General features: G+C 40.2%; 4 protein-coding genes across 7 annotated transcripts; 1 reads left to right on the plus strand and 3 right to left on the minus strand.

The window, feature by feature from the left end:
• Positions 1 to 17,700: 17,700 nt before the first annotated feature.
• On the plus strand, positions 17,701 to 22,908 carry LOC141643733 (uncharacterized). 4 transcript variants are annotated; one of them, XM_074453022.1, is made up of 12 exons: positions 17,701 to 17,873; positions 18,230 to 18,503; positions 19,255 to 19,324; positions 19,767 to 19,847; positions 19,967 to 20,083; positions 20,362 to 20,832; positions 21,031 to 21,422; positions 21,530 to 21,629; positions 21,735 to 21,794; positions 21,892 to 21,978; positions 22,152 to 22,280; positions 22,392 to 22,908. In XM_074453022.1, the coding sequence occupies exons 2-12, from the start codon at positions 18,427 to 18,429 to the stop codon at positions 22,692 to 22,694; spliced, it is 1,887 nt and encodes a 628-aa protein (XP_074309123.1). In that variant the 5' UTR covers positions 17,701 to 17,873; positions 18,230 to 18,426; the 3' UTR covers positions 22,695 to 22,908. The 4 variants fall into 4 exon arrangements, with proteins under 4 accessions (XP_074309123.1, XP_074309122.1, XP_074309124.1 ...); XM_074453021.1 differs by lacking the exon at positions 17,701 to 17,873 and having other exon boundaries at positions 18,158 to 18,503; XM_074453023.1 differs by lacking the exons at positions 17,701 to 17,873; positions 18,230 to 18,503 and adding an exon at positions 18,822 to 18,959.
• Positions 22,909 to 24,381: 1,473 nt separating this feature from the next.
• On the minus strand, positions 24,382 to 28,780 carry LOC141643735 (putative aquaporin NIP5-1). Its single transcript, XM_074453025.1, has 4 exons — positions 28,012 to 28,780; positions 25,091 to 25,510; positions 24,914 to 24,975; positions 24,382 to 24,810 (listed from the first exon to the last, which is right to left on the minus strand). Exons 1-4 carry the CDS (start codon positions 28,264 to 28,266, stop codon positions 24,615 to 24,617), a joined length of 933 nt encoding a protein of 310 aa, XP_074309126.1. The 5' UTR covers positions 28,267 to 28,780; the 3' UTR covers positions 24,382 to 24,614.
• A 27,139-nt stretch (positions 28,781 to 55,919) lies between these two features.
• LOC141641779 (uncharacterized) lies at positions 55,920 to 56,420 on the minus strand. The gene has a single exon (XM_074450428.1). The coding sequence runs from the start codon at positions 56,418 to 56,420 to the stop codon at positions 55,920 to 55,922; it is 501 nt and encodes a 166-aa protein (XP_074306529.1).
• A 6,196-nt stretch (positions 56,421 to 62,616) lies between these two features.
• On the minus strand, positions 62,617 to 66,786 carry LOC141643736 (uncharacterized). Its single transcript, XM_074453026.1, has 6 exons — positions 66,397 to 66,786; positions 64,780 to 65,027; positions 64,214 to 64,402; positions 63,998 to 64,088; positions 63,582 to 63,855; positions 62,617 to 63,142 (listed from the first exon to the last, which is right to left on the minus strand). The coding sequence occupies exons 1-6, from the start codon at positions 66,645 to 66,647 to the stop codon at positions 62,828 to 62,830; spliced, it is 1,368 nt and encodes a 455-aa protein (XP_074309127.1). The 5' UTR covers positions 66,648 to 66,786; the 3' UTR covers positions 62,617 to 62,827.
• Between the last annotated feature and the right edge of the window lie 2,381 nt (positions 66,787 to 69,167).

Consider the following 69,167-nt stretch of genomic DNA (forward strand, 5'->3'; position numbering starts at 1 on the left):
AACTAAAAATTTCGAAATTTTCAAACGTCAGCGGAGGGGGCCGCCCCTGCTAGCCCCCCTCGCTCCACCACTGACTAACAACCACGACAAATAATCTCCTCCCTTTCCGCCCCTGCTAGCCCCCCTCGCTCCACCACTGACTAACAACCACGACAAATAATCTCCTCCCTTTCCTTGTCTTTGTGCTAAAATGTTGCTAAGTATCTGATGATATTCATATAAAATATTTTTAAAATATATTCATATAAAATATTTTTAAAATATATTTATTTATTAATAAATAATTCTATGTGACTGATCTGGTGATATCGAATTCGATAATCCATATTATTTTTTTTTTAGGGAAAAGAACAATTCATTAATAGAACGTCATATGACACTTACAAAGAATAATTATAATCGAAAATAAATCTAATGGAAACCAAAGAAAAATAATTTTCTTATAAACTAGGGATCTCAAAACAGCATCTGACAATTCGGCTCGTCCTATTATCGCTATCTTCATGTAGCTTTTGAGGGGATCATTCGTTTGATTGATGAGATAAAATTTACCTCTGACTGGTTTTAAAGATCGTTGACAAATTACTTTTACCCTTTGAAAGAACACGATGCAAACCATCAACGAACTACTCTTAACTATATTACTGATGAAACTAACCCCACGAATAAATGGAAAAACCCCGAAATAAGGGACGGAAAAACAATTCTTACCAAAAGGGAGACTTTTATTGAATAGAAGATAGATATGCTCATATGCATACTATTGATTGAAATTTGAAACAGTTTTGGGGCTTACCATCGATCAATTGATAATCGATGGGAGCCCCTGTATATAATATGATGGAGGCTAGGGTTTTTTTAGAGAGAGTTTTTTTGAGAGAGAGGAAGTTTAAATTTTATGAGTAATTTATAATCCATATTATTAGATAAGTATTTTTATAAAACTATAAATTGCGAAATGATGGAGCCCCTCGTATTCTTTTCAACTTCTCCGGTTCTCCATCAACATTTATTTTACCCATTTTCTTAACATTATTTATGAAGGAACAATAAGTATTTTTATAAGAAGAAGGTAAAGCTTATGACGGATACCGTTTCCTCTCACAAAATGCTCATTAAGAGGTGAATGAGAAGCACATGGGGTGCCCACCTTATCCCCTCTCCCTTTTTGTGAGAGGTCACAAGTTTGTGACGGGATTAGCCCGTCACAAGCAAGACTAGCTGTACATAGTTTACACGGATGAGAGCTACGTCCCAATAGTGACATGGTCTTCATAATAAAGGACTAACATGAAAACCAATGTACAAAAATGACAACCCAAAGAACGAGTTAACTACTCGTAGAATAAAAAGCTTCTTTCTTTAGTCTTTAACCCAATGCATGCATGACGACAAGAAGAGAGAAGCCTCACGAATACAAACAATAATATTACCTTTAAATTTTCACACATTCTATACTACTATCATGTTTAAAAAAGTGGAAATAAAACAAATAGTTTAATCCAAAGGATTCTAAGACAAACGTAACTATCCTTATAACTCAAGGACAATTTGGGTATCTCCTTTTTTATTATCCTTCTCAATCAAAGGCAAAAAAAGAAAGAAATTTCATAATTAGACAAATAAAACCCCACAAAATTAAAGTATCCCATGTCCTTTACTTATAACCATAACTAGTCCCTCTTCTTTCAGCCCTTTTGAGGTGTGTTTTTCATCAAGAGTAGTCATTTTTCATCATTTTTATTTTTGCTTTATTTTCTCCAAATTAATTATAGATTATCTCAGCAATGTTAAATCTTCTTCAAAGTTTGTTTTCTTACACGATGTAACGTAAACTTTATAGAAATTAAGTGTGTCTTGTGGTTTTTTGTTTATTTTGGATGGACTCGCTTGTATATATTGCTCCCATATTTTGTAGGACAATCGCTTTAAAATTTTTACAAATGATATGCGATATTGAGAGTTATGACTTATGAGGTGTGTCGGGAAAACCTATTTAGTAGCAAAGGAACCTACTTAATAGTAGATGACAATATTCGGCAATTCGCTGTCCCAAATTTTAAAAAATAATTAAGATTATCGATTTTTGTTATCTAAAATTCTTAAACAAGAACCTTAACATAACATAAGTATAAAAAAATATGAGAAAAATCCGTTACACCAAATTTTTACTTTTAGGTTTCCTCCCCGGTGTGTGGATATAGTACAATATAATGATAGTTAAGGTTACAATAAGTAAAGGATCATGGAGCTCCATACTTCTACATGACTACATCTCAGTAAGAGGATTATACATCTGATGTATTACCTCCAATTCTATAGTTTTTGAGCATTATAATAAAGTTTTTGAGTTTTGTTTTAAAGTTTCTGAGTTTCACTATGAAGTTTCTGAGTTTATTCACTTAAATATTAAGTTCTAAAAAATTACAATAAAACTAAAAAACATTACATATAAGTTTAGTTAAATTTGAGTTTTGACGGAAAAAATATTAAAATGTAACTTATAAACTTTATTATGCTAAAAAAAAATACACATATGCTCAAAAACAAATAAAGTTTAAGGTAATAAGATGATGTTGATTGGTTACATAGCATGACTCTTTTGTAAAAATCTATAATCTCTTGTACTTTGATATCCTTTTTATTAATACACACTTACATTTTACCAAAAAAAAAAAAAGTTTAAGGTAATAAGCTAAAAAAAAATACATATATGCTCAAAAAACAAAAAAAGTTAGAGGTAGTACATCCGATGTATGTTCTTTTTTCTCGACTACATCTATACATGGCTAGCTAGTGTACGTACTTATTGATTATTGAACATCTACTTCCTCCTTTCTATCCGGTCAATTATTTAAGTTTATATTTACATGCTTTAAATACGCGAAAGTGGTGATTAAAAAAATACGTGAAAGTGGTGATTAGCCCCCATAAATATAGAGTAGGTCTTCTGAGAGACGGTCTCTTAATAAGCTTTATTGAGAGATCATTGTACAATTTTAAGAAAAAGTGGTACTAAAGGTAATAAAATAGGTACAAATCATGATTAATGATAAAATGGGTACATTTATTATGTAAATAGGTACGAAATTACTATGTCACGATCAATAATAAAAGGGGTACGAAATACAAATAAAAGGGTACGAAAAATTGGTCTCTCAATAACTTAGTGAGAGACCGTCTCTCCCAAGTTTTAGTGATAAATATAAGAGAATACATGCTTTAAATCCGCTATCTACTAAAAGAATAGGTGATCTCTATCATTTTCCCGCCAAAAAGCATATTCTCAAAAAAGAAACCTAATGATAATTATTATGTTCATTCACTAAATAAAGAAACTAACAATTAAAATTTAATTCATCTATTATATTTTCATTAAAATTAATCTTTTCATCAAATTATATTATTTTCACTAAACTCTAAACTATAATATTTTAATTAAAATAAAATAAAATTGATATAAAACTATAAATTGTTAAATCTTTTATTGATCCTATTATTAGATGACGAGTTAACCCATATTCTGTATAAAACCAAAACCAGAAATCGTTGTTATTACTACTTTCGTGACTAAAAAAAAAAGAATTAAAAAAAATATAATTTGAAACTCATTAACTTTATGCTATAAAAATATTTACGTTAAAATATATTTCAACTAGTTACTCAATTCTCTTAACTAATTTCCAGTTCTAACTTTTATTTATCAAAGCAAAATACAATGGTGAGAAATCTAAACAATTATAAGGTACCAATATTATATAATTAATTTTATAAAAATATTGATGGGGCATATTCTGCACCCGCTGACCAGTCAACACATTGAGCAAGGTCAAAGATATCCACAGCAAGTCAACGGCTTAGACAGCCTAACCGACGAGGCCTATCGGCCTGTCAGATGGATCCCGGCCGGGGCAACCAGCCAGCCGGGGCACACATCCGCGAACTCATATCCAAGACCCCTCGGCGGTGAGTCAACAGGGCCCGCCGGCCTGCCATAGGTCTCTCGGCCGAGGGGTAGATCAGTCTTTCCACCTGCTAGCCACTTGGCCACTACGTGACAAAAGGTGAAAGTCTATAAATACTCCTCAACTATCATTGAGGAAAGGATCCACAATTTAACCTAAGAATCACTATTCATCTGGTAATATCTTCCTTATCTCTCTACAATACGTACTTTGCCAAGTAACAACCACTTACCTCTCTAAGTTACTGACTTGAGCGTCGGAGTGAGTTCGCTCGGCCCAAAGCCGAGCCCTCAGTTTGTTCATCGTTTCAGGGAACCGCAAGGAGGATTCAACTAAAGACGTCATTCTACAAGCACGGGTGGTAACATATAACTGCTCTGGAATTACACCCGGAACAATTGGCGCCGTCTGTGGGGAAAGATACTAGAAGCTAATCCAATTCATTCTCAAACAAAAAAAAAAAAAACAAAAAAAAAACCCACCCAAAAAGCTAAGAAGATGTCAAAACAACAAGAGGTATTCGTAACTGACGAAACCGAGTTCTGCCAAGATGATACCATCCACAACTCTGGAGTTGCGCAGCCCTCCACCGGCCGGGTAATTCAGCCGGAGTACGGGATGCCAATAATACAGATACGCCGCGCATCGCCAACCAGGTCACCATCATGGGACATGTGGTTGATGTAGCGAAACTGAAGCTACTCCTGGACCTCATTAGTAGTACGTCGGCTCACACTGTCACACCGACAAGAGCGGCGGTACCCGTCCGAGAGACCGGGGCCCTTAACGTGACTCCAAGAGACTTGAATGGAGCACCGGAAGAAGCTGGCCCGTCAAGACGCCGGAGGAGCCCAGCGTGCCAGTGGTAGACCTAAGCTCCTCCCGCACCCGCGGGAGGACAGCGTCGCCGCGGCACCGACGAGGCCTACCTCAGAGGAGTGAAAGAAGTCCGACTCGTCAGAGTCGGAGAAGAAGCCCGACTTACCATAGTCGGAGGAGAAGCCCCACCCAGTACGAGGAGAGGGGCCGGACTAGGAATGCGAGGAGCCGATCGCCGCGTGTCATTCGACACGTGGTCAGACAGCCCCTCAGTGCCTATGTCCTTGACACCGCCGTGCCAACCAAACTAAAATTGCCGGCGTTCACTTACAAAGGGGATAGCGACCCCACCGACCATGCCGAGGCCTTTGAGTCGTACATGTCGGTGTGGGAACAACCCGATGAAGTCTGGTGCCGAGTCTTCCCAACGACCTTGCATGGGATGGCTCAGAGTTGGTACAAAGGGCTGCCCGACGGCTCGATATCTTTGTTACGCCGACCTAAGGGACGCCTTCCTAGCCCAGTACTCTTGCAATAAGAGGAAGGCCGTGGAGACGTCGGACCTCCTAACTATTAGGCAGGAGGGGGGCGAGTCTCTACGAAGCTATGTGAAGAGGTTCGATGCCAAGGTTCAGCAAATTCGAGAGATTAATCCCGAGTGGCACCTTCGCGACGATGAAAGGCCTCCCAAGGGGAGACTTAAAAACGAGCTCATCAAGTCCGGAGGCACGGGCTTAGACGCCGCCGGGAAGATGGCCGATCAAGCCATTAAGGTAGAGGACTATCACAAGACTGGGTCGGCCACAGCGAGGCTAGGCACTCCAGAGAAGAAGAGCCACCGGGAGGACAACCCGGATGAAAGACGCCGTGACAATAATAGGTCACGGTCTCGATAACCGCCGAAAGCGAGCTCGGCGGGCGCCGGGGAGTTCGGGAACATACCACCAAAGGCGGTACCGTGATCACACCCCCCGGTTGTATCCGCCGCCGAGGTCTTCGCCCGAGCAAGGGCGAGGGCCGAGAAATGGGAAAGGCCTCCCAAGCCGAAGGGAGACGGTGACACGAGCCAAGATCGTGAGTACCACGGCCACACCGGTCACCTTATCGACAACTCGCCGCATCGAAGAATGCCGTTGAAGAGCTAATCCGGAAGGGGAGCCTCGGCAAGTATGTTGCCAAAGGCCAAAAGAGGCGAGGCCGGCGGTTCAAATAAGAAATCCGTCTTTGAACGGATAGGAGTGATCCATGTTGTCATCGGGGCAACGAGAACGTGGGGTCCGCTCATGGGCACAAACGGCACCGAACGAGCCGTATCGGGCCATCAACTTTGTGCCCAAAACAGCGGTCCCCGCTTCCAACATCCCCATATGACTATTGGGAAGAAGGACTACGAGGGAGTCATCGCTCCTCACAGCGACCCACTCATAGTCCACTTGGACATCTCCAACCACCTGGTCAAGAGGTGCCTGATTGACACGGGCGCCTACACGAACATCATGTTCAGGGAATGCTTCCTCAACCTCGGCCTGAAAGTCAAGGACCTAAGCCCTTGCACCAGTCCACTGTACAGCTTCTCCGGGGCCGGACTAGTACCCCTGGGGTCAATCAGACTGCCGGTGATGTTCGGCGAAGGGATTGCGGCTAAGAATGTCCTAGCTGAGTTCGTGGTCATTGACGGCTCGTCCGCCTACAACGTTCTTATCGGCCGAGTCACTCTGAGCGAGGCCGACGTAGTGATGTCCATACGGGCCCTGACACTGATGTATGTCTCGGACCGGGGGGAAGCGCATAAGCTCGTCTCCAAGGACGAGAAGGACGAGGTGGTCAACGTCCAGATATCCGCCAGAGGATGCAACTTGCAATCCCTCAAAGCGGCAAAGAAGTCAGAGAGGGGGAAAAGCCCATCCTTACAACAGGAGGGCGACCTCATGGATGCAACTGACGGCTAACTAGGAAGGTGTGCCTTTAATAAGCCGTTAGAACACTGACGATCTCAGAGAGTACCTTGTAAAGTGCCGGAGGTGCCCAAGACAACTGTGGGTACCCCGACACATGTTTATATCTAATGAGGAATCGTCCAAGTTCTCCATCAAAGTGTTCATTTCCCAAATAGTCACTATCAGAAACTGGTAACGGCTCACACTGTCATACCGACAAGAGCGGCAGTCATCATCAAGAAGCAGGCGCCGTCGCAGTCACCCCAAGTAGTAGACGCTACGACAGTCACCCCAAGAGGTAGACGCCGCAGATCACTCCAAGTGGTAGACGCGGCAGATCATCATCAAGAAGCAAGCGCCGTCGCAGTCACCCCAAGTAGTAGACGCTACGGCAGTCACCCCAAGAGGTAGACGCCGCAGCAGTCACTCCAAGTGGTAGACGCCACGGCAGTCATCATCAAGAAGCAAGCGCCGTCGCAGTCACCTCAAGTAGTAGACGCTACGGCAGTCACCCCAAGAGGTAGACGCCGCAGCAGTCACTCCAAGTGGTAGACGCCACGACAGTCATCATCAAGAAGCAGGCGCCGTCGCAGTCACCCCAAGTAGTAGACGCTACGGCAGTCACCCCAAGAGGTAGACGCCGCAGCAGTCACTCCAAGTGGTAGACGCTACGGCAGCCATCGTCAAGAAGCAAGCGCCGTCGCAGTCACCCCAAGAAGTAGACGCTACGGCAGTCACCCCAAGAGGTAGACGCCGCAGCAGTCACTCCAAGTGGTAGACGCCACGGCAGCCATCGTCAAGAAGCAAGCGCCACGGCAGTCACCCCAAGAGGTGGACGCCACGACAGTCACTACCAGCACGGCTGATACTCGCAAAAGCGATCAGCATTCCTTAGGAACGTTAAACGGTTGAGATACGCACTCTAGACTGCCTAGGCCAGGCCGAGGCGAAAACAAAAGAGGCGCTCAATTAATAACGTAAGAAGACAACCCAGACGAAGACGAGAAAAGACCTCGGCCAAGCCAGAGGCAAAGTGAAAACGTTTACAGTTAAGACGCTCAACTACTAGCGCAAGAAGACAACTCAGAAAAATGGGGTAAAGACCTCGGCCAAGCCAGAGGCAAAAGAAGCGAACTCTTATTAAAAAAATGTTCAACAGATTACAAGAAATGCAGACGACGGCCGTCCCCATGAGGATAAGCCAAAAGACAACCTACCAAAGCTGTACAAAATACAAGGAAAAGAAAGGCAAAAGGTTACAGATATCATTTAAGCGCCAAAAGATGGCAGGGAGGAAAGACTTAATAATTGGCCCCGAACGCCTAAAGCTATCCGAGGCGCCGGGAGAGCCGGTGACAACCGCCCGTCTCCCTATGCTCTTTGCTCGCCGTCGGCCAGCGTTAGCAACATCGTCTTTAATAGGCGACCGAAGTCTGTCTCGGCAGATCTCGGCTTTTCTCAAGCGGCCGCAGCCTCGGCGACCTCACCGCCTTCATCCTCTCGGCTTCCTCTTTGGTCGCCCTAGCCTCCTCAAAGAAGGGCCGCCTTCTCCGCGGCCGCCTCCGCCTCCCTCTTCACCCTTGCCTCCTCCTTGGCCTTTTCCTTCGCCTCTTCCTCCTTAGCTTCGAGCTTGTCATCAAACGGCTCGTCACAACTGGTCCCACGGAAAGGAGCCATCGAGAGGGAAAAGCTCCTCAATCACTTCCCTGGCGGCTCCTTCGGCCGGGTCCCGATATGGGCGCACATGTTAGGGAGAAGAACGGTTTGGAGTTTCTCAATGTCCTCCTCCCTTTGGGCAATGATAGCATCCTTGTCCCGGACCACCTTCCCCTGGGTCTGGAACAGGTCCCTAAATTCGTTCCTCTATGTAAGGTAAAGTTCGGCGCGCTTCTGAACAAGGTCACGCATCTCCCGCAGCTTGGCAGCTTCAGCCGTCGCAGTCTCAGCCTTGGCTCTCTCAAAGAAGGACTTCCTTTTCAGCGTCCTCCCTAAGTTTTCTCTCAAAGACGGACGCCTCTCTTGACCTCCGCCTTGGCCCTCTTAGCCTCCTTGTTCGCCGCGTCAAGTTCCAGCCTTAACCGCTCGAGCTGTGGGGCGGCCTCAGCCATGGTCTTCTCTTGCTCCACAATGTGGGAGCCGGCTAGCCGAGTCCACTTCGCCAGCCTCTTGGATATTTTTGCACCCTCTGCCACAAGCTCGGCGGGGGAAATCTTCTGAGGTAGGGGAGCGACGGTGACATTTCTATCACCCGCCTTCTCAGGCTGCTTCTCCAATTGCCGCACGGTGAGAACGGCGACTGCCGACGGTTGATCTACAAAAAGTCAATTAAAACATCCGTGTCAGTATACATGGACATATCGGAAAGCCACTCATCAGGAACGCCCAATGAGCCGGCTGAGTTTGAGCCATAGGATAAATCGGTACCAGGTTTGGACTTCTTTGTCGGAGGGCCCATTTCCTTGCCGCCCTCGGTAGCAGCAGCGGCATCAGCAGCAGCAGCGGGGGTGGACCTTTTCCTCTTAAGGACGAGGGGAGATCCCTCCGCATCAGAGTCCTCCCCGTTGGTGATGTCAACGATCTCCACCGTCTCCTTCTGGACTGAAGGGATGGAAGGTGGAACGGATATCGACGCCGTCGCCGCCGAAAGCTTTGTTTTTCGCGTTCGACGCGGCATGTTACTGGCAACCCTCGCCTGGGCCGCCTCCACATTCAGGCCTTTAAGCTGCTGATCCATCAGGTCATTCGGCGACGTCCCCGCGATCACGAGCGAGCCTTAGGGTGCAAATCAAGAACGGTCTTGTCCTTGTGCGGCCCCTTCCTCTTAAGAATATCCTCGGACAGTCCGCGCCAAAATGATCTCGCAAAAGAAGCAAAGCAAGAGTTAAGCAAGGAATGAACCAAAATTCAAAACAGAGACGAAACATTGAGAGAGCATCATGGGCCTCACACCGACCCCACTCACCCTGCGCCGGGCCGGTATGAGGCCGACATGGCAGAGCGGCTCATCCCGAAGGATGATCTCGCGTCGGGGGATCCATCTTTTCGACACCCCGCTCTTGTCCGTCTCAAAGAGCCTCATCGCCAGCCTCTCATCCTCATTAAGAGGGACCTTGTCGGCGTCCATCTTAAGTTTTTTTCGGGTAACCCATCTGTCATGCTCCGCCTTAGTCTCGCACCGCAAATTAACTTGGTGCTGGAAGGACCGGGGGAGCGGATAGTCATCCGGCACCTCAATATACACCCACCGATCTTTCCAGTCTTTACAAGAAGACAACTTATCAACGGAGACGTAACCCGGCTCCATTTGCACGCCTGTTATACCCGACGCGACCGGAAAATGACGGCCGAAGGTGGTGAAGCCGACGTAATAAATTAACCGTTGGGACCTCCCCCTTAAAGAGACAGAGCCAGACAAAGCCGACTATGGTCCTAACAGCCAACGGGTGAAGCTGGGCCGCAGCGACGTTCATGGCCCTAATGATGGCCATAACGTAATCATTCAGCGGAAACCGGAGCCCGTACTCTGTGTGCGCATATATACGCGGTGCAACCCGGTGGAGGGCAAAGATGGCTCGACCCCTCTCGGGGATAACAATTTTGTATCCCCTGCCAAAGTAGAAATGGCCCTCGAAAAATGTCTCGCCGGAACAACGGGCGAACTTATGGGTCCAAGTACGGTCAGGGCCGACCTTACAAGGTTCGCCGTGATCCATGACGTATTGCCTCCCCTCATTAGGATGAGCCCTTTCGGCATCATCACCGAAATCGTCTCCGTCGTCATCAACATCATCATCATCCTCCCATTCCTCCAAAATTTGAGGATCAACTTCAGGAGAAGGAGACCTCGGACCCCCGGACCTTAGTGGGACGGCGGCCAGTGCCTCCCCTTCATCCGACGCGACAGGAACCCCCGGCGCAGGTTACTAGGTCCGGCCTCAGTAGAAGACATGGTAGCAACAGTTATTCAACAAAATAAGAGATCGAGAAAAGTTTGTTTGTTTACCTTGAAGAAAAACACTAGCCAAAGTTATGACACTGAAGATTAGAAAAGAGAAAAACCCTTGGAAATTTGGAGGAAAGAAAATTTTAAGAGAGCGAAATTGGTGCCCAATTTCAAAGACTAACTGCCCTATTTATAGGAAAAAGCCCATGAAGAAGGACCAATCAGGGCACAGCCCATGAAACGTCAGCCAATCAGCAATCAGACACGTGTCAGACATGCAGCCACGGAATGTCAATCGTTGCAACAGTTGAATGTCAATCAATACAACAGTGACCAAGCGTCTTCAACACGCCCCTTCATGTCTCTCTGCCTGTTCATCTTCCTCAACAAATTCCTAAGTATCCGTTTCTCCGCCGGCCACATGATCAACCAAGCCAGAAAGCACCGGCCAGGAGGCAATCAGAAACAACCGGCACTCTCAACCCTGGTCTCAGCCAGCGTCATTGCCTTTTCCACATCGGATGTCCATTGCACAACCATGTGGAGGGGGGATATGGTACGGCCTAAGCAGAGCCACGCCGAGGTAGAAGAAGCCGGGGCAGAAAATTTTGAATTACGCAGAATATATGCTCAACGTACATCGGAGCCCATACCACGGCATAGACTACGCTGGGGGCAAATTGATGGGGCATATTCTGCACCCGCTGACCAGTCAACACATTGAGCAAGGTCAAAGATATCCACAGCAAGTCAACGGCTTAGACAGCCTAACCGACGAGGCCTGTCGGCCTGTCAGATGGATCCCGGCCGGGGCAACCAGCCAGCCGGGGCACACATCCGCGAACTCATATCCAAGACCCCTCGGCGGTGAGCCAACAGGGCCCGCCGGCCTGCCATAGGTCCCTCGGCCGAGGGGTAGATCAGTCTTTCCACCTGCTAGCCACTTGGCCACTTGGCCACTACGTGACAAAAGGTGAAAGTCTATAAATACTCCTCAACTATCATTGAGGAAAGGATCCACAATTTAACCTAAGAATCACTATTCATCTGGTAATATCTTCCTTATCTCTCTACAATACGTACTTTGCCATGTAACAACCACTTACCTCTCTAAGTTACTGACTTGAGCGTCGGAGTGAGTTCGCTCGGCCCAAAGCCGAGCCCTCAGTTTGTTCATCGTTTCAGGGGACCGCAAGGAGGATTCAACTAAAGACGTCATTCTACAAGCACGGGTGGTAACATATAACTGCTCTGGAATTACACCCGGAACAAATATTATTCCCTCTGTCTCGGTCATTTGTTGTCATTTTCCATATTGGGGTGTCTGAGTCATTTGTTGTCCTTTCTATTTTAAGAATGAACCTGATGATCAATTTGATCATTTCTACTCAATTTGTTCCACTTGTCATTTAGTAATTGGTTCATTCCTCTTTTATTGGTCTTTGTGCTAAAACCAAGGGCCAACAATTGACCGGGACGGAGGGAGTATTAGATTTTAAATATTATGCATATAATGCACGGAGTCCAAACTAGTAAAAGTAAGAAACACTAAAAAGTGAAAAAGCAACTTGCACGTAGCATGATGAGAAAGATTATCACCAACTTACACGCAAAATGTTAAACGTAAAGAAATGACTTATGAGATACTCAAATACAAAAACGTAAATAATTAACTGAATAATTGAAACCTGGAGACTATAAATTAACCCGATCTTAATAAATATTATTTCATTTTAGGGGTAATAATTAAAAATATGGGCCAGACACGACAAGCACGACAGTTTTAAGGGTAAATAATTAAAACTATCCAAATCACAATGACCCGGCACGACACAACACATTGACCAAGACAAGAACGGGCCATTGTGGGGAGGTGGGAGAAGCGGGCCCGGACCGGCATGGCCTGAAAGCATGATTGACCGTCCCTTTGGATAGGGCCAAAACTGCGGCTGGGAACGATGGGTCGAAACCTGAACCGGCACGGCACGGCCTATTGCCAATTCTACGGGTGATAGGACACAAAACTAGGACCGAGTATCTCAAATCGAGTCTTTTTAAGTTATGGAAGGATTTGACCCTTAATAATTTTCAGTTAGTGGAAAACATCTGTGTTATATTATGAGCTTGTGATCACTTTAGCCACGTGAATTGACCGACATGAAAATTCCTCAAATGTCAAAGTGAACTGTAAATCACTAGTAGGAGATGTATGAATATGAATATTATCAAGTCATTAGATCATTAGATGGAGTAAGTTGAGCGACAAAATCTACTATACTTTGCACTTGTTGAGTGAATAGACTCTATTTGACAATTTAGGCCACAAAAGACTAAACTCAAGTCAACGACAAAGGTGGTATCCTAACTTCAACTACCTCCATACTTGCTTGCTTTTGCACTATCCAAATGTTGAAAAATTTGAGCATACCACTTTGGACTCTCCTCCATCTCTTCACCATTGGAATAATTTCTAGCATGTGCATCTCTAAAGGAAAGTTTCTATCTTTACCCAATCATACAATTACCCATTCTTCCCCTCATATGTTGGCTAGTTAACTAGGTTAATTGATTTTACTCATAGAGGTGATAATCGGGTAAGTCAACTAGGTTTGGATTGGGTTAGGCCGGAATTGGGTCATACCAGGTCAATGTACCCTTTTAACTAGGTCAAGTCAGGTTTGGGTGGTCATTATCGGGTCAGGATATTTCGGGTTAATTGATTTAGCTGGTCGAGCGATCGGGTTTGGGTCAGGTCATTCTCGGGTCTAGTTACTTTATTATTGTGGATCATAATTATGCTTCATTATTGTCGGGTCATCAATCTTATTGGTTAATATCGGGACGAGTTCATAACGGGTCGGGTCGGATTCGGTCGTGTCACTGATCATCGAGTTGTATCGGGTGTCGGGTCAATGAGTTAAGTCGAGCCAGTTTCGAGTTCTATTGGGTTGGGTTTCAGGCGGGTCGGGTCAACTTTGTCAACTTTACCCATTAATGATGCTTACAACATGGGTTGGAACTTGGAATATGTCAGTTCGGTGATTGTTTTGATTTATTTTGTATGTTTTCAGTTGAAAAAAAATTATGTAATTCAATAAATTTAATCTTTTTCCATCATCTTACAAGGTAATAAAAGTGACTTTATCTGAAATGGATTAGTAAGAAGTAAGAACCCAAATGTTTAAGATACAAATACCAACTATTATGGTATAGTTAATGGTAAAATATTTACCTTCTCAATATACATGATTTTAAGGTATTAATGTAATGGTATCCTAAATAATGATTTGTGTTTCATCTTAGATAGTTGGATGTGGCCAAAAACATCTCCACATTTCCTGCTTACGCTAATACGTAATTGGATACAAGTGTACACGTAATATTGACAAAAACTCCGCACCTAAAAAATTAAACTAACAATAATATTGACAAAAATACAAGCTTAACCAATCAGAAACTCTAAAAAATTAGAAGCCTTCATTTGTTAAAAATTCTTATTATATGATCACTCTATCACGTATGAGTGTCACATTGATATAATTACTTCCTCTGTCCCGGTCATTTGTTGTTCTTTTTCATTTTGGGGGTGTCTCACTCAATTGTTGTCCTTTCTATTTTAAGAATGAACTTGATATTATTCTTAATTTATAAGACAAAATATAGTCATGTGAGATCTTGTTTGATTTATCGTCATGAATGCTATAAGAATATAAATTTTTTATTATTTTTAATAATGTATAACTAAATATATTCACGTTTCAAAACGTGTTTCGACAAGTGTGAAAAAGTCAATATTACCATTGTTGTGGACCTGTGGTATAGAGGGAGTATTGGGTTAGAACTTAGAACTACCAACATAATCTTTATCTCCATAACCAAAACGAGTCTCAAGCTTTGATATTTTCTTTCTAAAATGCAATTCAGACTATTATATTTTCTTACTTTATTTTTAACTTTTAAAAGATCTTTTAATAACATTTATAATGTACTTCTCTATTCATAATTCACTACTTATGAAGTTATGAGTCTTAAGTTGAAATTTAAATTTGAAAGACTCAACATAAAGAATCAAGTATGAGTGCACGTTAAATGATTTTGGAGGTGATGGAATTTTGGATTTTAGGATTCTGGAATTGTGTGCAGGGGATCCTAGCTAATAGAAAATGGTAGCATTCGCTATCCCAAACTTCCGAAAAATAATTAAGATTATCGATTTTTGCCATCCGAAAATTCTTAAAGACGTGACCTTAACAAAAGTATAAAACAATATAAAGAAAATTCGCTACCCAAAATTTTATTTCTAAGTTTGCCCATGATTATGTGCAAAAGGGAGCAAAGGGGAAACGCCGGCGAGGTGGGGTTTTTTATGGGAAATGAATCAATAGTTATATAAATTAGGGAGTGACGATGTCTCATATTTGTCATACGGAATAACATAATATCTCGGTCGATTTTACGTCTTGAGTAATGGTATTTTGTCTCTTTTTTGTTCTATAGTGATTCTCTTAGATAATGAAATGGAAATGCATATCTCAGGCAAAATCACTCTTTTGAAGATCGGAGACAAATTTTTCCAATTTATTGTGTGGACCCTTTGAAGGATGAAGACAATACAATTCGGTTCCGTATTCAACAAGATTCAGTTATATTTCTCCCCTCCTCGCTCTATGAGCACAAAAGTGGATGGTCCGATGGTCTCATAGTTGAATCAATTTTAGGATATTCGCCAAACATTTTATTTAGTTTAACTCGTGTGTATCTTGTGTGGTTTTGAAAATGCCAAATGTATTACTCCTTTCTAATCGATCATTTTCCCCCCCTTTTTTTTTCATGGTAGTCAGATTTTCTTCATTCTTTCCTTTTTTGGAAAGGTTTGTGTGATTCAAATTCATTTGCATGTGGGGTAGAGTGTTTTGTGTGATCCAAAATCATTTCCTTATTTCTTGTGCAAAATAGTAGGGAGGAAGAAATGAGCGACTAGGAAGGAGTATATCGTAAAATTAGAAAAACAACGGGATGCACCGTACAAAAGCCCTTTTCATTATGAGAAATTCTTATTCCAGACTGCTAATTTTTTCTGAAACAAATAAGATGAGGTTTTGTGACAATTTTATGGTCAAATGTATTCACATTGCTTCAACTAGTGTTACCGTTTATGATAACTTGTTTTTCAAAAGTGGTCACATTTTGTTGTAAAATGGTATCAAAATTCCGTCTTATCATTGTTTCAGACAAATGTGGTTCGTGGAAATCAACAATTTCATTATTTACTTGGGGACCCATATTGTAGTAGTAATTTCTAAGAGTAGAAACTAGCTATGTTCCAAAATGAATAAGTCACCCACATCACTTAATTACAAACTCTAATGATAATTCACCATAAATAGAATAGTAGTAATACACAATACTTCGTAGTAGAATAATGAGGTGGAATGGAAGTACCATAAAGGTATAGGCGTAGGTGACAGAGGTTTAGAGACCAAACATAAATCTGCTGTGAGCTTCTGAGTATAGGGTACTTAAATGAGAAGTATCTAAACAAATCCAATACAAATGCAAGAAACCATGCTGAGAACTAAGGACAAAGAGGTGCGGGACGGTGACCAACTCCCACTTGCTTCCCAACAAGGGATTACAATCTCGCAATTTTTTGAGCACAAATTCTCATTTGTGATATCCGTCACAACCTTGTGACGGGTCAAATAAAACCCACATGGAAAGATAAAGACAAGCCTTTTGCGATTACCTAGACACTCTTACTTTTGTTTTATCTACCCATGTGGGTGATATTTGACCTGTGACAAGCTTGTGACGGATATACCCGTCACAAGGAAGACTTATTGTTTTTTGAAATGTTATCCCATTTCTCCCCCTCCCGGTTAGATAGTGCATCTAGACCTGCTAAATGGGTTAATTAAGTCAGGTTCGGATCGTGGCAAATTGAGTTCAGGTTGTTCGGGTACATAATAATTCAGCCGACGCGAGTCAGATCATTTTGGGGTTGGGTAATTTTTGAATGAATTGATTTCATATTATTTGGGGATAACATTTAGTTTCCGATAATAAACATTCAGGTCGGCTTGAATAAGTGCCAGTCAATTCGGGTTTTGAGTCAGATACGAGTCCTCAATTTGGGTGCGAGTTGAGTAAACTTTGTCAGGTCTACGTGCATCCGTTCGTCCCGATCATTTATTATTTTATTTTCAATATAATAATTAAGAAAAATATGAGAAAATTATTTGTGATTATTGTTATTGAATGAGAAAGGATCGATTACGCAAATAAATAATCAAATTATCCATAAAAATCTTCTTAATATAGAAAAGTAAATAAATAAATTAGATACCTAAAGATAAAATAGGTTAACATATGAGCAGGGTGGAGCCGTGGAGGGAGCAATGGAGCATTAGTTGTTGAGGTTTGAGAGGTGGGTAAAATACACCTCAGAACATTATATAAACACAAAATCTCATTGAAGACGGCGATATCCGTCACAAGCTTGTGACGGATACCGTTTCCTCTCACAAAATACCCATTGAGAGGTGAGTCAGAAGCACATGGGGTGACACACCTTGTCCCCTCTCCCTTTTTGTGAGAGGTCTTCAGCTTGTGTTCAGCTTGTGACGGGATTAGCCCGTCACAAGCAAATCCCGTCACAAGCAAGACGCTTTGTTATATAAATTCTCAAAATAGCGGACGTACTTAGTAGTATATACTTACAATTTACATATAGGATAATGTGGTTTTAAGATCACACAACTTTTTGAGTGACCCAACCTATGCTCTCAATCCGATCCGATTTAAGAATTTTGTAACAAGGAATTGCGAACTTAAGATAAACCCAACCATCTTGATCCGACACATAACTGGCCCGAGTGACCAGATTACCAACTACTAGGTATAATATTGGTTCTCTTAGCCTCCTATGCTAAATATGAACATAGCGCACATGCCAAGTGCTTTATCTCCCGTCTCATTTGTCCTTTTCTTTTTCCAATCTTCTTTACAACTTACAAAACTCAACCCTTTTGGATTGTTTCACATTCTAGGATTCTGAGTTTTTAACTTTTTACAAAGGGTCACATACATGTTATATTATGTATTTGACTTATGTTGTGTGTAATATTTGCAACACAGTCTAGAATTTTTATAGATCCATCTTTTTATGCAAAAAAAGTCCCTCCATTTTCCATAAAGCTTCAAGATTTGGTAACCTTTCTTCTCACATTAGAAGAAAAGAATCTCTATATTAGTCACATTGGTCAAAAAGGATAATCTTTCTTACTATATAAATGTACCTTATAATATAAGCTACTCAGTCGCTTCTCTTAAAATGGTCTTATCTATCTTAAATTAAAAACGAGTCAAATACACAAAAAAGTCATTAAATTATTTGACCTGTTTTAATATTATTAAAGACGGATATGTCCGTAATGCACAACTAATGCTACAGTATTTATTTATAGCTGTATTTATGGGGTTTGGTTTTGTTTGACAGTCACCATTATTATTACCTCTGCGCCTACAGTAAGACTGTCTTTATTTACCCTCCATATTCTCTGCAGATTTTCCTTCTTATAATGGAGTTGTGCTACTAAAAATGTAAAAAGAAGACAAATTTGTCAGCTTTTTTACCAATCTGAAATATAGAAGTTGATTTCACACTTGGGTATTGCCAAAGTTTCAATCTTGCACAATTTTTTGGCTGTTTTGAGCACAAAATAGTCCAATTTATTGTCATTGTGATCCTGGGTTTCTGAAGATGGTGGGTTTAGATTACATTCAAGATTGCAAAGTACATAATATCAGTACTTTACCTAGACATAAAAGATCAAAGAGGTATGCTATTCTTCATTTTTAATTATTTGGTTTGCATTAATTATTGTGTAAGACCGTCTTACAGTCACCGAAGGAATCGTCTTACACTGTGAAACCGTCCTAGTGGTGTTGGTGTGAGTGTGTGCATCAATTGAGTTATTGTGTTGAAATTGATGTAGGGAATTAAAGGGACAACATGTTAAGGAAGCACATTAAATTCTTCTTCTTGCAGTGTCATCCACATTTACTGATCACATTAATTACTTGAATTTGGTAGCCTTCATAAATTACTTGATTGGTATAAATTAATTGCTTCTGCAGAAAGGATATAGGTCGCCCAAATAGGCAAAAATATGGGATTCTGTTCTGAAATAGTTTAATCTTTTGTTTTTACTCAAAATCTCATTTAAAACCGTCAAGACGGTCTCTTTTCATGCTCTGTGGTTCATTTAATGATATAGTTATGATGACTAAGTTGTAAGTTTAAGACCGTCTTAAGAAAGACTAACTCGTGTTCTTAAATGTGAATCAAAGTTAGGATAATGGAACTTAGGAAGCTATAAAAGAGCATTGTAAAGTAATGTGAGATTGATGTCTTTTCTCTTTGTTATAAAAAGAATTTAACAAAGTTAAAGTAGAATATCTTGTATATTGTGTTTATGCACGAGGAAAGTTTGTTGATAGTAGGAAAAAATGCTTCTGGAATCAAATTCAACTAGTTTACTTTGCTAAAATCTCTCTAATTTTGTGTTTTTCTCCTTTTTTTGGTCAGCTTTCCGGATAAAAGACGAGTCGAAAGTGGCTTAGATGATTCTCTTGTAGAGTCTCCTCGCTTAAAATTGGTAAAGCTATGCTTGCTTTTCTTTAATTACTCTTCTTTTTATTATAGTTTTGTGATTATTTCCACATTTCCTTAAAGCTTAATTTATGTTGGGTTATGATTGTTTTACTGTTGTTTGACTAATATGATTAACTTTCATGAATATGCATGGAATCCTTTTTTTCATAGATTATGATGATGTGCACTTTTTTGTTTTCTCTTTGCTTGTGCTTTTCTTTCCTCTTTACAAAATGCCAGCTTTTCCTTTTCATGTCACTTGTTAACAATTTTATGGGTTTTGAGTGGTCTTATGTTAATGGTCTTATGTTAAGACGGTCTTAAGCAAGACAAAGGAGATTTCGGGATTGATGGTAGTGTTACATACAGTATATTTTGGGCTTTGTTATATCATTTGGTTAGTGTAATGCTCTTTGTTCTGAAACTTCCCTTGGTTATGTTACCAGGACATGGGAAAACTGAAAGGCTTAAAAACTAACAAGCAGCAATCGCCAAGGCTGGAAACGCAAAATTCTCTGAAACAAGAGGTATGTTATAATGTTTCTGCAGTTTCATAAACATATTTTGTGAGAGTCCTTTCTTCGTCCTGGTTTCTGTTTTTCTCAGGCTGTAAACTTCTGATTTTCAATTTTTCTATTGCTTGTAGATTATACTGCTCGAGAAAAGGTTGCAAAATCAATTTGCTGTCCGCCGCACTTTAGAAAATGCATTGGGTTCAAGCTCATTGCCTTATGAGACGACTGAACCTTCCGCGGTCCCTAAGGTAGGAGCTCTGCTGTCATGACTGGCCTGAGAAAGTTTTCTTCAACTTTAGTCAAATTTGCACTTGTGATTTCTTGTTGGTTATTGATTGTTGAAACATGAATGCTTATTGATCTATTGGTTTCGGATGTTACTGGTTTATGTTACCATCTAGGCTCCCGTAACCCCGCCTTAGGCTAGTGCTGTTTAGGCACTGGGGTAATGTGTAATTGATTTGAGCTGAATTTGCTGCTCTTAACTGAACTGAAAGATCAAACTAATAATGTTAATTGGTTTCAGTCGGCATCAGAATTGATCAAGGATATTGCAGTGCTAGAAGTTGAAGTTGGGAATTTAGAGCGGTACCTTCTGTCATTGTATAGAAAAGCATTTGATCAGCAGATTTCCTCAGTGTCACCAGCAGCTAAGGATCAGCATATATCCTCTATATCTCCAGCTGCAAAACTTGAGAGGATATCATCTATAACTTCCAAGAATAAAAAACCTCCTTTAATAACGCCAAGGCGATTGTTTTTGGACGAAGATGCAGCGGATACTGCGACAATGGTTAAAACTTCGGTGCCTCATGAGGCTCCTAAGAGACTTTCTGACACAAAGAAAGAACCTATCGAAGACAAGAGCCTTGACTCTAGTGTCCTTCGTTGTCACTCTACTTTGTCACATCGTACTACACTTACAACAAGGCCTTCTCCAGACTCTGTCGCTAAAGCTTTGCGTGCATGCCATTCCCAACCGCTGTGCATGTCTGAGGTACCTTATAATTCCTGCTTCCTTTTCAGTTTGTATAGGGGCAGAAAAAAGTTGGTTGTACCTTAGAAAAAAATAATTTGATCTACGGTTCAACCAATTGAAAAACATTCACCAGCGGCGTTTTTTAGACAAATGACATTCATAATGCATCTATGCAACTGAATATGCATAACGAAAGAAACCTTTTTCTCTCTGCAGTATGCAGCTTCAAATGTTATAAGCCTTGCCGAGCATCTTGGTACACGTATTTCAGACCATATTCCAGAGACAGCTAACAGGATTTCAGAAGATATGGTGAAGTGTATGGCTGCCATATTTTACAAACTGGGAGAGCCACCATCCGTAAATGGCCTCTCGTCACCCAACTCGTCTTCATCCTCTATTGGTGCATTTTCTCCGCATTATCAATGTGATGCATGGAGTCCTGGGTTTGGCAAAGATTCATCTTTTGATACACGGTTAGATAACCCTTTCAATGTGGAAGGACTCAAGGAATTTAGTGGCCCGTACAGTACTATGGTCGAAGTCTCATGTATTTATAGAGAGAGTCAGAAATTGGGTGACGTGGAATTTATGTTGCAGAATTTTAGGTGAGACTCTGATCTTACTTAGACTTGCATCAGAAAATTTGCATGAAAAGACTGAACTTTACATGGGAATTTCAGATTACTAACGGTATTACCATTTTCTGTTGAAGGTCACTCATATCTCGATTGCAAGAAGTAGATCCCACGAAAATGAAACACGAAGAGAAGCTCGCCTTTTGGATTAATGTTCATAACGCTTTGGTGATGCATGTAATGGTCTAATTTATCAATAATGGAAATCTTGCTTTGTATTATGTTTAAATTTGTCTTATGATTTTTTGACCAAATGTTCACCGGCTCTATGATTCTTGATAGGCATTTCTAGCTTATGGCATCCCACAGAACAATGTGAAGAGAGTCTTCTTACTCTTGAAGGTACCAGTCTGTGAATAACTGAATATATATCTTCCTTTGAAAAAGCTGTAATATTGTAATCTTAATTAGTTGGTGTATGGTGTATGTATATTTGCAGGCTGCGTATAATGTTGGGGGTCATACTATAAGTGCAGATACAATTCAGAGCTCTATATTGGGATGCAGAATGTCTCGTCCCGGGAAGGTTAGTTTTTTTACTGGTTATGATTGTTACATGACTTATCGGATGATATGAGGATGCTTTTGAGCTTTTGTTCCGAATGAATAGTACAGAATATGTGACACCAGTTTGAACTATGGTTTAGAAAGCCATTACTTCATAAGTGACTATTCATGACACTTGTTTTGTGATTTCAGTGGCTAAGGATGTTATTTACCCCAAGGACAAAATTTAAAACAGGAGATCATCGTCAGGCTTATGCAATCGATCATCCGGAGCCTCTTCTGCATTTTGCCCTTTGTTCAGGAAGCCACTCTGATCCGGCGGTATGTCCACTTCAAAGCTATTCTTCATGTTATACGCTGAAGTGTTTGTAAATATAGATGCATATTGGCATTAATGTTCACTTCCCTGAAGATTTGCATTTGCTGTACCAGATTCGCGTATATACTCCAAAAAGGGTGTTGTTAGATCTAGAAGGTGCAAAGGAAGAGTACATACGCGCCACATTTGGGGTGCGTAAGGACCAGAAAATAGTCTTGCCAAAGCTGGTGGAAGCATATGCCAAGGATTCTAGTTTATCCAGTCCTGCTATCCTTGAAATTATACAACAATCTTTGCCTGATTCATTGAAAAAGAGTCTCAAGAAATGTCAGGTCGGAAAATCACGCAAGAGCATCGAATGGATGCCTCACAATTTCGCCTTCCGTTATCTGATCTCAAAAGAGCTGGTAAAATAATTATTATGTGACGCAGTTTGATTAGTTTATACTCGATTTATTTGTTCTTTGGCGGTGTTATTTGAGTAACAGTAATGTTAATGTACAAATTATTTAGTAGGGAGTAGCTGTAGGAAGTACAGAACAGATGGTGGCTGGTCGCCGCCACTTTTGTAAATGCAGCATATTATTATCGGTTATGGAGGAATGCAAGTATGGGTGATTTGTTTGATGATTCGAAGTTTTGAACTCGACTCAACTACAAATGTCTAGCATCACACCGTGTGGCATTGAGTCAAATATGTTTTCACTTGCATATATAGGACAAACCTTTTGTTAGTCCCTAGGCATCCTCATTTTGTCTCATCTACAATCAACAACATCAGAGCCTTGATCCCAAAATAATTTGGGGTCGGCTGACATGAATCATCCTTTAGAACTGTTTATTGGTGAACGCACACCTCAAAATGTGAAAATATAGAAAAGGAAAAGATTTGAAATGACTAATTATTTGGGGATTTTTTAGTTTAATAAGGATATTGCCGTCTTAAACCAGAATTTGTGTAAAATAAGAATAAACATGTTCTTTCTCTAATGACATTGATTAGTGAAAGTACTAATCAAACAGACAAAGATTTGAGATGACTAATTATTCCAGATAATCTATGATCATGTGATTTTGGTACTCACCACAAACAAGCTAGTTTTGGTAAAAGAATATTGGGACTTTATAGCACAACCATAGGTTGCTAAAACATATAGTCATACTAGACTGGTGGTGCTTAGTTAGTTGATCACTATGTCTTGATGTTGATTCATTCACTTTAGCACACCTCCCTTTTTCAACATAAACGTAAGCAATTAGTGCCCTGTTATTTGAGGAAGGATTAGTGTTAGTGAATGGAGATGTCAATGTGATTTTAATTCGACCGTAACCTAATTTCAACACGATATTTGAAATTACATTATTAGGTGCGTGAGGACGATTGTAGGTGTCAGATGTTTTTGAAGATATAGATCAACATGTTATATGATCGGATCTAAACTGAAATTAAATACAATGTTTCAAAAGTTTATAAGTATAGATAGATAGGACATCAATAATAAAATTATGAAATTATTAAATAGCACAGAACTAAACGCTAATTCTCATACTTCATTAGTTTTACGATAGAATCTCTGATCCTTAAACTATTAAGTAAACTCATGAGGCACACTTGCTTCATATGCTAGAAAAGAACATGGGTTAGGTTGGTAACCTTTTGAGTAATCGTCAGACATAGGCAATATACGATTAAGGCAATCATCTAAAAAAGAGTTGCCTAGCTTTGCAATTTGCAAGCTTTTCAACGTCCAAATCCCAATAATACAATATTAGCCGACCACATTTTTTGGTGTTTGTCCTAGAGATTCAAATAAGCCAACTTCCTTGACATCTATTGATTTACGTCAATCATATACAAATAATTGAACATTAGCCATCAACACCTACTCAGTTGTGATATCATTCATAACGCCACTCGACAATTATAATTGTGTCACTCAAAATGACTCCAGTATTATGCGAGTCGCATTATACGTAGTAAAGATGTCTTAGCATGGTGGTTGAGATACAAGCATACCGCTATTTTTTTTTTTTTTTTGGTTTAAGCTCAATGAGCTCGCTTATAGTACACTATTGATACCGAAAGTAAGTGCAGGCCTCAAATACATATAACAGTTCAATCATTATAGACATAACAAACACACATACACACAGTCTTTAGCTTACAAGCACATACAGAGTTTCATCAGTAAAACAGGAAAAACAGGAAAAGCACACATTTTGTTTTTACAAGTTCAATAGTATTCAGGTTCAGGCACCGCCATAAGCAATGCTTTATTTATTGTTTTTTTTTAAACAAACATGATACACACACAAGTGAAGGGGTTGAGGTTGGGCTAACGACGGAAACTCCTGGTTGGGCGAGGCGCCTCGACCTCATGCTCCTGCAGCTGAACCAACTTGTAAATGGCTGCTCCTCCCAGAGCCCCAAGGGTGGGTGCAACCAGGTATATCCACATCGCCTTGTAGTTTCCTGCTGCAACTGCTGGCCCTAGTGTCCTCACTGGGTTCATTGATCCGCCACTTGATGGTCTGCAGCGCAAATTTAATTATTTACTCAGATATAACTTAGCAAGCCAAAAGTTTGGTTCACTAATTCTATACGAGAAACTCAAGGAAATGGCGTAAGACTCACCCTGCAACAAGGATGTTCAGCATAACTGTGGCTCCTACTGCAATACCTGCTAATTCTCCGACCTGTGATAAAACACGCGATAACTCATCATAAGTACTTTACAGTATATAAACCACATAAAGCTTAGTATGTCAATCTTCATTATTTCAGTATATATTTGATCAAATATATACTCACAGCTCGGGTATCAGTGGCAACGGCAGTGACAACGAACATAAGGTTGAAAGTGATGAGGAACTCCAGGGCGAATGCTTGTCCAGTACTTACAGAAGGGACAGTGACCCCACCAGACATGAAAGGGTGGAAGACACCCTTTAGAGTCAGAGAAGCCAGGATAGAAGCTGCAATCTGCGCTGCAATATAAGCGGGGACTTGGACCCACGGGAAGTGGCGGAGAGCTGCAAAGGCGATAGTCAGAGACGGGTTCAAGTGGGCGCCAGATATGTGTCCTGTGGACAGGATTATGATCATCACAGCTAGTCCAGCACAGGCAGCATTTCCGATCAATGATTCTGCTCCGTTATACTTCTGGTTCACTATAGGACCCGCTGTTGCAGCGAAGATCAGGATGAATGTCCCCACAAATTCCGCAACTAGCTGTGCTTATATACATTACAGAATTCTTAGTAAATTCTAATTTCAGAGACTAATAATGTAATTGTATAACAAATAAGACCCTGTCTAATTAGAGATTCAATGAAAGTACATGTAGGTAGACCTGTACTTGGGCCGGGCTGGCCAGGGAGCGGGCCGAGCTCTCCTGATCAAACCCGGGCCAGGGCAAGGGGAGGGGCGGGCTTGGTCGGGTCTGGGCCAGGCCAAGGGGTGCCCGGGCCCGGGCCAGGGCTGGGATATTCTTGACCCAAGACGGGCCAGTGGCGGGCTGGGCTGGCAGGCCTTGCCATTTATTTTTTTTATTTTTTATTTTTGCTAAAATGGTGGGTTGGGCTGGAATTTCAGGGTCCGGGCCAGGCCAGGGTTAACGCCGGGTCAGGCCAAGTTGCATAAAATAACGGGTCAAGGCGGGGCGGGCCGGTCAGCCCGTGCTGATGGCCAGCTCTACATGTAGGCGATGTTTGGTTCGACCTCAGCCATCCGCTTAAACCGCTTATATTACTATTATTAGCGACAACTAGCTTTTAGTTATCAAAAATTCTAAGTCGGAATTATAAAGCCAATAAAACCGCTAATCTTGCACGCTTATTATGCTGCAACATTTCAAGCATATAATGCCGGCGGAATAATCAGTTGCACGAAATAATTGTGAATGTTACGTTAGCTTAATCATCTCCAGATTTTTAATTAATGTGTTCATTCAATACGCATGTGACCCCAATTGTTGGCCCCTCCAATTGTCCATATGATGGACTACTGTGCATGTTGTTGCAAATTATTGCTTCTTCACGCCTCCTTCGTCAACTCTTAATAAGTTAATTCAGGATATTTATATTTTATTAAATATAACTACTAAATTAATAAAAATCTTAAATAGTTATCATTGAGGATATTTCTAGTTTAATTAAATACTACTATTCTAACTTGCTTTAAAAAAACTATGGAGTACTGACTTTGTCTGTGATAAATGATGCAATAATTAAAATTAAGTCCGCCTAAAGTATATACTCCATATTTGTCGACTATTAACTACTCTTAAGTTGGTATAAAGAAAAGACGATTCTAAACGAGAATTTTGTTATTTTCTATGAAATACGGAGTTCATTTTTTTTTTTTTTTTGAATTATTGGTTGGTGTTTCTACTAGAAAATGATAGAGCAAAGTCTTCCAAAAAAAGAGACGCCTCTCCCTACGAAGCTAAGCAAGTTAAAATGTCATGTGTCAAATGTCAAACTTAACACTAACTTTTTAGTAGTTCATCACTCTTTTGTGGACTTATCAACAACGACAATAAAGCAATCAACAATGAGAAGACGCCTTTTCTAATATTTTTATTGGAAATTTATTTTTCTCTTTAATTTACCCTTTTTAAGCTTTAAGCTCTTCCTATGTGCAACACTAACCAATACTTTATGTATACATTTGAACTTTATTGGAAACTTTATTCATGTTTAATAACATTTCAAATATTAGCAAAATTCTCTTAAAACCGTCTTAAATGTTAAAACAGAACTAAAAATATATTTCTAGCTAATTACTAACCAGATATGTAAATTGCTTTAAATCTAAAATTCATTTCACGCTTACAATCCTCTTAAATTACGAATTTGTATTCACAATTACAAATGACCCTCAAGTGAAATATGGAGTAGTTCTAATTTGTATTCACGAATTAATCACAACCACATGATTTAATAAATAAATAACCAAAGTTTATGTAAGAAATTCAACTCTTGCGTCGGTACTAAAATAAAAGAGTGACGATTATTACTTGCTGATTTAATCGTTCGTTAGGTGTCGAAAACTAAACGGTTCAATTTCAACGTTTAATATATTACATCTCATTGTCCTTATCATAACCAATAATTAATCATGCAAATAGAACAAAAAACGATTACGAGTACAAACTAAGTCCAAATGTATCTACATTATTTCTAATACTATATTGTTCCTTTAATTTCATTAAAAATTATCTTAATCATAAATCGTCATGAAAAGTGACGTTAGTTATTTAATTAACAATAATGCCGAGTAATTGAGTACGGTAAATAACAAAATAAAGCCGTCTCACGACTGGTCGACTGATTGCGTAATATTGAGTTTCTATATCACTTTATTACACACATTTCTACGAGCCAGGATTCTCTCCATTACTTGCTAACGGACAAGATTATGTCTCGAAACAAAACAAAAGATTCGAATTTGACACTTAAATTTTCACCTTAATTCTAATTTCTACACCTCCTTTATACACTTCTCATTCTCTCTTCATCATTTATGTCCTCCATTATGCATGGCATCAAAACGACTAAATACTACAGGTGACGTCCTATCATTATCCTTTCTAAAATCGTCTCGATCAGGCTAACAAAACTACCTAATCAATAATCATCATAATTGGAGGGAAAGTAGTACAAATACTAAAATTAACGGAAAAAACAGTGGGCCCAAATATGATCACAAAATAACATGGGAGTTAGTACCTTTCGGGTGAGAGTGACATCAGGAGCTTTTAAGTCGGAAAAGCAAGACTGAAGTGGGCCAGCTCCCATACTCAACGGCCCAACTGAGAAACACTGACAACGTGGCATTGACGATCTCTCGTATGACAATGAGTCAACTCTCCTGCTCGAGAACAACGGTAACGGTGTTCCCTCTGGCGTTACGGGCATCGACACAGTTACCTCCCCGTTATTTCCCCCTCCTACTACTCCTCCGTTTTCCACCACCGCTGCCATTTTTTCAATACTTTTAAAAATAAAAATACTAAAACAATAAATATTTTTTTTTTGTTTTTTTTTTTTTTTAGTGAAAAGGGGTAATTAGTAGCTTAGATTTACATAATTGGTAGGTTTTTATAAAGTTGGATTTACGGTTTTATAAAAATGTTGGCCACCTTAAAAAACAGTAAAAAAAGATAAAAACTAGATGAACATAATCATAAGGGTAGGGTAAAAAATGAAAATATTTTTTTTGGTTTTTTTTTTTTGGTGCAAGAGAAAAGTAAGTTAATTAAATTTACATAATTTTAAGGTTTTTAATAAGGTGTAATTAAGGGGTGATAATAGTGATTATAGTAGCCACGATCAAAATAAAGGAAGAAGGATTAAATTAGAGAAATTGTTGAGAAAAAGGGTTGAAGGATCATGAAGTAAAGGAAGAGTAAAAATGGTGGGAAAAAAATGAGAGAAAGTGAAGGAGGAGGTTGTGGAGTTTGATTAAGAGAGTGAAATGATTATGTGAGGTGAGGAGAGGAGGAGAGGGGTGTGTAATGTGTTTATATGGGTGTGAAAGGGGGATGAAATTATAACGTACGATCTGGAAAGTCAAATGCATTGCATACTTCTCCCACCTTTTCTTTTTTTAATATTTAATATAAGTTCTCCATGCTAGCTCTCTCATTGGCAATTTGGCATTAGCAAATGAGTCATTTGAATCGGGTTACTTCCGGTTGGACTATTTTCGTGTTAACTACTATTATCAGGTCATTTTTAGGTCCAGCTACTTCGGATTGGTTTATTCTGTTACAGGTTATTTGGGTCGTTTTGAATTATTTCGGGTTAGGATTTTGCTTTAAATAAATTCAGTTCAGCTTCATTAGTTCAGCTATTCTCTTCACAAATTAACTTTTACTTCAGTTCAGTTCAACTCTATTAAGTTCAATTCAGCTCTAATAATTTTAGTTCAGTTCAGTTCAAACAGTTTTGGTCCAAAAGAACAGAACCATGGCCTTAAGAGTCGAGTCAATTACAATATGTAATACGGATTACTATGTCCTTGCAGCTTCGTGCGGATATGATATTCAAAGGGGAAGGGAATCAACAGTTGGGAAACTATGAGCAAGTTGGTTGGTGATCATGGATCAGAGGAAATGGCTACGAGCTACCCTTAAACTATTTTTATGGTCGCATTAATATTTCCGACATTTTAGGAGTCTCACCCTCATTTTGCAAAGATCTTTGAGATAATAAGCACATGACACACTATCAAATTATTGAGTCGTACCTTAAATAGTGATGTCAATGAACAAGTAACGAAATGTACGTATATTGAGGTTATATTATGTTTTTTTTTTAGATTTCGAGCATATCATCTTGTAAAAGGGTGGTTGATTTGATATACGCGGTTTGCAAACTGCAATAATATATATTTGGGGTTTATCCAGTGCATATTAAAGAGTTTTTTCGTCATAAAAAAAAGATATTGAACTGCATGCATAACATGCATTAACCGAAATGTGCACAAATAATAGCGTTTTCATAATTGATTGGCCGTGTTTAAATATTAAGTCCGGTCATGGGTGGTGTTATCCCTTCACAAAGCAGGCCTACCGGGCCATCATCTATCAATATTAACTTGATTAATATCATTATAATCAGTTAGTCTTGTTGAAGACGGGTCGAAGCAAGTGACGGGTAATGTTACTCACAAAACGGATAGGGGGGACAAGGTGAGGGCACCCCCATGTGCTTCCCTCTCTCCTCTATTTGGGTCATTTGTGAGAGGAAATGGTATCCGTCACTCCAAAGTGACGGATACGTGCCGTCTTCAATGAGATTTTGTGCATTATAATTGACCTATATTGGGTAGTAAAGTGTTTTAATGGAACACAAAAATATTGAAGCAAGATTTAAACAATTTTAAGTTTGAGGTGATTAATTTTAATTTTTTACTAGGAAATTAGAGTGAACAATCATCTACGTGTTAGCAAGCATACCAAACATTCCAGACATTGAGAATTTAATTTTATGATCATTGGATATTTGGATGAGTTTTATTTTTTTGTAATTTTACAACTTATACCCCGTATGAAACTTTACACAGTATCTGAGACTCATAAATGTAACCTGGGTATCATGAATTCAAATAATCATATCCGCGTTCGCAATATTGTCTCATACCGGGGTTATTAGTTGATACGGAGTACTACAGAGTATTACTTTTAAAAATGTCGAGTACATCCTTAGTCTAATTTTCTAAATATATGAGTTACAATTTAAAATATTTTGGACAATTTATGTTTTTTTTTTTTGGGGCAACTGGTAAAACAAATTCCTAAGCCATTATCATGGCCCGCCGTGCAAGTCGGTGAGCCGCTCCATTACGTTCCCTACAAACATAACTGATGGGGCATATTCTGCACCGCTGACCAAGTCAACACATTGAGCAAGGTCAAAGATATCCACAGCAAGTCAACGACTTAGACAGATTAGCCGATGCATCCCATCGGCTGTCACACTGGTCTCGGCATGATGACCTGCCAAGGGACACATACCCGCGTACTCATATCCAAGACCCCTCGGCGGCGAGTCAATACGGCCCGACGGCCTGCCATAGGTATCTCGGCCGAGGGGTAGACCAGTCTTTCCACCTGCTAGCCACTTGGCCACTTGGCCACTACGTGACAAAAGGTGAAAGCCTATAAATACTCCTCAACCTTCATTAAGGAAAAGATCCCACAACTAAAACCTAAATACGCTATTCATCTGGTAATATCTCCCTTATCTCTCTACAATACGTATCTAGCCAAGTAACACAGCTTAATCCTTTAAGTTTACTGACTTGAGCGTCGGAGTGAGTACGCTTGGCACACGGCCAAGCCCTCGCCGTTCACATTGCGGGAGAGGCCGAGAGAGACGATAGGAGCAAGAAGGATTCAACTCAAGACATTATTCTACAAGCCACGGGTGGTAACTAATAATCGCTCGGGAAATTACACCCGGAACAATTGGCGCCGTCTCGTGGGGAAAGACACTAGAAGTCGGTCACATTCATTCCCAAACAAAAAACAACAAATCAACAAAAACCCACCCAAAAAGCTAAGAAAATGTCGAAACAACAAGAGGTATTCGTGACGGACGAAACCGAATTTTACCACGATGATGTCGTCCACAAATCTGGAGTCGAGCAACCCTCCACCGGCGGAGTAATTCAACCAGAATTCGGGATGCCAATAATGCCCGACACACCGGTGCCGACCAACCAGGTCACCATCATGGGGGGGTGGTTGACGTAGCAAAGTCAAGATACTCCTGGACCTAATCGCAATACGCCCGCTCACACCGTCACGCCGACAAGAGCGGCGAAATCGTCCAGGAGGCTAGGGCCCAAAATGTGACTCCGAAAAATTTGAACGGGGCACTAGGAGAAGCCGCCCCAGCCAAGACGCCGGGGGAGCCCAAAGTGGGCGCGGTAGACCTAAGTCCTTCCCACACTCGTGGGAGGGCCGCGTCCCCGCCACACGAACGAGGCTCACCCCGAAGGAGCCAGAGGAGTCCGACTCAGCAGAGTTGGAGAAGAAGTCCAAGTCGAAGAAGGAGCCCCTCCCGCTACGAGGGGAGAAGCCAGGTTAGGGATGCGAGGAGCCGGTCGCCGCGTATCGTTCGACACGTGTTTAGGCAGCCCCTCAACGCCTACGTCCTAGAAGTCCCGGTGCCGCATAAGCTCAAGTTGCCACCTCTGTCATACAAGGGAGATAGTGATCGGCCGACCACGCCGAGGCTTTCGAGTCTTACATGTCGGTATGGGAGCGGCCCGATGAGGTGCAGTGCCGAATTTTCCCAACAACTTTGCATGGGATGGCTCGGAGCCGGTACAAAGGGCTTCCCGACGGCTCGGTGTACTATTACGCCGATCTAAAGGATGCCTTCCTAGCCCAATACTCTTGTAACAAGAGAAGAGCCGTAGAGACATCTGACCTCCTGACTATCAGACAGGAGGGAGGCGAGTCTCTCCGGAGCTATGTGAAGAGGTTTGATGGAAAGGTCCAGCAGATTCGAGAAATTAATCCCGAGTTGGCGGCCTTCGCGGCGATGAAAGGCCTCCCAAGGGGAGCCTTAAAAACGAGCTCATCAAGAGCGGGGCCCGGGCTTGAACGCCGCCGGGAAGTTGGCCGACCAAGCCATCAAGGTAGAAGACTATCACAAGACCACGGGTAGATCCCGGTGAAGCCGAACACTCGAAAAAGAAGAGTCACAGGCGGGACAATCGGGACGAAGGACGCCGCGACGACAACGGTTCGCGGTCCGATGGAAGACGCCGTGAGAATAATAGATCACGGTCGGACAGTCCGACCGGGAAACAGATTTCGGCGGGCGCCGGATGGAACTCGAGGAACGTACCATCGAGGCGGTATAGTGTGAAGACCCCTCTCGTCGTATCCCGCCGAGGTCTTCGCCCGAGCAAAACGAGGGCCGAAGTGGGAGAGACCCCCAAGCCAAAAAGTGACGGTGACACGAGCCAATCGTGAGTACCACGGCCACACCGGCCATTTAACCAACGACCGCCGCCATCCGAAGAATGCCATAGAGGAACCGATCCGAAAGGGAAGCCTCGGCAAGTACGTTGCAAAAGGTCAAAAGACTAACGCCATAGTTCAGACAAGAAGTCCGTCTTCGAGCGGATAGGAGTGATTCACGTTATCATCGGTGGCAACGAGAACGGAGGGTCCACTCATGGGCACAAACGACACCTAAACGAGCTATACCAGGCCATCAACTTTGTGCCCAACTCGGGGATCCCCCGCAAACATCCCCGACATGACTATCGGAAGAAAGGACTACGAAGGGGTCATCGCCCCTCACAACGACCCGCTTGTAGTCAATTTGGACATATCCAACCACCTGGTCAAGAGGTGCCTGATTGACACGGGCGCATACACGAACATCATGTTTAGAGAATGCTTTCTCGGCCTCGGCTTGAAGATCAAGGACTTGAGCCCCGCACCAACCCCCGTACAGCTTCTCCGGAGCCGGCCCGGTGCCGCCGGGATCAATCGACTCCGGTGAAGTTCGGCGAAAAGAACGCGGCTAAAAACGTCCTAGCTGAGTTCGTGGTCATTGACGGCTCGTCCGCCTACAACGTTCTCATAGGCCGAGTCACCCTGAGCGAGGCCGACGCGGTGATGTCCATCCGGGCCCTAACACCGCGTACGTCTCGGACCGGGGAAGCGCAGAAGCTCATCTCCAAAGACGAGAAGGACGAGGTGATCAACATCCAGATAGCTGCCCGAGGATGCAACATGCAATCCCTCAAAGAGGCAAGGAAGTCCGAAAAAGGAAAAAGCCCGTCCTTACAGCAGGAAGGCGACCTCATGGATGCAACTAGTGGCTGACTGGGGAGGGGTACCTGTGATGAGCCATTAGGACATTGACAATCTCGTAGGAATTTATGTAGCTGCGGAGGTGCCCAAAATAGCTGTGGACACCCCAACGCATGTTTTTACCTAATAAAAAAACCAGCCAAGCCTTCCATCAAAGCAAAGTTTTCACATCAGTTATCTATCAAGATACCGACGCCGGCTCACACTGTCATACCGACAAGAGCGGCAGTCGTGGCGAAGACATTAGCGCCGTCGCAGTCACCCCAAGTAGTAGACGCCACGGCAGTCACCCCAAGAGGTAGACTCCGTCGCAGTCACTCCAAGTGGTAGACGCCACGTAACACGCTATCAAGATACCGACGCCGGCTCACACTGTCATACCGACAAGAGCGGCAGTCTCCATCAAGACATTAGCGCCGTCGCAGTCACCCCAAGTAGTAGACGCCACAGCGCAATCACCCCAAGAGGTAGACTCCGTCGCAGATCACTCCAAGTGGTAGACGCCACGTAACACGCTATCAAGATACCGACGCCGGCTCACACTGTCATACCGACAAGAGCGGCAGTATCCATCAAGACATTAGCGCCGTCGCAGTCACCCCAAGTAGTAGACGCCACGGCAGTCACCCCAAGAGGTAGACGCCGTCGCAGTCACCCCAAGTAGTAGACGCCACGGCAGTCACCCCAAGAGGTAGACTCCGTCGCAGTCACTCCAAGTGGTAGACGCCACGTAACACGCTATCAAGATACCGACGCCGGCTCACACTGTCATACCGACAAGAGCGGCAGTATCCATCAAGACATTAGCGCCGTCGCAGTCACCCCAAGTAGTAGACGCCACGGCAGTCACCCCAAGAGGTAGACTCCGTCGCAGTCACTCCAAGTGGTAGACGCCACGTAACACGCTATCAAGATACCGACGCCGGCTCATACTGTCACACCGACAAGAGCGGCAGTCGTTGCGAAGAAATAGAGCGCCGTCGCAGTCACCCCAAGTAGTAGACGCCACGGCAGTCACCCCTAGAGGTAGACTCCGTCGCAGTCACTCCCACGGTCATTCCGACAAAAGCGGCAATCTCCCTCGTAAGGCGGATACCGCGACAGTAACGGCCATCGCACACTACACTCGCAAAAACAAGCAAAGTGTCTTGGAAGCGTTGAAACACAGTTGAGATACGCACTCTAAAACAGCCCCGGCTAAGTCGAGGCGGAAACAAAAGGGGCGCTCAATTGGGAATACAGGAAGACAACTCTGACAAAGATGAGATAAAGACCTCGGCCTGGCCGAAGGCGAAAGAAATGAATTATTATTAGAAGATGTCACAAGGTTACAAGTAAAAAGAATACAGACGACGGCCGTCCCCACATGGATAAGCCGAAACGTAGCCTACAAAAGTTGTACAAAAAAAAAAAGAAGAGATAGCGGGGAGGAAGGGCTGAGTAATTGGCTCCCAAACAGCTGAAGCAGATCTGCTGTAAACTTGTTCTCATCAGCAAAGACATGGCGGTATGCGAGGAGTCTGAAACAGATCTTGCTGTAGGCTTGCTCTCCTAAGCATCACGCCCGCCATCGATTCGTGAGCCGCATCTTCTTCAAAGAGCAACCCAAAGAAATGCTTTAGCGACCTCCGCCTTTGCCTCGGCATCTTCAGCTGCCCTCATCCTTGCGGCTTCTTCCTTAGCCACCCTAGCCCTCTCAGCCAGAGCTGCTTTCTCCGCGGCCGCCTCCCTCTCCATCTTCGCCTTCACCGCCTCCTTGGCCTTCTCCACCGCGGCATTCTCTTTAGCCTCGAGCTTGTCATCAAGCAGTGCTTCGAACCTGCCCCACGGGAAGGAACCATCCAGAGGGAAGAGCTCCCCGATAACTTCCCTAGCAGCATCTTCGGCCAAATCCCGGAACTGGGCGCACAGTTTGGGGAGCATGACGGTTTGGAGCATATTGATGTCCACCTCCTTTTGCTTGATGATGGCCTCTTTGCCCCGAATCACCTCCGCCTGGGCCTTAAACAGACCCCTGTATTCATCCCTCTGCTGGAGACAGAGGTCAGCACGCCTCTGAGCAAGGCTACTTTTCTCCAGCAGCTTCGCAGCCTCGGCCGCCGCAGACTCTGCCTTAGCCCTCTCAGCAAGGACCTTCTTTTCGGCGTCCTCTCCTAAGTTTTCTCTCGGCCGGGAGCGCCTTCTCGGCTTCTCCCTAAGCCTCGCTCATTGAGGAGCTCAAGCTTCGCCGACGCAGCCACCACCGCTTAGTGGCGTTACGCTCATGAACAGCCCGAGCCACGGCCTTCTCTTGCTCCCTGAGACGAGCACCGGTAGCCACGTTCCACCTCGCCGGCCTCCCTAATCGCCTTCGTGCCCTCCTCTATAAGCTCGGAGACGGAAGCCTTCGGGATGAAGGGACGGTGGTCACAATTTGACCACTAACCCGCGGCTGGGAGACGAAAGCCTTCTGGGATAGAGGGTTGACGGCGGCGCCTTGGTCACCAACCTGCGCAGAGGACCCCACCGCCAGCTGCCCGACGTGAGCAAACCCGATCGCGGCCGGGTGCAGTAAATTCAATTAAAACATCGTGTCAACATTGACTTACCAAAAACACCTAATGGCACGGCTAAATTTAAGCCACAAGCTAGATAGGTACCGTGTTTGGCCTTCTTGGCCGGAGGAGGCACTTCCTTGCCAGCGGTAGAAACTGTCCCTCTCCTCTTACGGATAAGGGGAGATCCTCCGCGTCGAATCCCCCTCATCGGGAATGTCAACAATCTCCACCTTCTTGGGGGAGGGGATGGGAGCGGAACCATTGTCGACGCCGTTTTCCGCGTCCGACGCACTACGCCGCTAACAACCCTTGCTGCGCGCCTCCTCCTTGCTCAAGGCCTTCACCGCTGTTCCATAAGGTCATTCGGCGACGTCCCGCGATCATGGGCTAGAGCCTTGGGATGCAAGTTAGCAACGGTTTTATCTTTGTGCAGCCCCATTCTCCGAAGAAGGTCCTCAGGTAGGTCCGGTCCAAAGTGGTCTGCAAAAGAAACGAAGCAAGAGTCAAGTAGAGGAAACAAATCGAGGTCCGAGAAAACAGGAACATTGAGAGCGGTGATGGGCCTCACACCGACCCCACTCACCCCCGCGCCAGGCCGGTATGAGGCCAACATAGCAAAGCGGCTCATCCCGAAGAATGATCTCGTCGGCTTGGGGGATCCATCTTTTCGACATCCCACTCTTGTCCACCTCGAAGAGCCTCATCGCCTTGACCTCTCGTCCTCCTTCGGATGGACCCCGCCGGCATCCATTTTCGATGTTTCCGGGTGACCCATCCGTCATGCTCCGCCCTAGTCTCACACCGCAAATTAACCCGGCATCGGAAGGAGCAGGCGGCGGATAGTCGTCCGGCACCTTAACGTACACCCACCGACCCCCGCCAATCCTTGCAAGAAGAGAGTTTGTCGACAGAGACATAGCCCTGCTCCGTTTGCACACTATACCATCCGACGCGCCGAGAGATCGATGGTTTAAGATGATGAAGTCGGCGGAATAAATTCACCGTCGGAGCCTCTCCCTTAAAGAGACAAAGCCAGACGAAACCGATTATGGTTCTCATGGCCAACGGGTGCAGTTGGGCAACGGCAACGTTCATAGCCTTAATTATGGCCATAACATACTCGTTCAACGGAAACCGGAGCCCGTACTCCAAATGCCGCATGTACACGCCGGTGTGGCCCGGTGGAGGGCAACAGACGGACTGACCCTCCCCAGGGACAACAATTTCATATCCCCTACCAAAGAAAAAATGGCCCTCGAAAAGTTTCTCGCCGGAACAACTGGCAAACTTATGGGACCAAACACGGTCAAGACCGATCTTACAGACATAGCCGTGATCCATGACGTACTGTCTCCCCTCACTAGGACGAGATATTTCCTCCTCCTCACCGAAATCATCACCAAAATCACCACAAGAATCTTCATCCTCCCATTCCTCCAGAATTTGAGGATCAACTTGAGAGAAGGAGACCTATGACCCTCCGACACGGGCGTAGAGAAGACATGTTCACAAAGAAATTACTAGCAAGATAAAAGAAAAATTCGTTTGTTTACCTTAAAAGGAAAAAGTGCCCGCCGGATCAAAAACTCTGAAGATTGGAAGAAAAGGAAGCCCTTGAAAGTTTAAGAAAGATGAAGATTTTAGGAAAATTTGAGAAAATAAAATTAGTGACCAAAATCACGGAAAACCGCCCTATTTATAGGAAAAAAGCCCATAAAGAAGGACCAATCGAGCACGGACCCATGGAGCGACGACAATCAATCGGCGAGCGAGACACGTGTCGAGCATGCAACCACGGAGTGTCAATCGTCGCAACAGTTAAACGTCAATCAATGCAACAGTGACCAAGCGTCTTCAAACACGCCCATTCACATCTCTTCGACTATTCATCTCCCTCAACAAATTCCTAGGTATCGGTCGCCGCCGCCACCCGATCAACCAAGCCAGAAGCAGGCCGGGGCAATCAAAATCAACCTAAGACTCTCAAGATTGGTCTCGGCCACCTCATGTTCTTTTCCACACCGGATGCCCTTTACGCATCCATGTGGAGGGGGGATATGGTATACGGTACGGCCTAACAAGAGCCAAGCCGATGCAGAAGAAGAAGCCGATACAGAAAAAATTTTCGGAAAATACTTGTGCAGAATATATGCTCAACGTACATCGGAGCCCATACCACGGCATAGACTACGCTGGGGGCAAATTGATGGGGCATATTTCGCACCGCCGACCAAGTCAACACATTGAGCAAGGTCAAAGATATCCACAAAGAAGTCAACGACTTAGAGATTAGCCGATGCATCCCATCTACTGTCACTGGTCTCGGCATGATGACACCTGCCAAAGGGACACATACCCGCGTACTCATATCCAAGACCCCTCGGCGGCGAGTCAATACGGCCCGACGGCCTGCCATAGGTATCTCGGCCGAGGGGTAGACCAGTCTTTCCACCTGCTAGCCACTTGGCCACTTGGCCACTACGTGACAAAAGGTGAAAGCCTATAAATACTCCTCAACCTTCATTAAGGAAAAGATCCCACAACTAAAACCTAAATACGCTATTCATCTGGTAATATCTCCCTTATCTCTCTACAATACGTATCTAGCCAAGTAACACAGCTTAATCCTTTAAGTTTTCGACTTGAGCGTCGGAGTGAGTACGCTGGCACACGCCCAAGCCCTCGTTCGTTCATCATTTGCGGGGAGAGGCCGAGAGAGACGATAGGAGCAAGAAGGATTCAACTCAAGACATTATTCTACAAGCCACGGGTGGTAACTAATAACTGCTCTGGAAATTACACCCGGAACAATAACTAAAACATAAACAGTGAAAGTTAGTCGACAAGAGAGCAATATCATCGAGGATGCCTGCAATTAGGTAACGTCTTATATATGCATGAATGTGAGAGTGGATGGATAGGGTATTTATACATCATAGACTTATATCACCAACGTCCAACACATCAATTGAAAAAAGCCAACAAGTATAACCCCATAAGATAACTTCCCTTAATACAAACTACGGAGTATATTGTTTAACAAGTCTCCCTTGTGACGGATTAAGTATTACTCACATAGGTAGACAAGGTAGTTAAGACAAAAATAGAGTGTTTATCTACCCATGTGTGTTTTAGTTGACTCATCATAAACTTATAACGGATATTATTACCTGTCACATATCAGAATTAGCACTATAATTATACAACTGATCGACGTTGTTGAGACCTCACTAACAAAAGCGTCCCTGCCCAAAAAAACATCAATACAAAGTTTGACAATAAGTGGAAGAGACAATTCGAAAGTTGCCATTTCGGTACTTTTTTTTTTTTCTTTTCATCTATTAAAGTTCTAATGTGGGGTACAAGAAGCTCTTAACCATCCTTTAACTTGGGATGCACATAATGATATTGGACATATGTATCACGGTCCATTTCTTTAAGTAGAGATGTTATGCCAATGTTTGCTTTTTCGTGCGTGTTGAAAAGTTTAAATTGTGGTTAAAACGCTTGACTGACAATCCATAGGGACCAGGTGGGTCGGACATCTTCTGGTCCGAATTACTCCGTAGTAGTAAAGCATAAGTAAAAGGGTAGATTAATATTTTCAATATTACGTGGTATTGGATAAGTAAGATAACATACATGTTACAGTATTTTCGTTGTCTAAATCATTGTTAGAAGGAAAATGGTATTTATAATGTACTCCCTCCTATCCACCCTTTTTTTCCCCTTTGTAGTGGGCACGGAGATTAAGGGTGGGGAGTATAATATTGATAAATATATGAGTGGGGTTTGATAATTGGAGAGAGGTATGAATAATTATGATTAAATATTAATAAAGGAGATGGGTGGGGTTTGGTTATTGGAGAGAGGTAGGAATAATTAGAATTAAATATTAATAAAGTATATAGTGGGGTTTGATGAGTGGAAAGAGGTAAGAGTATAATATTAATAAAAACTTTCTCAAAAAGGAAAGGGGAAGAAAACCTGAATAATCCGTTTTAGGAAATAGGGAAGAAAAGAGTGGATAGGAGGGAGTAGAATTGTAAGTTTGAAATCCCATAGCCTCATACTCTCATAGACCCGACTTAAGATTTAAAATCTTTCTTATACACCTGACATCTCTTATATAAGATCGACTAATGGCAGATTAGAGGCTAGCAAAAAGTTCCTTTCTACTAGACACGAAATTTTTGAAATTTTTAGATCAAAAACTCCGATTTTCAAAACTTTCTATGGACTTTGAATATAATACTTGTTCTATTAGTCTGTCTTAAAAAAAATACTGTAATATTTTCAATTTCGTATAAGTTTCTCTATAAGACACTAATATAAAAAGTCAACGGAAAAGAAAACACAAGAACTATTAGGAATTAACAATGATGAATGATGAGCTTAACCTGGGCTAGACGGCTAGTGAATCAATTATATGTCTGCTGGCTTCCACGTTTGGGTCCATTTAATCTTTTATTCTACTTATTATTACATGAGACTATGAGAGTCAAGTATGCGAGAGAAAACCATTATTTGGTTGAACCGTTGACTTTTTGTTTACATGTAAAATGTCAACTTCACACTACTTGCTCCAGAATTATTAGGTATTATTTCAATGTATTTAGTCCAAAGCATGGGCAACGATGTATAATACTGGCTATTGATACCTCCATGGCTCCATTGTCTCCAATTCTCCATACGTGAAATAAATATGAAGTAAATATTTTTGACATACATACGTATCCCGGTACATGCATGGTAGGAGTACACTCTTAATTTTTCATGGGTTATGGATATGTATTTCTAACTATTTATCGTATACGGAGTATGAAACAGTTTTACTTACAAACTAAAAAAAATAAAATTACACGAAATATATGGCTAATGAATGTTTTTGTAGGTAGCAGTGTATAGAGATGAAGCTAAGCACGGGCTGATCATGCCATGGCCAGACGAATTTTTCGGAAAAAATATCCAAGGTTTTTGAAAAAATTAACTATAATTTGAAATATTGGTAAAAGATTGATTTCTCGGCCATAGCTGGAATTTAAACCTAACTTCGTCTCTGGTGTAGTTGGACCGCAATAAAAACAAAGCTAGATTATGGTAGTTTTACTCCTAACCACTCATAATGAGTTTTAAGTTGATAGTGTTTTTTTTTTTCAAAGTTTTTAAACAGCCAATAATGATAAGACAAACTTTTGTAACATAGTCAACATATTGATATCATCATCAAGTCATGACCAATAAGCAATAACAAGGGCTAAAGTTTCACAATTGTGTACAAATAAATATAAGTGGTGCATGTTTCATTATTGCGGTCAATATTGTCTTTTAAAAATAAAATAAGACAAGGCAATTTTTTTCATAAATCAATTAATTTCATTTTAATTACCCTAGTTTTTGTTTGTCAAATGAGTCGCAACAGTATTACATTACATGGAGAAATGGGGTTCGAACTGATAAAGTATTTAAGATTCTCTCCTATACCTCCATCTTAATTAGACTAACTAAGACATCTTTGTTAATCAAACCATATATGAGGTGTATTAATTAATCAACTGATCATGTTTCATTTTTAATTAAATTTTTTTAATGTGTGTATCATAGACATCTTGCCCTTTTTGAAAGTATAATGAGATTATGCCTACCCTAGACAAGCTCTAAACTTGTTAGTGTAAGTCATTTCATGTCGTCATGTGTATATAATATGCTAAACAACCTTTCTCGTTGGTTGTCTTTTCGTACGTTTTCTTAATTTAGGAGAGTGAAGTGGTGGAATCTTTTACCAACTTCACGTATTATGTATTCATGTAATTGGTGCCAATGTATGTGCGATGATGAATTACGCGACTAATTAAGGATCTCTTAAACACACTAATATACTATTCATCTTTTGATAATAACAAAAGACTAGTTTTGGAACAAATTATGGACTTTACGATTGTGTATATTCTTTATTCTCTCTTTTTTACGGTGTCTCCTTTTGAAAAGATAGTGTAAAGAAAGATTTTGAGTTGTGAAATAATGTTTGAAGTTAAATTTTAAAAATTTAATAACCATATGTGAAACAAGAAAAAATATGGAAGTATAATATATGGATACGTATATTTCGTCGTGATGTGATTTGTTGCCTCGTCAAATCACCAAAATCACGACATGTGAAAAGGAGCCTACAATTCGTATGTTCTTGCTTTGGAGGCCATCGTTGGGCTGGCGGCCTCTGTTATACTTATAGCCAGTATGGCTATATATATGGTGGGACTAAACCCGAGAAATGTGGTAGCGGCAACAATTAAAGTCATTGGTTGCTTAATTAGACTTAGTCAGCTTTAAACTCAAACTCGGTCAAATTCACCATTCGTGATGGGTGACCATGCTCAACCTGAGGTTGAGTGGTTGACCCAACTAGTGCGTGCTACTGCTGGTGCTCCGTGTTTTGGCTTACATGGAGAATTCTCTTAGACTGTACATTTAGCGGCTTTTACGTAATTAAATACATAAATTCTCATTTGTGATATACATTATCTGTCACAAGGGAGAGACGGTGCTATAAGATGTTCAATCCCTTGATTAGGGTTGTTAGTATTGATGTCAATATATAGTCAAGTACATGAGATAGATCGTTAGCTACAAAATAGGAAAGCTACCTAATTACAATAGGAAACTATCAACAAGGATATATACTTAACTAACTAAAGGCTAAAACAATATATACAAATATATATGCTAATACTCCCCCGCAGTCGAAACGGGAGCGGGGCGAACGCTTAGACTGGAGCGAAAGCGCGTAAACAGGTATTTAGGTAGGCCTTTGGTGAAAATGTCCGCATACTGGAATTCTGCGGGTACATGTAGGACGCGAACCAGGCCAAGTCGGACTTTCTCACGGACAAAATGTATATCAATCTCTATGTGCTTAGTCCGATGTTGGACGGGGTTGCGGATAAGTAGACGGCGGACACATTGTCACAAAAGACAAGGCTGGCGCGTGTGAGAGGAACATGCAGCTCGAAGAGTAAATTACGCAACCAGCTAGTTTCAGCAACCGCATTCGCAACACCCCTATATTCGGCTTCCGCGCTAGACTTCGAGATAGTGGGTTGGCGTTTGGATGACCAAGACACTAAATTATTGCCAAGAAAAACACAATAGCCGGAAGTGGAACGTCGTGAGTCGGGACACCCCCCCCAATCCGCATCGGAATACGCAGTGAGAGTATGAGGGGCAGTTGACTTCGAAATAGTGAAACCGTGAGTAAGAGTGCCTTTGACATATCGCAAAATTCGCTTGAGGAATGAAAAGTGTGGCTCACGGGGGGCGTGCATAAATAAACATACCTGTTGGACAGCATATGTAATGTCAGGCCGAGTAATAGTCAAATATTGAAGCGCACCGGCTAAGCTGCGATACAGGGTGGGATCGGTCATCAGGGGACCAGCCGTGGAGGAGAGCTTCGAGCCAGCCTCAACAGGCGTGGTGGCGGGATTACACGAGTCCATGTTGGCTCGTTTGAGAATGGCACGGGCATATTGAGATTGAGAAAGAAACAAACCCGATTTGTCACGATGAACTTGAATCCCGAGAAAATGATTGAGCTTACCCAAATCAGTCATAGCAAATTCAGACGACAATGTGGAAATAAGCTGCTGCAATAAAGCGTCACTGGAAGTGGTGAGAATAATATCGTCGACATATAAAAGAAGGTAAGCCGTATGAGCACCATCCCGGTAAATAAATAAAGATTGGTCACAGACGCTACTCTTAAACCCCTTAGAATGAAGAAAGGTCGCGAATCGATGGTACCAAGCCCGTGGAGCTTGCTTGAGACCGTAGAGGGACTTGCGAAGGCGACACACATGATGAGGCAAGGTGGGGTTGACAAAACCTGGCGGCTGATGCATAAAAACTGTTTCAACAAGGTCACCATGTAAGAAGGCATTTTTGACATCAAGTTGATGGATAGGCCAGGAGCGAGAAGTAGCAAGGCTAAGAACAGTCCGTATAGTTGTTGGCTTTACGACGGGACTGAAAGTTTCATCACAATCAACGCCAACTTGCTGACTTCTACCATTAACAACCAAACGGGCCTTATATCGCTGCAAAGAACCATCAGACCTGTACTTATGACGAAACAACCAATGGCACCGAATAACAGAAGCATTTAAAGGACGCGGTACCAGTTCCCATGTCTTATTATCAATTAGAGCACGATATTCATCAGTCATGGCCGCATGCCAGTTCGGGTCCTGAAGGGCAAGTTTGGGTGATTTGGGAAGAGGGGATATGGCGGGGTCAGATGAGGCAAGCATGTTGGGAGGGGCACGTGGTTTAAAGATGTCGTGCATCCCACGGGTCGCCATGGTGTGGGCACGGGGTGGGGGAGGCGGTGGAGGGGGGGAGGAGGTGAGGGGGAAGGTGTGGGACCAGGCGTGGGCGTGGGACCAGGGGGTGTAGTGGCTGGTAGGGAAGAGGGAGGGGTATGCGGCTGAGGGGTGAGGGGAGTGTTTGACCGAGGGGAATGGGGCTGATGGGTGGGTAGTGGGTCAGGTGGTGGGGTTTGGAATAAAGTGTGAGTTATGGCAGGGGCGAGTGTGGAGTCGAGGGAGGTGGTGGGGGCATGCGAGGAAGACCTAGCGAATGGGAAAACGGACTCGTCAAAAGTAACATGACGGGATATAATGAGTTTGCCAGTAGCTAAGTCATAACATTTGTAACCACGAAACTCTTGAGGGTAACCAAGGAAGACACACTTAGTGGACCGGGGTGCTAATTTGTGTGGTCGTTTGGATGACAAGTTAGGATAACATGCACAACCAAATATACGAAGATGAGAATAAGAGGGATTTTTGTGGAATAAAGCGGAAGTGGGTGAGCGGAATTGGAGAATTTTGGTAGGAAGAATGTTGTGTAAGTGAACAGCGGTATGGAGAGCGTCGACCCAAAATTCAGGTGGGGTAGACGAGTGGTGTAGTAAGGCAAGCATGATTTCATTGAGGCGTCTAAGCATACGTTCGGCCTTACCATTTTGAGATGATGTTTGGGGGCAGGAGAAGCGGAAGACGAGGCCATTTTTATTGGCAAAATTTCGGAATTCATTGTTATCAAACTCACGGCCTAAATCACATTGAAAAGCTTTGATGGGTCGATTAAATTGAGTTGTGACATAATTGCGAAAATTTAGAAATTTAGTGAAGGTGTCAGATTTGAATTTTAGAGGATAAACCCACACGAATTGAGTATGATTATCAAGCAATATTAAATAATACTTGTAACCGGCTTTGCTTGTGACAGGAGAAGTCCATAAATCGCTATGAATAATATCAAAAGGCGCAAGAGTAGTAGAAAAAGAATCATTAAAAGGCAAACGTCTGTGTTTACTAATTTGGCAAGAATGACATAAAGACGATAAATGCTTATTGCTACTACATTCAATGTTTGATTTGGACTTAAGAAAATTCAAAATATTGGCTCCCGGGTGACCCAGACGGGAGTGCCAGACATCGGTGGAAAAAGCAAGGAGGTGTGGTGTAGACTTGGGAGGCTTCGTGGGGGACTCAGCTGACACAGGATAAAGGTCACCGTCACTATTGCTCCTCAGAATCAGATTCCCATTCGCTAAATCCTTCACAGAAAAACCACAGGGGTCAAATTCGACGGAAACATTATTGTCTTTGGTAAACTGTCGAACGGAAATAAGGTTTTTAATTATATGTGGGGTGTAGAGGACATTATGAAGGTGAAGGGTCCTATTATGGGAGTCTAGGGTAGTATGGCCGGACCCATGAACAGGAATGCGTGCACCATTACCGACATAAATGGAATTAATCGTACTAGAATTGAGAGGACGAGGGAACATACCTGCATCAGCACTCAAGTGAGAGGATGCGCCAGTGTCCATGTAAAAGGGACTCGACTGCTGCGACGGCATTTGGAGAGCCGCGAACACCTGCGCCAGGTCCGTGGGCTGCTGTAGCGAGCCACCATCAGAGGCGACGTGGGCCTGACCGAAAGCAGGGGATTGTCGAGAACTGCGATTCGAGCGAGACCCAGAGGAAGAAGGGGCAGCAGCAGCAGGCCATTGAGGCCACGGACTGGTCCACCCTGGGAATGTAGGATACGGGCAGGGGGGAGGAGTCCATGGGCCAGGCCAGCCGGGCATTGGGCCCCATGGTGAAGGCACGGGAGCAGCAGAGGAGGAGGGCTTCGATGGAGATCGACTGTTATTACCCTTGCTATTCCCGCGGCGACCATTATTGCTACGTTTGGAATTGCGGGGAGGTGCAGGGGCATCATCGGAGGAGGGCGCTGGTGGTGCAACCAGTGCCGTGGCCTCCTCCCGACTCGATTGACGATGGTTCTCTAATTCAACCATACTCCTAGCGGTTTCAAAACTGGGCATGGTTTGATTAATGTACGCGGCTACCGTATCATATTCTTTTGGTAAGCCACGTACCAGTTGGAGGACCAATCGTGGTTCCGTTATCGGGGCACCAACATCTTTCAATTGACCAGATAACTCACGAAGACGTTGACAATAATCATCGAAAGACGGAAACTTACCAAGTTTAAGAGCGTGAAATTCGCTCTCGAGGCTGGCGGCCCTAGCACCCTTGTTGTTGAGAAAAATATTCTTGACACGGTTCCAGGCCTCTTGTGCAGTGGAGTCGGGTTCAAGAACACGGGGCAACAACTCATCCGACATAGTGCCATAGATCCATTGTAGAACGTGAGCGTCGATCTCATACCACGTATCATAATCTGGATCGGTCTTAGACGGAGCGGGTGTATCATCAATGTGATGAAGAACCTTGTATCCTCGGGCATGAAGGGTAAAAAGATTGACCCATGATGCATAGGATACTTTAACGCCATCTAGCACGCGTACCTTGTTTTGAATATTGGTGACGGTGTAGACGGGGTGAAGCGTAGGCTTCGATTGGGGCTGTTCGCCACCGGACTTCTCAGTATCGACCATCTTAGCGTGTGGCTAGGGCGATGATGAGAAGAGGGTTTGAAGGTTGCCGTGGGCAATGAAGAATAAGGAAGCAGGAGGATCGATTTCTTCAACCTGATACCATATAAGATGTTCAATCCCTTGATTAGGGTTGTTAGTATTGATGTCAATATATAGTCAAGTACATGAGATAGATCGTTAGCTACAAAATAGGAAAGCTACCTAATTACAATAGGAAACTATCAACAAGGATATATACTTAACTAACTAAAGGCTAAAACAATATATACAAATATATATGCTAATAGGTGCGAATACATACCATATTAAGTTAACATGGATACAAATGGCCATTTTGTGTGTTTGTTTATTGTTTATGTGGACCATTTTGTGTGCTTGTTTATTGTTTATAGGTTTGACATATAAGAGTAATGATAATTGAGGAGATGTTTTACTCCCGTAATCATTACCCGGGGGGGAGTGAGTAATGTATTACCCCTTCATGAGAGTAATAGATTCGGGAGGTGAATTGTTACTCTCATACCTAAAATGAAAAATGCACCTCACATAGCACTCCCCATTTCATTCCTCCTTTTTTACCCTCAATTCAAGTAAGCGCTCAAAAATAAAAATCACCAAACTTTCAAAACATTACAAACTTGAGAATGGGCCTAACTTTGATTTCTTGATTCTATATGTATGTTGGGCCTGCTTTATTGTTTCCACCTATAAGCTTTTTATGATATGATGAAAACAAAATTCATAAACATCCCCTCTATATTACTCATTTCGCCCCTAATACTCGTTTCACTTTTCAACTTTGCCCTTTACTCTAAAACATTCTCAAAACTAATTTTTATCGGTAATTCAAAATATGAGTGACGGTGATCCATTTTACGATAATTAATAACCAAGCACAATTAAATTAGAAATGTAAAAATTTCAAACGATCATAACTTTACTACGCTCGGGTGTCCGATTTTGACGATTTTTTTTTCAAATCACTTAACTCGATGAGACGAACGAAATGATAAAAAAAATAAAAAATAAAATAAAAGTGGGCCCATTCGTGTAAAAAACACGAACCAACCTTGGCCAGTTCATGTAAATCACGCGAATGGCCTAGGCCAGTTCATGTGGATTACACGAACTAGCCATGGCTGCTTCGTGTAAATCACATGAATAAGCCTAGTCCGATTCGTGTTTTTTTAAACAAACGGACCATTTCTCAAAAAAAAAATTATTTATTTATTCAATTGCGCTCGTCTCGTCAAGTTAAGTGATTTGAAAAAAAAAAATCTTCAAAATCGGACACCCGAGCACAAAGTTTATGGGGTTTTAATTACTCAAGGGCAAAATGGTAATACTTAGGGGCGAATGAGTAAAACTAGGGGCATGGTCGATCTTTAGCAGACCCGTATAAAAATTCATTTATTCTTTATGATAAGAAATTGCAACTTTAAAAAATAGTATGATATTAAAAAAATTATAAAATTAATATCATTAATTCCGCGTGAAATTTCTTTTTTATTATGATACATATTTCATGACGTTACTTAATTCTCTTGATGAATTTTGCAATTTCATCTTTTTCTCACACCAAAATAAAAGGATGAGAAACGAAAAAATTAATGAATGATCATATATAAATAATACATTAAGAGCAATAGTAATAGTAGTTCTTAACATTGGGGTTATCACTTAGAACCTTGTTTTTAAAGTTCTTCTATTGCATTGAAAAGTTGGAAAAATTGGTTCTTATTTTTAAGAATTACTCCCTAAGTTCTAAAATAAGAACCAAGTTTTTAAATATGGGAATGTGTATAACCAATAAATTAGCTTTGTAAAATGTGAAAAACACTTTAACATTGTCAATTTTTAAGTAAATTTCATTTAAGAACTTTTATATTAAGTTCTTCCATTGTAAACAAAAGTTCTTAAGTATTGAAATTGACGTAATATGACATGGCATAGAAAGAACTTTATATAAAATTATTCTATTGCTATTGCTCTAAAAAGTAAAATACAATAAATACCGTTCATTTATTGCATGGGGTCTATACTAATTTTCATTAAGCTTATAGTTGCTCAAGGACATTAGTTATGTCGAGTGGGACTAAATTTCGTTGACCATTTAAATCCATATACATTTAGGTGAAGAAATGAACACTCCCCCTTAGGTCAATAGCTGAGCCCAGGGTAAATACACACGCGAAATTAAGTTTTTAGATTTTAACGCCTAGCTCTATTTTTTATTTTAAGATCTACAATCACAGTAGAATGTATAAACAAGAATCTAGGTTGATCGGTAAAATTTCATGTGATCACGTAGTCTCATGAAATACATACAGTACAAAACCCAAAAAAAAAAAATGTTTCCTGAATCTCTAGGGAAACCTACTAGTAGCAAGGGGTAGCACTCCGACCCATTGTATCTGACCTACCCGGCCCATAAAATTAACGGATACAAATAAGGCATTTTTTAAATTTTGCAAAGGGTCGTCTACTTAACTGTCCCAAATACATTGCCCCGTTTATCTGTGGGCCAAAATTCAAAGTGAGCCCAGTCTACATTAGGCCCAAGTCCGTGTTTAATGACAGGATTTAACAAGAACTAGACATGGGCATGTTGATAATTTATCACCGGTCAGCCCAATATGAGACCTGGCTTAAAACTACGTATACTTTCGAAATGTTTTTTTTTTTGTTTTTTTTGTTTTTTTTGTTTGGTGACGAGATAATCCGCAGACGCTACCTTTGGTGCGGGCTAGGTAAACCCTCGGATATATGTGATAGCCTGCAAAACAAGTATACCAGGTAAGCCACCTGAGAGTGATTGACTCGAAGTCTATAAAGCATGGAGTCAACCGAAGAATGTTCCACAAGATTTGCTCCTGGGGAGGCTTGAACCTTAGTCTGCTAAGAATTTCACCTTAAAATGTACTCTTAGCACGATTTAAGTTGAGGTTTCTCAACTTCAAATCCCGACTCGATTTATTATTAACAAGAGTCAATAATTATTGGTATCCCTGGACCCTGATGTCCTTGATTAAGTTATTGCATTAAAAATTGAAGAATTGGGTGGTGGGCGTTGATTATATATGGAAGGCAGGGATGGGAGGCAGTACAGCTCGCGGAAGCGTGCAAATACGTTGACTTAAATCAGGCAAAGATCCCATGTGTGCACGGGGCCTTAATTTCGTATGCACTCTTGCTGCTAAACATGCCAGCTCTCCAGCTCTTCCTTGTTCCTTTCTCATTTCCCTTATGTAATGTTCCATACCCTTTTCTTTTCCCTTTATTCCTGAAATACATGAATTATTAAAGTTGCATCTTAACATATATAATCTCGGATTCTCAGCTAGTCTTCCTTGAAACGCACATATTTGTCTTAAAACTAAAACAAGTCAAATAATACTCACATGAATAGATGGAATAAGATTTTATTCTAGTTCTTAAACATTTATTTTTGTTCTATCTATTCTATTTAACCAATATAACTGTCTTAAAACAATAAACTTTAATAATTTACATTTAAATTAGAAATACAATAATCGGTTATCAGATACCTAGAACTTAGAACTTATTATATGGCAAGCAGGTAGAGGTCGTGTTGGATGGAGTAAATGAGAATCTACATTATTACTTTAGATTTGAAGACACTGCCATCCAAAATTAGTTGGAAATTGAAGGCATACTCCCTTGATATATGAATGGAGTTGTAACAACTCTTTGTTGTTCACGGGTGAACAATTCTTAAAATTAAAGGCATAGTAACTTGTACTCCGTACATCATTTTGCACGAAAAAAGGTACTCCAATTAAAACTACACAAAATCTCATTGAAGACGGCACATATCCGTCACTCTGGAGTGATAAATACCATTTTCTCTCACAAATGACCCAAATAGAAGAGGGGAAAGCACATGGGGGTGCCCCCACCTTATCCCCCCTATTCGTTTTGTGAGTGTCATTACCCGTCACTTGCTCCGACCTGTCTTCAGTAAGACTAACTGTTAAAACTAAATGTTATGTGATGTTTTGTTTAATTAAATAGGTCTTAGCCTAGTGAGCACGACAGACATATTGTATGCATACGGTTGATTTCACTATTTCAAGTTTAATTCGACTTTTTAACTTCTCGTTGCTCATGTCACCCAAATGAACATTTGGGCCATGTCTAAATATCATTGACGTCCTCGAATAATAATTCCAATAGGAGAAAAAAATTAACGGATTCCTTACATTAATTATTGCTAATTTGCTACAGAACCAAACATTATAGAAAATAAATTGTGTTTGATTTCACAAATGTGTATATATTAACTAATTTGAACATAATCAATTTGATTTAATAAATATTCATTAACAAACAACTAAAGTTACACTATTAAACAATCACAAACTCTTATTTACAACTGCAAGTTACTACGGTTATAAGCAAGAATTACTGTTAACCAACACAATGCCTAAAAGACAACTGAAGATCATCGATAGTAAGGTTAGAACTAGCCTTAATAGCAAGCTCACACAAGTCATCAAGTGACAAAGGCTTTTGAGCATGAGACTTGGGCAATACAAAGTAAAGATGACCCGGCTTGAGCTCTTCGGGTTCGGGCACGTGTATCGGGCATTCATCGATAACCATGGAGTCTAACCTGCATAGGAAACTCTCCGGGTTGTGGAACAATATCTGATCCACACAAATAGGCGGGTTAAACTCGGTTACCTTTCCGTCCATGTTGATCACCTTGACCACTCGCGATACCGGCTTTTTACCCGGTTTTCGACTCGGTTTGTTGCGGGATTGTAGTAATCTGTTGTTTTGAGTTGATGCACATGTACCCATTGTACGTAGTTTAGCTAGTGAGAAAAGAGTAGTAGTTGTGTGGTTATATATGAAATGCAATAAATTAAATCATTTGAGAAATGTATTAAAACAGATTTGATCGAAGAAGAAAAGGAAGTGAATCAACGAAATCAATGAAATAGGTGTGGAATTGCGGTTAGTACCGTGTAATCCGTGCATGTAATTAATTGTCTGACCTCATGTAATACACAAAAAGTCAATTTCATACTGTTTTTTAAGACTCAAAATGTTTGGGCTTTGTATTTTTATTTCAAGTAGAAAGGAAGAAAGAAAATTATTTTGAGATAGAAGGAATATAATTTTCAAAATGTTGTTTTGATGGCGAATCTACAAATGTTAGTATTTACTCCTATAATCTCATTTTCATATTGGTCAACATATATAAAAGCATACAAATTAAGTTGGATTATATCGAAGAATGCAGGTTAAATTAATGGGAGTTTAACATAATTATAAAAATCGTTTTGAAGTAAAATCGTTGTGACAATGGAGCTAGGTTCGAGTTTTGCTTCAGGTCATTTGTCAATTATGACTTTGTTTGCATCCCTAATTGATAGCTACAATACATTGCAGCTTGATTTACCAAATCGATTTTTTGTAGCTACTTTGCTTTCCGGCTACAAACCGTGTCAATGATGAACTACATCATGTAGCTAGTACAGGCCCACATTATTTTCATCCAATGAGAAGATTTATTTTTTATTTTTTATACGGAAAATTCACGTGGTACCCTTGAACTTTGTCATTTTTCACGTGGTACCCAACTTTTTAAGTTTATGCACATGATATCCTTGAAATTTGATTTTCAAACACAACATGTCCTTTTTATCGTTTTTAAAATTTTCAATTGAACATAAATTATAGACCAGAAATCGGAATTGACTAATTTTTTTTTTGAAATTTATTAACTCTTCGAGATCTATAAATTGATAAAATGAAATTGGTCATTCGTAAATTTATGATCGAATATATGTTTGATTTGAGATTTTCGTTAAAAAAACCTATAAAATGTCAGTCGGCAATTTTTTTTTCTCAAATCGTAGATTATGACGAGATAATCATTTAACGAAAAAAAATTGGCCGATTCTGAATTCCGATCTAGGAGTTATGCGCAATTGAGTTTTTTTAGAACGACAAAAACGATATATTGTGCATGAAAATCAAACATGAAGGGTATAATGTACATAAACATAAAAGGTTGGGTACCATGTGCAAAATGGGAAAGTTTGAGGGTACCACGTGAATTTTCCGTTATTTATAAACCAAGTTATGTAGCTTGATAGAGCTATCAAGCTTATAAGCTGTATATATACAAATATTATACCTCAAATAGTAAGTTATATGCTTACTATTTTATTAATATTGAAAGCAGATTTTTCAAGAGACTATTGAAAATGCTTTAATATTCCGTATTTTTTTTTATTTTTTTTAGGGATTTATTAGTTCAAAATTGTATACCCTTCATCTAATATTTGTGAATATTGACATATCGTCACATCTTATCCTATTTCTTGTCAATTGATGAATTCATTCAATCCATAAAAAAATTTAGTATGGAGGAATCAACATATATATGTACATATAACATTACATATAGTAATCATAGCGATATTTGATCACATTTTTTTACAATAATCTAAAACCAAGAGATACTCAAACTTTAATCTTTTCGATTGTTCGAACTATAAGGAGTAGCACCTAGCAATTAGTTTACCATGTCTTTGACTACTACGTATTTGCGGTGATTTATTACTATGGATACGAAGATAGTTGAAACTTGAGATGAGGATGAGTCAGGATTTAAATTAGGGGGGAGGAGTGAAAAAATTCAACAAGGATAAACAAGTAATGGTATAAGGTAAACATGAAAAAAAAGAAAAAAAAAACTTTAACCAAACTATTGATTTTTCTTTTAGTTAACGGGAACGAGCGCCCTTATTACTAGCCCGCTAAATCCGCAATACTCACACAGTCACACCTAGATGGACTTGGAAGTTTAGAAAGATTTGAAAGTGCGTTGTGTTGTTTTTAAAAGTTGGGTCATAGGCTGTGGGCGTTATTGTTGTGGCTTGTCTTGTGGGACGAAGGGACAGTCACCAATGAATTAGGGTCCTTAATTGATACGATTACCTAATTGCTTGCATCACCTTTATCTGTCCACATGCTAACCAACTAACCAATGACGTTGCCATTCGCCAATATAACTAATTTCAACTTTTGAACCGGATTTTTCCATTTTTGAGTGGACACAACTAAATTGGACTAGCCCTACCATCTTACTCCATAAGTGTTAGCTAGATTCAATAAAGTTTTTCTAATGCTTAATAATTTAAAAAAAAAATAAAAAAAAAAAATGAGAGTTTAAGGCTAACTATTTGCCAACAACACATGTCCGATGTCCGAACGCAGTCATGCAGACCTCCTCGTACCTTGTGATGGAGGGACCTGAGTAATATATGGATTTAAGAGCATGTTTGACTTAACTTGTTGAAAATGAGTTTTTATTTTTTAAGCTTAATTTTCTAAAAGTATTTTTCAAAAACAGAAGTAACAAATTGTTGCTTTTATTTTTATCGGTAAAAAAATGATTTTTTTGGCTTTTGAGAAATTTTGCTTTAACTTTTAAATAATGATATATTTGGCTAAAAACACTTTTAAAAGCCAAACCAAACACACACTAAGGTGTTGTTTGGCCTAGTTTATGTGAAATAACTTTTACTTTCTAGAATGAGTTTTTTCATAAACTACTTTTTGAAAAAGTTGCGGTTGTTTGGCCTAACTTTTGTAAAAGTAGTTTCTTAACAAATTGATGTGTTTTACTACTAATCTTTTTTTTTTTTTTTTTAGTTTCCATAATCCTAGAGTTTTTGGGAGAAGTAGAAGCGAAGCATTAATTTGGTGCTTGTTTTTAGTAGCTTTTTATTAACTTCTGACTTTTCAAAAGTAGTTTTTTATCTCCCTAAATTATAGTGTTTGGCCCAACTTCTACTTTTACAATTAGAAAAGCACTTAGAAAGCTTGGCCAAACACCCCCTAAATTTGTGACCTTTTCATTGAAGTGGTTTTGAATGAGTCAAAGAGTAACATAACCAAAAACATTATCTGATAATCAATCTCACGATTGGTTTAATACGATAGTCGGTAACAGTTATTCATAGTATTATTACTTTTGATTGATTGACCACTCTTTTATCAAATAATTTACTTGTTTAATTCCCAAATGAGGAAATATTGACAATAAGTTTCATGGATAACGAATAAGTTTCATTGAAATGGAGAAGCATACAATCATATATGGAGCATTCTGAAAATTCCTCTTGTTTGTTATTGAGTAATTTAGCCGAACATTTATGAACGATCGTCCAAAAATTCGATCCAAATTCGATTCATTACCACTAAACATCGTCCATCGTCAATCTATTGAAGACTCACATCGTATATTCATACGTCTATGATTCCGGTGCTCATGAACACAAATTTTAGCCCAACTAATATCAATTTTAATCAAATTAATAAATTTCACTTAAGATCTGAAATGAATTCCGACTAATTATGTCATTAATGTGAAATAAATTGTAATCATCTCAACAATATTTTAACGAAGTCGAATCCGAGTCCTGATTTCCTATTCCATCTTGTGTTCATCATAAAAGGAAGGAGTCAGCAAGATTAAGATACTGAGACACCGGATATGACATGAAAGTGGGACAGAGGATCCGGACTCGTCGGATGCATTTTATCGAAAATCATCAAAGGAAAACATTGCGAAAGAGAAATAACTTTTCAATCAAGACAAATAACTTTTCAATTTCATCAAAAAATCCAACCAATCTAACAAAAAATATCAATCAAAACCAATAGATTTTGATCTGATTGATAAATATTTACAATTTCATCATATATACACTAATCAAATAAAAAAATCCCAAATAATTATTCAGGAATAACACTTAAATTAACCAAAAACATCCTCCTTCCATTATTCCCATTTACACTAACATCCCCTTTTCCCTTATTCATACTCTTCACAGTAGCGGAACCCACATCCGCTACCTTAGAACACGACTTCTCTCCCCCAAAAAATCCCGTCTTCCTTCTCCGCCGACACTTATTCTCACCAACGCCCGCCTGTAAAAGCGCCGCGTTGGCTTTAACAGCCAATGCGGCCATCTCCTCGGCCAAAAGAGGACGGCGGAGTTTACTTAAGGGTAAAGCAAAGTATAACTGCCCTAATTGAAGATTTTCCTGGTCTTTAACCGCGGTTAAAACTCCGTCAAACTCCATATCTTCGGAATTACAAATAAATGTATTAGGATGTGTAGATAATAAATAGGCTACGTTAACTGGGTACGTGAATTCTTCTAGTTTACCGTCTTCTGATATTAGTTTCGCTGTATACATCGAACTAGACGTACATGATGCGCATTGTCCCATTTCTTTTTTTCGTGTTTGGGTTTAATCGAGTCGGGTTTGGATCGAGTCGTGATGAGATGAGTTGTGTTTTGTGTTAGGATGGTGTGAGGAGGGGAGGAGGGTAGGGGGGGTATATATAGGAGAAGGAGGAGACAAGTGGACACAAGTGGGACAAAGAGAGGAAAGATGTGGGAAAAATGTAGAAAAGTGACAGGCTGGAAATTAGTTGACGCCAGGGTGTACGTTATCAATATTATTTGGTGTGAGAGAGATATACGGAGTATTGGACTCTATATACGGATGACTCAACCAATATCTTTTGGTACCTTAACCGTATACGAACTACCAAGGTACGGAGTATTGGACTGGACTCTATACGGAGAATTCAAAAGCAAGCGTAATCTTTGGTTTGAATAGAAGAGATTACGAATTAATAAATTACTCTGTATCAGTTAAGTGCTCTTAAACTGGTCGGGTAAAAATACGAGTTATTTTTAATTGTGAAGCGGTTTGTTTAAATACAAAAATATGATAATTATTTTTAATTGTGTTTTTAATTTTAAATGCTAAATTACTACCGAGTAATTTTGTACTCCCTCTATTCAACTTCATACTCTATATTTGTTTTTTTACGTTTGTCAACGCGTGTTTTATGCGGTAAATATCTTTAGTTACGTATTTGGAAAAATTATAAAATTTAGATATTAGATATTTTTATTGTACTCTTAAAGACGAATCAAATAAGATCTCATATGAATATATTTACTTATGTATCGAGAGAAAATTGAAATTAAATGTTCGTTTGTGAATAGTATGTAAAATAGAAACATGTAGTGTAGAGTTGAACGGAGGGAGTAATTATTATTTAAGTATAATTTGTAAATTTTAAAAGCAATATTTAATGATCTTTTATTGTTTATTTTGAGTTTTCAAGTCGAGTTTGTTAAGTTGAGTTTCGACTCTAAATTAACAGGTTATTATTACAGAGTTGGATCAATTGGATCGCGAGTTAAAAATTTGTATAGGTCTTGATCCTGCAAAATGGTTTCATTCAGTTTTTGACAGGTCCAGCCATAGTAATACTAGAACGTCGGGCAAAGAAGTGCAAATAACATTGGAGTATTCATTTACTACGAACTCTTTATTCCATTTTCGTATGTTGTTTTGTACCGTTCTTGTATTATCTTTTTCTTTTGACACATTATTTCTAATTGTATTCGAAAATGGCCCGGCCAAAATAAATAGATGAGGACAAAATTGAACAATTCCGACTTTTTAGATTGAAAAAGCCGTGTATACAAAATGGTAGTAGAAAAATCAAATACTTAGAACAACAGACGATTCTTACTTATATGTTACGTCGATATCAAACTACTTTGTCTTACAATTGGGGTACTTTCTTATCTGAATAGTTGCATTCCACATCATTCACACGTTAGTTTACCGTTTCATGCGTAGAACAGTACAACTACACAAACTAGACTAATTTATTACGACCATACTCCATACACACTAGGGATGTCAACTTCACCCGCACCCGATCAAAAACCGATCCATCCGATTTTAAAAGACGGATGAAAACCCGATTTAAATGGATGACGGATGGATGACGGATGGAACGGATGACGGATGACGGATGGGTTGGATGATGAAATTTCACCCGCCATCCATCCATCACCCGATTTAATTACTTTTAATTTAATTTTTTTTAACATATAATACATTATTAAGATACAAAATATTCAAATTTTCAAAATTTTCTACTCTCAAATATATATTTTGTGAAACTACCCATTAGAAAGTTAAACTAAAATAATTATCTAACATTTTTTTTTGTATAAAATAAAAAATCGTCACTTTTTGTAACTTGAAACCTATAAATACACAACATCCATTTATCACCCGATCCACCCGTTTCATCCATGGATGATGGATGGATGGATGGCGGATGATAGGTTTCACGGATGACGGACGGGTTGGATGAGATTTTAAAAAGACGGATGGATGACGGATGAGGCTCCACCCGATCCGAACCCGATCCATTGACATCCCTAATACACACCATGGATTGGATATGAATGCATGACCGTCTCAACAAACGGTAACATTTGGGCTAGTTCTTCACTACCCTAAGCAAATCCCATGTCGTGTATGCATGATATGGGATAACGTACGCTATCACAGCCGTTCTTGACTAGGTCTATAAACTATAGCTTATATAGGTGTATGAAATGCTTTTCCATATATGTAGGATAACGTATATTGGTAGAGATATGAAGGAATACGTATCAACAAGGCTTATAAAAAATGCAAAACTAAAAGACAAGTAGACGGCCAAAAGTAAGTGAGTAGTAGTATTTTATAGCCGTTAATTTATAATTAATTAATGATAAACGATATATTTGTCAACTCATCAAAAAAATTATACTACCTCCATAGCAGATCAATGGTAAAATTGACCGTTTTGCCATTATTCATGGTCGTAGAGAATCTTCGATATTATTCTTAATCTATAAGACAAAATATAGTCATGTGAGATCTTTTTTAATTTATCGTCATGAATGCTATAAGAATATCAAATTTTTATAATTTTTAATAATTCGTAACAAAATATATTTACGTTGCAAAACGTATCTCGACAAGGACAAGTGTGAAAAATTCAATGTTACCATTGGTGTGGTATGGAGGGAGTAGTTCGAATGTGTAATTAAAAGAAAATAGAGTTAGTTATCATACGAGATTAGATATTCCTCAAAAAGTTTGTACTAGTTCGTAAACCTTGTAAATTGTAATACAGAGTATTATTTTCTTTCTTTTTTAAATACGATTGTTTATATTAGAACATTTGACAAATCCTAAGGGAGTCATCGTATATCAGATTTTATTCTCGTTATTTTTCATATTTTTGTGTAGTTATTTTCCAGCACTTGAATCTTAGCTTACTGATTGAGTATTTAAATATACAGACGAAATTAATACTTTAAACCTTAACCTTTTACCCCGCTTGCTCTAAGATCTGTCTTTGTAAGCCACCCAATAGACAATTTGGATTACATATGGTATTATTTAAACCCCTATGGTAAGTTTTGATAAGGTTGGATTAGGATGACAAGGTGTGGCACCATAAATGCAGCTAATATATGCAGAAATTGCAGAGGAAAATAGCATTTGCCGTAAGGAACGTCGTGAGACACGGAGCATATTGCTTCAGAAAACGTAGTGTTATTAGTGTAACACCAAGTTGCATATGCATAATGCATGTAGTGTTGGGTCCAATTTTGGGTTTTACAATTACAAGCTGTTTTCTTGTACTTTGGTGCTCAGTTTCCCGACATTTCAGATACATATCTACTCTGGCATATCTTGTCTTTCTACTCCATGTGTTATGTTTATGTTCCTCTTGTTATTAATTACCGTAAGTCTTGCTATAGACGGATATATCCGTCTATAGTAAGAGACGGGTTAAATATCCTTAAATTGGTGGTATTTTTGGGCCCCATCACGCAAGTTATTGTTTGTCTTATGCGTAATGTAGTATGTTACTTGGTCCGTCTTTAGTTATAGACGGATAGTTACCGTCTTTAATGAGATTATAAGCCTGTGACTTCTCGCACTTGCCTTACCCACTTGTCTCTTTGTCTCACGTCACAAGCTTGTAACGAATTTTGTCCATCACAAATGAAGATTTGTGTTATGCAAATTAATTAATTTTTAAATATTAATCCTCACATATGTATGCGGTCTGTATTTATAGCACAATTCTTATTCAATATGAACATATTGATTTTAGATAAGAAACAAATCAACAATATCTCATTTAATACACACAAATTCTCATTTGTGATGCGTCACAAGTTTCTGACGTCTTATAACCGGTATTATCACCGATAGTAGAGCCAACCTTATGGGTGTGCAACCTGTGCTTCGGAACAAGACCCAAATTTCAGGAGGCTCAATCTAATCTGTTGTGTTTTTATGTAAATATATACTCCGTACTATATACTAACACAGTTATTATTAAGCATGAAAAATTATTCCTGGTATTAGGGCGTATCTCTTATAACGGTGATCAAAATTCGATAGTATTTGAACCCGTCTTAAAAATAAGAGAATAATTACTTGGATTGTTTATTATTAGGAATTTCGAAATAGTAGTTAGTATCAAAGACAATAAACTATGGACTAAAACCATAGAAGGGTATAGAAGGTGGGATACAACTTTTTAATCAAGTCACAATTAAGTCAAACCTCAAATGATAAAAGATCTTACCTTTTTGTTATAGGAAGGTTCATGAAAGCGACAAGACAATGACATTTTCATGTGAAACTCATATTCGCTATTTGTCAATTTGATTGAGCTTTATTAAAGTTTTATGATATGATTGTGACTATGATATTTAATTTTAAAAGTAGTTATCCATCTCATAGTAGAGTAGGTCTTGCTTAAGACGGGTCGAATCTTAAAACGGGTAGTTACACTCACAAAATGAATATGGGGGACAAGGTGGGGACACCCCCATGTGCCTCCCACTATCCTCTATTTGGGCATTTTGTCTCACAAAATGGTATCCGTCTACAACTTAAGACGGATAGTGTCCGTCTTAAGTAAGAATTTGTGCTCATAGTAAATGATATTTATACAAGTTACAACAAAAATAGAACCAAACCTATAAAAGGTAATCAAAAATATCTAAATTAGTAATAGATCGAATCTCTAATATGAGCGATTTGAATAATATTCGTGAGTCAACTCAATCCGACTCGAGCTAAAATTGTATCGAATTTGATACGCTGGAAAGCTATTCATAATACATTTAAAACGTTAATAACAGAATTGATCGATTGAACTAAAAGTTATCTTATAAAAACATTGCCACATAGGACCGTTCTAGTAAATTTTTAATTTATTAATAATATATTTTGAGTTACTACATCCAAATTGAAAAATATAAGAAAAATAAGCCTAATCTTCATGTTTTATCTCATCAAAATTATGACTCAAAATTCATCTTATTCCATATTAAACTAACTCATATATTAACTTCTTTATTTATTAATGATACTACTAAACCTGATCAAAATCGAACTGAAACTAGAATATAATCGAACCGATGTAACCTGATCCGAAACCAAACCGAATATCTGGTTTACCTAGTCTAGTTACATCTCATTTTTGTCTTACAAAAATCTGAAATATATCTAATCCGGAAATAAGCTAAATACATTTATACCAACTATTTTTCTTATCATTAAATAAGCACATATTCTAGTATGACTTTTTAAGTCCATATAGATCCTACTTTTGATTTCTTAACAAACTTCTTTTGGTAAATGTAGCCTAAGTAGGTGGACAATCAAGTGAGATTAGGTTCTGCCCACTGTTTTGGCAACAAATTTTGATGTTTTCTGCTTGTTGATGACGATTCACCAATCACGACATCTTCTAAGTTACTGTGTTATAGAAAAATCAAGAATGTTTCTGTTGAATGCATGTTTTTAGAATTGATCAATCATGTTTAAGCATAATTACCAACTAATTAACAACAAAGTACCAACAACAAACACAACACATTTTAAAAAAGAACGGCATAGTAACACTATGTCGAATGATTGATCAAATTGACCTTTTCAATCTAGTTCTTCACAGCTTCCGTTACCTAACCCAGTACTGTATTCAATTAATACGCCGTATCTTTTAATTTTCAATCGTGACACATGATTCAAGAAAAATAATACTCTATAGATGGTTAGGAGAACGAAAAAAAAAAAGGTAAAAGGACATATCGAACAAATAAACAAATGGGAAGATAATGCTAGACTAAACACGAAAATTAACCAACTTTCATACGTTAAAAACGGTTTTTCTAACGTGTGTCCTAAAAGAGTAAGAGCACATGATAAGAAGCCATATAAGTCAATATTATCATTCTATTTTTCATGATTGAATCTTAAATATATTTCCCTAAGGGCTTCTTATCGTGTGCCCTTTAAGGCGCATATTAGAAAAACAGTTCATAAAATGGTCACATAAAAACTTTTTATAAGACATCATCACAGTACTAGTGACAGTGGTGAGTCTGGTGACTGGTGAGTGGTGATGACTGGTGAGCCTTTGGTTCAGATCAGTCAAAGCTCCACTAAGCACGACACTAGCCCAACTTAAGCCTTGGCTTAACTTAGCCATAAGACGGGCCAAACCAGGCTCAACAGTGAACAGTAGTCGGTCCAACAAATATCTGTGGATAATAAAAGCAGTGAACTGCGCCAGAAACGGGCGACAAAGGAGTATTTCAGATTCAAGATATAGGGTCGGCTAGGCGGCTAGGCATACATCATAAGATTATACTTCTAGAAGAATAAGCTTAAAACCATCAGATTCTAAAATGTCTAGAAATGCTATAGAAATAAGTTGTTACGTGAGAAGATGCTCAAGTGTCGCCCTTTCCATCAAGAGCAGGTCTTTTAGTGGAGCTTGATTCTGGACCAACCGAGCTTAAAACCACCCGCTTTACACCCCGGCCCACCACGCCAAGATCTGTGATTTCTGGGTTTCCGTTAGTGTGAGCAGTGGGGACAGTGGGTGAATCATGATCTCCATTGTTAGGAATGAGACCCATACTCGAAGAACTCGCTGCTAATGGAGCTGCAGCCTGCTCCTTAGACCGTGCTTTGGCAGCCATCATTTCAAAAATATCAGACAGGATGGATGATGGGTTGGTCACCTGTTGTTGAAGATCTTCAAGCTGGCAACAGTTGGATCATACAACATTAGCCTAGAACCTCACAAAGGCATACAAGAATCTGAGCGTTGTTGGAGTACAGGTCAAAAGTTCACCAACGAGCAAAATAATCCAAACCCAACCCTTATAGTTATAGCCATTCACTTTGATTCACTACATTTGCTTTTGGAACAAATTTTTCTGAGATTAAAAATACACGAGAAAAGCATAAGACTAACACCCAAAACAAAGTCTCTACTGGTTATTTTCCCCCCACAAGCTCGCTTTGATCGAGGGTAGTTGTTATGAGGACAATGTAGCTCAAAACAAAGGAGAATATGAGGAAAATGATGAGTACCACAGATACAGGAAACAGCAATAGCCAGTCATGTAACGACACACATAAAAGAGAAAGATTGGTTGTATGGGGAAGAAAAAGTGAGAGGAACTAGAAGTAACTTGCCTTCTTCTCCAGGTCACCCAAAAGGCTTGTCAGTGTTTCAATCTCCGCTTGTGTGCTAGCAACTATATCATCAGGCTGAGATGCAACTGCAGAATGACAACCAACTTGAGTTGTTTCAGAAGCAGCTGACCCTGGCATAGAGGCCGGCGTAGTCTTTATTACATCCATCAAGCGGTGCACCCTCGACTTGCAAGCAGATACAGCCTTCTGGCAGTATGGAATAGCTTCTTCAGTCTTTAAACCAATTTCTAGACATAGACAAATACGGAAGTTTCTGATGTCTACAGTTAAGGTTACAAATCAACAAAACCATGAGGAACTTGTAACATTTCAAAATCCATCCCTGACAGCTCAGGGCCAGGTATTGCATCAAGCAAACTAAACAATTCAACGTCTGACATTGCTTAAAAGGATACAATTCAGCAATACGGCGACTATCTGATTCAACCAAGTGCTCCAAAATGCCAAGTGCTTTCTGATAATCGCTTAGAGATGTTTCAATATCCTCTGCATACGTAACCAAAATGCCATACATGATTAGAAACTTGAAAATAAGACGGCCATGGCAGATTGGCATCTAGCAGTCCGTAAAAAGACAGAATTATTAGATACAAGGAGCAATATGTCAGTACCTCTTTCAAGCGAGACTTCTGCTAAAGCTGACAATATGTCGACCATTTCCATCGTTTCCTCAGAGTGCTTTCCCAAAATTGCCCTTGCCAGATCAAGCATTTTCCAAGCAAGATCTAAGTCAGACTCATCCTCCTCTTCTTCTTCCGTGTCACTCTCATCATCTTCATCTTTCTTTGATTTACCGAGAACTATTTCAGGATGAAAATAAGACGTTAACTTTCTTAGCAAAGAGTCTAATAGCATATATATGGTATTTGAATAGACAAAAAGACTTGTGATTTCCTTATTTCGTAATTTTAAAAAAATGACCAGATCAAAGGCATTCCCTACAGGCTACAGTCCTACACAAAGTAAGCGAACGACGCTCCTAACTAATATCAAAGAACTTTCGCTGTTTAACCACATCAATTCAACTCTACCCTGTTAAGCACACATTTGCAGGTGACAGTTTGAGGGGTTTCAGAGACAAAGTACATTATTATACACCAGTAGTTAGCCCATATCCAGCTGCAAACCCAAAGTAACCATAGCTTTTATACAGATCTAAAACATGTCAGTGAATTACCATCCTCTGTGCCTTGCTGTTGACTTGAACTTGCATCAACATTATTAGTTACAGAAGCTATGGGTGATGTGCAGTCAACATTGTTTTTTACAGATTCAGTTTTAACAGAACCCTGTTGAGACTCGGCATCCTTCTTTGGCATAGCTCCAAAAGGGTCAGCCTCCTCTTGTGCTTTGTACAATAATGCCACACCAAATTTGTAATATGAATTCACACATTCAGGTGCAAGTTCTCCATAATGAGCAACCCTGAAAATTGACAGTCGTAAAATCCCATCAAACAGCCAGCATATATAACAGCGAAACTCTACATACTTTATCTCGCACAGAATTTGTTCTACAGTAAATTTAGTCCAAGCAACGAGTAACAAACATTCGCCATGCTAACTGCCAGAAGCTTGGTACTCGAAAATAAATCCAAGTAAACCATATTCAGACAATAATACTAATATGTGATCACAAAAGACCTCGTATTGTAAATACTAGTTAGTAGTAGTCTAGTATTTTATTTGTATCGGAAAAACGGAAAAGACCAAAAACATGTTGGCAGTGGATATTTTGGTAAGTTAGCCGTGTACTGACTTTGGTGCCCATTAGTGAATCAAAGTGGGCCTTTTGGTTTTAGTCATTTAATTGACTAATTGTTGGCCTTTTGTGATAAGTCCAAGAGTAAGGTGCACATGTGTTTTCTAGTGTACAAGAGGGACTTTCGGATAAAAGGCAGAGAGCATAGACAGAGGGCAAATCATACGAGGGTACACAATTGGTGAGAGCAAATAGAGTGTTCAACAACCATAAAAAGAGTAAGAGAGAGTTAGGTTTGAGTGAGTGAGTGACAAATACAAGAGGTGATTTGGTCCGATCTACTCGAAATCGATCTAGCTCAAGGGTGGTTCAAGCTTCATCAACACTCCTCCGGTGACGGTGTACCGGTCATCTCCAATAGGTATTGTGGTAGATCTTTGGGGTGGTTGGAGTACTAAATTGACAAGGGTAGTTTCAATTTAGTATTATATCTCCATTGATTATATACTTACTGTTGAGCTTGTGAGGTGGTGGTTGTTGTAACCTTGAACAAATTAATCTCTTATTAGTGGATCGATTTGCCGAGAGGCCGTGGTTTTTCCCCTTATTTGGAAGGGGTTTCCCACGTAAATTGTGGTGTCGATTGTTCTAGTTTCTTGCACTTTACTTACTTTGTAGGTGTCCCCCTAATAGTTTGTGGTTGTGTGTGTAAGACGGTCTCCCTACTGTTGTTTGTTTGTTGTAGTGACCCGCTTCCGCCGCCAGTAGAGAAAACCCCAACACCCAATAGACATTTTAGAACAATTGTATATCATACAACGGTCTTACGCGAACACAAAAACCGTCTTCACCATGATTGCTTTTATAACTCAGATAAAATCAATAAAACGGCATCGTTTTAAAATTTCAGCTCTACATTTCACTTACAATGCAAATTGTTGTCAAACCACATTAAATCCTACCAAAACCCTAATTTTCAAATCCCCGCAATAAAATCGAATTAACCTTCACTAATATAACATTAAAAGTTAATTAAACAATAAACTTAATGATTCAAACATAAATCAAAAGCTACTGTATGATAAACCCTAACCTGATTTCAAGGGCACGGCTGAAGAGATCAGATGCTTCTGAATAGTCACCATCTTTGAGAGCGGCATTGCCTTTCTCCATCAAATCCGCGGAAAACTCGAGAGAATTCTCGCCATCGGCTGCGACAATTCCAGAAGTTTCGGAGATTTTGCCGGAAATTTCTGAAATCAGCGGTGTAATTGATTCGATTGCGCCATTATTTGTTGTTTCCGACTGTTGGACGATATTAGGGTTTGTCTGGGCTTCCGCCATTGATGGACTGACGTTTCAGGCTTTGAGCTTCGTAATTAGGTGGAGAGTAGGAAGTGAGAGACTGAGAGGAGCTTTTTTTTTTTTTTTTTTTTCTTCCTTTCTTTAGTTTGGTTTACTCTTTTAAAATGATTTTGCAATGCGCGCGGGCGCGATTTTTTTCCCGCCCAAATAACCATGACTAACTATGGATATTTTCAAACGGGTTACCAACTAATCCCTTCATTTAATTTCAAAGACACCATTTCTCTTCTACACGTTTGGCAACACATATATTGCAACATAAATATTTTCAATTTTATATTGTAAGAAAATATAAAACTTTGATATTCTTATTTTACTTATAAAGGCGAATCAAACACAATTTCATATGATTTTTTTTTATTTATATATAAATCAGACTTTTGAAAATTACCTCCATTTAGGAATAGTGTCAGAAAATAAAATGGTGTGTTTGGTTTTAAATAGAAGCAGTAATAAGGATTATCTATAGATTCGGATATTTTCACGGTCTTATACATGTTTATTATAAAACGGGTTCTCTTATCAACTACTTTTACCAAATGATAAGAATTACGAATTATCTATAGATAAATTCGTTTTATACTACTGTATACGTTGTGCAAAACCGCTTTATATATAACTAACTGGATATTCTATATCATAAGAGTATTAGAGCATTAGCAATGAAGGGTTTTTTTCATTGGGGTTGTCAAAACAAACTTCTAAAATAAAGTTTGTTCCATTGCAAACAAAAGTTTGTTCTTAAATTAACAAACTTGTTCAAAACCAAATTCTTTAAAAAAAAAAGAGAAAAAATTGTGAGACTCAATGAAAAATTAACCAATAATTATATTACCTAATTAGTTATGAAATAAAGAAAAACTTTATTTAAAGTTTTTTTCCATTGTGACAAAAAAATTGAGATTATTGAGATTGTCAAAATATGACATAGTAAAGAAAGAACTTTATATAAAGTTTTTTGATAAAATTCAACAACACAAATGATAAATAGATGAATAATTGTTATATATTCTTATTCCAAAGTGTTGATGTTTACACATATTTATAGAATACAAATATGACAAACTGAACAGTTGTATCTCTTCCATACGAAGAGTTGCAATGCTTCAATCCTGCCTTTTCACTTTTACGGTCTGATTATGGCTTCCCTTCATGATTTGGCTCCAATACCCCCCTCAAGTTGGAGCATGTAGATCACAAATGCCCAACTTGTGGAGAAGGAATTCAAACTGTATTTTGCCAAGAGCTTTGGTAAAAATGTCAGCTAATTGTGTCTTGGTGGGTATGTAAGAAAGTTTGAGAGGCCAAGAAGTGTGTGGCATCACGAACGAAATGGCAGTCAGCTTCAATATGTTTCGTTCGTTCGTGAAATACCGGATTTTGAGCGATGTGTATGGCCGATTGATTATCACAATGAAGCAGGATGCCATGAGGATGTTGAATGCCCAAATCACCAAGAAGTTGTTTTAACCATTTTAGTTCGCATGTAACTGCTGCCATGGAGCGGTACTCTGCTTCTGTTGATGAGCGAGAGACCGTGGGTTGCTTACGGGTGCGCCAAGACACCGGTGAGTTGCCAAGAAAAATTATCCAACCGGTCAGAGAACGCCTTGTACGAGGGCAACTTGCCCAATCAGAGTCACACCAACCTTCCAATTGCAAAGGGCCATCGGAACGAAGTAGAATTCCTTGTCCCGGATTGCGCTTCAAATATTTTACAACCCGCAATGCTGCCTCCCAATGTTCAGTTCGGGGTTCATGAAGAAATTGAGATAAGATATGTACACTATAAGCAAGATCCGGTCTTGTGACGGATAAGTAAAGCAAACGTCCAATTAGGCGTCTGTATGATTCAGCACTTTGGAGAAGTTCTCCTTTAGCAAGTCCTAAGTTGTGATTTTGTTCCATAGAGAAGTTGCTTGGTTTAGCACCTGATAGTCCTGTTTCCTCAATAATTTCTAGGGCATATTTTCTTTGACACAAATATATGCCCTCCTTACTTCTTGCAATTTCGAGACCCAAAAAATATTTTAGACGTCCCAAATCCTTCATCTTAAAGCAATCTCCCAAATAAGCTTTAAAAATTTGAAGTGCCACCGTATTATTTCCTGCAATGATCAAGTCATCCACATAAACTAATACATTAAGGTGAATCTCGCCTTTTCTTAATACGAATAAGCTGTAATCTGAGTATGATTGCTTGAAACCGTAATGCTTTAATGCCGCTGAAAGTTTTGCGAACCAACATCGCGGGGCTTGTTTCAACCCATATAATGATTTCTTCAACCGACATACCAAATTCGGGTTACTATTATTGAAGCCAGGAGGTACTTTCATGTATACGTCTTCATCTAAGTCGCCATGGAGGAAAGCGTTGTGTACATCCATTTGATGTACTTCCCAATTCTTTATAGCAGCAACGGCAAGGAAAGTGCGGACGGTGACCATTTTTGCAACCGGTGCGAATGTTTCGTCATAGTCAATGCCTTCCACTTGGTG

Source organism: Silene latifolia, chromosome 2 (assembly GCF_048544455.1).
Source record: "Silene latifolia isolate original U9 population chromosome 2, ASM4854445v1, whole genome shotgun sequence".
In the NCBI taxonomy this organism is placed as follows: Eukaryota; Viridiplantae; Streptophyta; class Magnoliopsida; order Caryophyllales; family Caryophyllaceae; genus Silene; species Silene latifolia.

Bases quoted from the DNA above. Each gene is read 5' to 3' on its own strand.
- LOC141643733 (XM_074453022.1), top strand. From the start codon at position 18,427: ATGGTGGGTTTAGATTACATTCAAGATTGCAAAGTACATAATATCAGT. The intron at 18,504-19,254 runs GTATGCTATTCT...TTTTTTGGTCAG, and splicing joins AGACATAAAAGATCAAAGAG to CTTTCCGGATAAAAGACGAG. The intron at 19,325-19,766 runs GTAAAGCTATGC...TTATGTTACCAG, and splicing joins AGTCTCCTCGCTTAAAATTG to GACATGGGAAAACTGAAAGG.
- LOC141643735 (XM_074453025.1), bottom strand. From the start codon at position 28,266: ATGGCAGCGGTGGTGGAAAACGGAGGAGTAGTAGGAGGGGGAAATAAC. The intron at 25,511-28,011 runs GTACTAACTCCC...ATATAAGCACAG, and splicing joins ATGTCACTCTCACCCGAAAG to CTAGTTGCGGAATTTGTGGG. The intron at 24,811-24,913 runs GTGAGTCTTACG...TTTGCGCTGCAG, and splicing joins CTGAACATCCTTGTTGCAGG to ACCATCAAGTGGCGGATCAA.
- LOC141641779 (XM_074450428.1), bottom strand. From the start codon at position 56,420: ATGGGACAATGCGCATCATGTACGTCTAGTTCGATGTATACAGCGAAA.
- LOC141643736 (XM_074453026.1), bottom strand. From the start codon at position 66,647: ATGGCGGAAGCCCAGACAAACCCTAATATCGTCCAACAGTCGGAAACA. The intron at 64,089-64,213 runs GTACTGACATAT...TTACGTATGCAG, and splicing joins AGAAGTCTCGCTTGAAAGAG to AGGATATTGAAACATCTCTA. The intron at 63,143-63,581 runs GCAAGTTACTTC...AACTGTTGCCAG, and splicing joins TGGGTGACCTGGAGAAGAAG to CTTGAAGATCTTCAACAACA.